Genomic DNA, 72089 nt, shown 5'->3' on the forward strand with positions numbered 1-72089 from the left:
GACTGGGATAAGATATCTCTTGAACACTGTGTACATGAAGTTTAGAGGACTACTTAAAATTTTGAAGATATTCTAACCTCCTAAGGAAAAAGCCAATCAAGACTGTCATATGGGCACAGTCTCGAGATGCACCTATAATAACATAGTAAAGATTCAAACAAGTGATAGATAAATTTAAGGAATAAAATGAACAAAAAGGCATTCAGATATCATGATATAAAATATATAGTGATTTAAATAAATTTATAAATTTATAAACAATAATAGAGTGGACAAGTGTAGATGAGAGATTAGTAAAAATAGATTAATTCCTTTTCTCAAGAAAAAGGAAAAATTTCAGAACATGTAAATCTATTTTTCCCACAATCTATCAGAATAATTCTAAACAAGAGATGTCAATACCTAGATATACTCTACTGGAAGTTTCTAAAGGCAAGGATTAAGTTAAAAGTCAGAAAATGTGAAACATACATTACCTGGGAAGGGTGAATTATCAAACTGTCTAAAGTGGCTCTTAAACACCATATGCTTGAAGGTTACCAGGACTACTTAGAATTTTGAGGGACTTTCTGACCTCACAGTGAAAAAGTCAATCAAGATGGCTACATGTTCACAGTGCCAGGATGGGCCTAGACTAGTATATTAAAGATTAACCATATTATTAATATAAATTTAAAGACAAAAAATCAACAAAAAGCACTCACATATTATAGTGTAAAATATACTGTGAATAAGATTTAAAATGAATAATTTAGAAGGAGTAATAATTGAGTAGACAAGTATAGATGAGAGATTGGTGAAAAAATAGATTAATATAAATTTGGCGAAAATTGATATAATTCCTTTTCTCAAAAATAATGAAAAAATTCAGAATATGTAAGTTTAACCATTATTCCACAACCTATCAGAATAATTCCAGTGGAAATATGTCAATACCAAGATATACTCTACTGGAACTTTCTAAAGTCAAGGATAAAGTTAAAATCTCCTAAAATTTAGAAAAGTGAAAACATACATTACCTGAGGAGGGTGAATTATCAGACTGCTCTAAGCTGGCTCTTGAACACTGTGTACATGAAGGTTACTGAGACTACCTAAAATTTTGAGGGGTTTCTGCTCTCACAATAAAAAAAGCCAACCAAGATGGCCATAAGTCCATTGTACCAGAATAGACCAATACTGGGATATTAAAGATTTAGCCAAGTGATAGATAAAAAAAATATAAGACAAAAATGAAAATAAAGACATTGGGATATTACAATGTAAAAATATTGTGATTAAAGAGATTTAAAATGAATAATTTAGAAGTAGCAATAATAGAGTAGACAAGTGTAGATGAGAGACTGGTGAAAAATAGACTATCAATTCCTTTTTTTAAAATAAGTTAGAAAAAATTTCAGAACATGAAAATTTTATGATTATACCACAACCTATCACAATAATTCCAATGGAAAGATGTCAAAACCAAGATATACTCTACTTGAACATTCTAAAGTCAAGGATAAAGTTAAAATCTCATAAAATTCAGAAAAGGTAAAAATATGCATTACCTGAGAAGAGTAATTATCAGACTGGCCTAATCTGGCTCTTGAACACTGTATAAATGAAGGTTACCAGAAATACCTAGAATATTCAAATAGTTTCTGACCTCACAATGAAAAAGCCAACCAAGATGACTACATGTTCACAGTACCAGGATGGGCCTAGACTAGGATATTAAATATTTACTTATTGTATAGATATAAATTTAAAGATGAAAATGAATGAAAAAGCTCTCAGGTATTACAGTGTAAAATTTATTTTGAATAAAGAGATTTAAAATGAATAATTTATAAGGAGCAATAAGAGTGGACAAGTATAGATGAGAGATTTATTAGTTACTTTTTAAAAAATAAAGAAAAATTTCACAACATGAAAATTTAATTATTTTACCATATACCAGAAAAATCCTAAAGGAAAGATATACTCTACTGGAAATGTCCAAAGTCAATGATAAAGTTAAAACATCATAAAAATTCAGAAATGTTACAAAATAGATTATTTGGGAAGGGTGAATTTTCAGGCTGGCCTAAACTGGATCTTGAACACTGTGACATAAAGTTATCAGGATTACTTAGAATTTTGAGGGAGTTTCTCACCTCATAATGAAATATCACACCAGGTATTCACATATTCTCAGTGACAATATTGGCCTATGTTAAAATACTAAAGATTCATATGAGTAGTAGATTTAAAGTTGATGATTAAGAAAAACATTTTCAGCTATTAAGGTATAAAATATGTTGTGTTCAAAGATATAGGAAATGAGTCATGTGCGGTGATGCTCGCCTATAATCTCAGCTACTTGAGCGGCTGAGGCAAGAGGATCATGAGTTCAAATCCAGATTTAGTAACTTAGTGAGGCCCTAGGCAACTTACTGAGACCGTGTCTCAAATAAAAAAAAAAAAGAGAGAGAGAGAAATTTGGAAGAATAAATAATAAATTATCTAGCATATTCATGGAACATTCCTGAAAACTACATCAATCTAATTACATTAAAAAGAAGAAAATAAAGGAAAATATAGAATATAGAAAATATAGAATATAGAAACCAAACAAATATTATAACATATGTCACAATAATATTAATGGAAAGATGACACAATTTGGTTGAAATGTCAAAAGTCAAAGATAAAGTTAGAATCCTATAAAAATCCTATAAAAATCCAAAATTATAAAATATATTTTACCTGGAAAGGATGAATTATCAGGTTGCTGCTCTATGTTGGCTCTGAAATATTGTATACATGAAGGTTTCCAGGTCAACATGCACTTAATTTTTAAGAATTCTGACATCACAGTGATAATGCCAGTCAACCTGGTCATACCCACACCTGCTTAGACACAGTCCTTGCATTTGTTGAAGCCATGATATTAAAGGTACACTACATTCATCACAAAATAAAAATTGGACCATTTAAAAAAACAAAGTAAAAAATATACATGTATGACGTAAGTTTTGATGGTGAAAGAAATCATAAAAGATAAATTACAAATGAGGATTGATAATATGCTCAACAACCATAATGTTTTTGCAGAAAATAGATTGTTACAACTAGATTAGGGAGGGCAAACTAATAAAATTTTCCAGAGATAAACGTATGAATCAACTTAAAATTTTACAATTTAAAATGATAGTAATTGCCACTGAAACTGAAATTTCTCTGCTTCTGGGGACTGCATAAGCTGTGGACCTCTGCAGCTCTTAATGGTGGAATATGCCATCTCCTGTTGAAGCAGAACCCAGAAGCTCACCACCATTTTTTTCTGGATTTATGTCTCATGAATTCAATGAATAAATCCATAGATGAAGATGAGTGAGTATAAGAGTAGGATTTATTCAAGTGTGAACAGAAACAGACTACTCCCACAGGGCAAGAGGGGACCTGATAGTAGTAGGTTGCCACTTGATTGTGCTAGTCTAAGGGTGTGTGAAAAAAAAAAAAAAAAAAAAATATATATATATATATATATATATATATATATATATATATATATATATATATATAGCACATGGGTCAACACTATTCGTCCAAATCTATGCCAGTCAGGGTCTGAAAAAGTACCATTGCTATTGATGAGCCCTGCAGTCCCATTCAGGTCTGCCCCACTTCTGTTTTCCCAATCCTCATTGGAAAGTAGGAGGTTGAGGTCCTCAGGTCATGGATACTGTGGTTCTGTGTGGAACATTCATCCTCACATGGCCAGCTCAGGCTGCCTTGCAACAGATATGCATACTCTGGCTTACTCATCTCTGGTTTGCTGTGCCTCAGGCCTGAGCTGGCATGGTGGGCTCCATGCAGTGACTGCCCATGCTCACTGACCACACTCCAGCCTGCCCAATACAGCTAAGAGACAAGGTTATAAATAATAATTATTATTATAAATAATAATCATCATTATAAATAATAATGCAAATATACCAGTATTTACACAAAGTCAGGCAAACTATTCAATGGCAAGGATTAACAGAGAACCATGTCAGTATCTAGAAAAGAAAAATGACTACTTTTACAGGATGAATTAGCAAACAAGTCAGAAATTCTCAGAAGTGTAGGACCAACAGTAACTGAGAATGTATGCCATATTTTGAGAGATTCTATGAAATAAAAATGTAAAACCCAACAAAACCATGTTAGTATATTGAAAAATATACCTCACTTACCTGATAAATGACATTAAAAATCAGAAGTTTTCATTATAAAAAAGTTTTTTATGATATAAAAGGAATTATTCTATAAATGAGAATACTAGCAATAGAATGATGGTAACAGATATCAGAAAAACAAACTTAAGAAAAATTAACAAATTTATCAGACAATTTGCTAAAAACAAAAACAAAAAAAATCCATAACTAAACTAGTACCTGAATTTAAAAATTATCTTACAATAAAACAGTATAATAATGAAAGAGTCCAATAATGAGACTCAATAAAGCAAAAAAATTTCAAATTTCAAGGATAATGACAGAATTTTACATAAATTTAAAAATGGAGAAATTTACTTGTCAGATAAATTTTTAGAATGGGCTACTGAAGTTTGGCAGGACATGTTTGAATTTTGAGGGACTCTCTTATCCCTTCAGTTGTCAGAATTATTCACACTGGTACATAATTCCCTTCTTTATCTATTGATTGAGATGCCATACTAAATGGAAGGAGGGAATTATGTCTTATTTGAATTATTGTTTTGTTCCTAGTGAAAGAATGCCTTCCTTTGGAACTAAGATCTCTAAACCAGCTGAACATGGGAAAAGGAAGGAAAAATATACGCTATTGGATCACTAAGAGAAACAGTGGTTCCATTCCTATTTAATTTCTAGGCCCAATAATCATATCTAAAGGAGAATTGTCATCATATATTGGACACTTATTTAGGGCAATATGCAATCTCCTGGAGAAAATTATCCAGATCTGCAAGTTACTGCCACCTAGCCAGCACTGTAACTGAGTCTTTAAAAGGTCATTCCACCTATCAAGGCATCATATCTCTGATGAGGGATATGGTAAGAACAGTAAATTCCATGAGCATGGGACCATTGATAGATTTCATTTGCTTGAAGTAATTTTCTTGACCAGAAATGTTGCGGTGTGTTAAATCCTAAGAGTGGATAAGGTATGATGTATGCCCACAGGGGTTAGTTTTCACCAAAGCATTACATGTGGGGAAGGCAAATGTGAATCTAGGTCTACCCCAGTAAGATTAAAGCAAATTCCTTCCATGATAGAAGAAGTACAATGTGATCAATCTGTTACAGGTAGATGGATAATCACCACCGTGAATATTGTCATATTTTACCATACTAATTCCCTATCCAAATTTTGCCACAAGAATGTTGCTTGGGATTAGTATCCACTGCTGACACAATCCAGGGAGATCTTGGTGAGTGAAAGTTCTTATTGCTGAACTCATGTGAAACCAACATTCCTACTACCATGATTATTGTGTTTGTGATACAACTGGAGAAAATCAGGGGTGGAAGGGGAAATAGTTTGAGTTTTGTCCATAGAGCAGGTCACCCTATGCACTCTTCCTCTGTTGATGTCACTTTTGTAAGCGTTTATATGATAAATAACTATCTTCCAGATTTTTCCCATTCAAAGAGATTTATCAGGATAACTTTTCCTCAGAGTTTCTAGTTACTAATTTTCTAATCACATTCCTTCCAAATCCTCGATCATTCAACAAATTCATTGCCTTATTATATAACCAAAACTCTGTCAAACAAAATGAACAATACAGTGCACCACTTGAAGTTCTGGATTTGCTTCATCATTGTTCTTTATGGATGTCCCATAAAGAGGCCATAGTCCTACAGCTATTCACCTTCCAGTAGTATCTCTGTATGTCATAGATAACCATATATAAACCAGGCCTGAATATTCTCTTCCTGAAAAGTAAAAGTAGGAAACTCCTTTGAGGCTACAGTTAAAACTGGAAGAAAGAAGGTGATATGGCAGAAGTTGGAACTTTAGGTATTTGGACTATTTCCTCATGTAATTTACTTGAGTCATTAAGGCCTGCTGAAGACTGATCTCACATATAACATTTACATTTGATAATAGGGTGCTGCTGTGGATGTCCAACTTTAAGATGTGGTTGACAAACAATATCATTTCTAATGGGCAACTCAGATTGCATAATAAACTGATGACATTTTTAAGCATTGAATTTAAGGCCAAGTAAAAACTAAAATATAGGCATGGTAGTGCATGCCTATAATCCCAGTGCATTAGGAGGCTAAGACAGGAGGATCAAAAGTTCAAAGAGAGCATCAGCAATTTAGAAAGGTCCTAAGCAACTTAGCAAGACCCTGACTCAACATAAAAGATAAAATGGGGCTGCAGTTGTAGCTCAGTGGTAGAGTGCTTGCCTCACACGCATGAGACCCTGGGTCCAATCCCCAGCACATAACAAAAAAAAAATAAAATAAAGTAAATTTATGCACAAATAAAAATAAAGATATTGTGTCCATTTACAACTAAAAATAATATTTAAAAAATAAATTAAAAATAAAACAGGGCTAGGGCTGGGGATGAAGATCAGTAGCTAATTACTCCTGGGTTCAATCCGTGGTATGCCCCCAGAAAAAAGAAAATACATACACATACAGTCTATCTCATATATACATATTTGTATGCATATGTGTTTGTGTACATATATATGATACTTATTACCATCTTATTAATTAGTGTTCCTTGAAATACACTGAAAATCTGGTCATCATTGTTGAGCACTGTGGACATTTTAGGTTCTAGTGAATAGCATATATTTAGTGGAAAGAAAATATTTGACAACCTTTGGAATGTCTCTCCATTGTAACTTACAGGTGGCACCCCCTGTATGGCTTATGCTGATAGCCCTCACCCTTCATCTTTTTCTGAGCCATCTACAGAAACCTTGGGAATGCTGATCTCCCTAGAAATCCCATCAGTGTGGTTATTCTCTATTTTTGCTTCACTGTGTTGCTGCAGGAACTTAATTGGATCCTTGAGCCTTCCCAAATGTATCTTCATTGATAAATACCTATTTAATATTTGGTGTTCGTATTAAGTCTCATATAAACTATTTTTCCAATGTCATTCATGTGTGGCAAAGGCTGTTAAGGGTGTAGGATAATGGCAAAAGCAGCATAGTATTTTATTAAGCTGAATTTATTTACATAGGGTGCTAAGCAGAGGTTTTGAATTCAATGTTTTAGCTCAAGTGTTTAGAAAGTTCTCAAAAATATATATTTGGAGATAAGAAACTATTTAAGATTATATATGTATGTACATCTATATAATCATATATATATATATATATATATATATATATATACATATATATTATATATACACATATATAAATTAAATGTATATATGTAAGGGTTTTTTTTTTTTTTTTTTGATAGCTTGGTTGACACATGAAATAAAATGTAGCCCATACTAAATAATATTAAAATGCCAGAATGCCTTTGTATTCTGGAGAGAAAGTTGTCTAAATGCTTAGAGAGATTGAAACTTTAGAATGGATTTATCATACAAGATATTCTTACCCACCCTAGAAGAGTTGACAGTATACAACTTTCACCATGACTGTGAGGAATGGATTTGTTAAGGGAGCCCCAATTTCTCTGAAGAGCTCCTTGGACACTTTTCTCACTGTGTTAGTAATTATAGCAGGAACTATCACCACAAGCTGGGACTTTAAAATGCAGTGGGGAACTGGAGAAAATGGTGGATTAGAGCATCCCAAAATATTGTAGCAATTTGAGAGTGAATTAAAACAATGGTTCTGCAACAGCATATTGAGGTAGGAAGGCTGTGGGACAATGCCAGTAAGCAACTCAAGAGAGTTAGCAACTGGATGACAATCAAAAATATCAGTTTCCAGTGTAGAAAGAGAATTAATAAAAACAATATACAGCAGCAGTGCAGGGCACATCGTGGCTCAGTGAGGGAGGGAAAGCTCCCCTCAGAGGAGTCCAAAGAATTTCTCCCACCAAGTTTAAGATAACCAGGCACCACTGTCCAACATAATTGCAATCTGAGCAGAAAATAAACTCAGATACAGTTAGCTGAGCTGATATAAGGGAAAATTCTGACACTCTCCAACAGAGATATTGAAAGTAGAAAAGTGATGACAGCTTAAAAAGACTCTTTGTTTAGACTTCCTAAACAGGAGACTAGAAATCCCCATACTTTACCTTGTTTTTTATGTTTTTTATCTCCATTTTTTCTCTTTTTGTCTTGTTTTTACTCACTTTCTGACTACCCAAGACAAAACAACCACTTAGGCTATGATTTTCACTGGATTGATGAGTGCACATACCATGAATCAGCCTGGGAAAAGTAATGAGGTTGTTATTCAAACTTGGAAGAGAAATCTGTGGTCTTATCTCTAGGATAAGGAACATAAGGAGCATCATTGACAGAGATGGATCTGGGACAGATTAGAGTTCAGTAGAAAGCACTGACCCCATAACAGCCTATGGAGTTACGCATATAGGAGATACGCGTATAACCTCCCCCTACCCAGAAATGTCAGGAAGATAGCTTGATACTTCCCACATACCTCTCTCCAACACACAGAGTGGGGCTCCTGGAGTGAGGGGTGTGACATAATCTAGATTGGTCAGCAGGCAGCATGAGTGAGAGGAACAGCCTTCAGCCTTGCCAGACATACACTCCCAATGCTGGTCATAATAACAAAGCTATTTTGAGGACGATCAACTCAATACATGCAGAAAAGTCCTTTAACAAAATTCATCAGTCATTCATGGCAAATTGCCTGAAGAAACTACAGATAGAAGGAACTTATTTCAACATAATAAAGGCTATATGACAAACTTAAAGCCAACATCATGCTGAATGATGGAAAACTGAAAGCATTTCATCTAAAATCATTAACAAGACAAGGATGTCCATTCTCATCCCTCTTATTCAATAGAGTACCTGAAATTTTATCCAGAGCAATTAGGCAAGAGAAGGCAATAATAGGGATACAAATAAGAAAAAAAGAAGCCAATTTTCACTGTTTGCAGATGACAAGATCCTATACTTTAAACATCCAAAAAAATTTCCACCAAAAGACTTGTAGAGCTGATGACCAAATTCAATCAAATAGGAGGATGAAAATCAACATACAAAAATCAATAGCTATTAAAAAATCCAATAGTAAATCTACCAAAAATGAAATCAGGAAAATAAATCTACTTACAATACCCCCTAAAATAAATAAATAAAAGACCTAGGAATAAATCTAACCAAAAAGGTGTAATCTAATCACCTTTTTGGTTAGATTATATTAAAATTATAGAACTTACATTAAAATTATAGAATCCCAAAGACAGAAATTAAAGATGCTAGGAAATGGAAAGACCTCTCATATTCTTGGATAGGCAGAATTACTCTTGTTAAAAATAGCCATTTTACCAAAAATTACATATTCAATGAAGTCCCCATCAAGGAACCAATGACATTATTCAGAGAAATAATAAAAAAAATTCTTAAAATTCATATAGAAGAATAAAATACCTAGAATATGCTAAATCAAAAGAGCAAAGCTGGAGGCATTACAATACTCAATTTCAAATTGTACCTCAGGGCTATAGTAACAAAAACTGCATGGCACTATCATAAAAACAGACATAAAGATGAGTAGAATAGAAGACACAGACAAATCTACACAGATACAGTCATCAAATCCTTGACAAAGGTGCCAAAAAAAAAAAAAAAAAACATGTTAGGGAAACAAGCACTTTAAAAAAAAAAGTGGTGCTAGGAAAACTGGACATCAATATGTAGAAGAATGTATCTTGATCCCTGCAAAAAGTCAACCTAATGTGGAACAAAGACCTAGGAATTAAACCTGAGACTTTGCAACTGCTGGAAGAAAACTTAGGGTAAACACTCTAATATATAGGTACAGGCAACATCTTCCTATCTAGGACTCCTAAAGCTCAGGAAATAATACTGAGAATGAATGGGATGGCATCAAATTAGAAAGCTGCACAACAAAGAAAACAAGAGCATGAAATGTCTTCATAATGGGAGAAAATCTTTGCCAGCTACTGTACTGATAGAATATTAATGTCCAGAATACATAAGGAATTAATAAAACTTAACACCCATATAATCAATAAATGGGTAAATGAACTATACAGATAATTCTGAAAAGAAGAGATACAAAGGACCAACAATATGAAAAAAAACAAACAAACAAAAAAAAAAAAAAAAACGTTCAACATTGCTCCTTTGACCATGTGAGTGTATAGCTAGATTTAGTGCCTAGAAAAGTTTGGACAGTGTTAGGATTTGCTGAAGAATCTGTGAACTCTTCCTTATTGTGAGCATCTGTGCCCAGTTGGAAAATTGGGATTTTATTCTAATCGTCTTTGTTTGGATTTATCCACCAACAATGTCATCATTTTAATCAACAACATTATTTTTATCTGGAATGTTTATATGTGAACTTGTTCATATATAAAATAAGATTCAATATTTAACAATTTCAAGAAGATATTTCCTATCAATAACTTGCCTTTGAGTACTCTGAAACAGACCTTGAAAGCTGGTGTAGACTGTGCAGAATACATGGGTCTGTTATAAATGGATTGTAAGAGTTGAACTATTACTACCTTCAGCATCAAGATAGAAAGTGGTAGGGCCTTGGATTGGTCCAGCCACAAATTACCTTCTTTTTCATCTTGTGTGCCCATAAACACTATCATTTTTTGTGTGTTTGCTGTGTGAAAAAATGTTTAGACAATAGTAATTTAAATAGTGATATATTTTCAAGCATTTCATTTAATGTTTCAAAACAAATCTCCTATTTTATGTAATAAATAATTTTGTATCCCTACATAAAATGTAAAGACCTCAAAATATAGACTTGTCTTTTTCACTTTTGTGTATGTGGGAGGAATATCTTAAATTCTATACTCAGTAAAGTTGCTAAATACTTTCATGCCAAATGAATGAAGAAATGAATAAAAGAAGATTGGACTATTGAAAAAAAAGCTTCATGTTAACAGGAAAATATGTTCAACATCTTTAGCAATCCGGAAAATGCAAATCAAAACTATTCTATTTTACCTCATTCCATTTTGAATGGTTATCATCAAGAATATAAATAATAACTAAGTTGGCAAGGATATGAGGAAATACTTATATTATATTGGTGGGAATGTAAACTGTACAACCACGTGGAAATCGGTGTGCAAGCTCCTCAAAACACCAGGAATGGAACCACCATATGATCTAGCTCTACCACTCCTTGGTATTTGTCCAAAATAATTAAATTCTGCCTACTATAATGATACACATATAACCACGTTTATAGTAGTGCCGCAGTCTGGCTGGGCACAATTCAGGAGCCACTTGTCAAAAGAAAGAAACTTTATTTTTAGAACCACACACGCCAAACAAAACAGCTCCTCGGGAAAAACCTTCAGAGCCCAACTGCCACCACCGGCTTCCCACAAGCCTCTCAACCTCCCCCACTCCTCCTGCTCTTGAGGCCGATTGGCTGGGTCGTGTGGGCGGAGCCAAAAAAATCCCCCAATGAGCAGCTCCGTAGTCTGAAAGGGCGGGGAAACAGCCCAATGAGCATCACCACAGAGGAGCCAATCAGCTAGACGTTGCTGGGGCCGCTGAGACCCAATCATCAGCTGGCAGCTGGAAGTTTGCTGGCAGCTGGAAGTTTGTTGGGGCCCCTTTGGCTGTGGCTCTCAACATCTCCCCCTCTCTGTTTAAACAACAAGCATGTGGCTTAGGGACCGTGCCTGCCTTAGGTTGTCCAATAGTACATATGGTCCTTACCTGTTATCCGATGAGCTGACCTCAAGGTGTCAGCCTCCTGTCTTAGGTTGGTACCATTGCAATTGGATCTTACCCGTCACTGACTACCGGTCCAGCATACAGCCACACCTGTGGATAGGTCTTTGTACCAGCGGGGGGGTGAGGTTCTTTGCCTCACTTCTGTTGGCCCCCAAATTTTAGCTGAACAACCATGACAAGCAGAAGGGAAGATACACCAAGCCAATTGACGGCTCCTTTTGGAAAAATTGTACCACCGATGACACCATCAGCAAAAATACCCCAACACTACCACAAGTCGCTGTACCAACAGATAGTTCACAATGCATACAAGTGATACATAGTCCAGGCAAGTTTTGTAAGCAGTTCAGTGATGGCTATTGCAGAAGCTGTAGATTGTTTTTATCTTTGTCTTCACTGGCATTGGGATGAAGATAGGAATTCTGGCAATAATGGCTAAAGAAAAAATTATGTAACATTAATCCCTTGGAACCTCTTTCTACAGTACGACTGGACAATTTATCATGTAGGCTGGGTATTATTAGTAACTGTGCTATTCTATCTCCTGGTGAAATTACTGATACACCCTTTGGAGAACTGGCTATAATTTTTATTTCACCTTCATAATCGGGATCAATTACCCCAGGACTTATCATAAGTCCTTTTGGAGTAGAAGAGCTGCGTCCCAATCATAAGCCTACTGTTCCTTTGGGAAGAGGTCCTTTTACCCCTGTGGGAATGATTTGAACTCCCATCTCTGGAGTTAGTACTGCTCTGGCGGAGGCGCAGATGTCCAACCCTGCGCTCCCTCTGGTTTGTCTGATGAGGGATCTGATGGACAATGTGTCCTGGGCACTACCCTGATGGGGTTGCTGGGTTCCTCCAGTGCTCCATATATTTGTGGTTTGGGGCCCCGGAGCATTGGGCCCCCCTGTCCATTTTTTGGCAATGGAGCCCGATGCCTTTCTCCATGATATCGTGGATAAACACCTGGTCTTTGTTCGTTTTTTGATAATGGAGTACCCTCTATGGTGGTTTGAGAACGGCATTCATTAGCCCAATGTCTCCCTCTCAGGCATCGTGGGCAAATACCTGGTATTCTACTCCTTTGATACCTAGTTTTGTTAAACCCTCCTCCTATGGGGCAATTCCTTTTAAAATGTCCTGTTTGTTCACAATTGTAGCATGTTCTTGGCCTGGCATCTAAAGCCTGTTTTACTGCAGCTGCCATGATTTGCCCTTGTTCATTAATGTCTCTACATAATTTAATATATGTGTTTAAATCTTCATGTTTCCATGGTCTAATGACTTCTCTGCACCAACGATTCGCTTGCTCATATCCAGTTGTTTTATTAATGGCATTGCTTGTTCTGTATTCCCAAAAACTCTGGTAGCTGTTTAAATAAGCCTATCTACAAATTTAGCATAAGGTTCATTAGCTCCTTGTATTACCTTAGATAATTGACCTTGTAAACCTCCATGCCCTTGTAATGTTTTCCATGCCCTAACCGTATCTGCAGCAATTTGTGCGTATACACCAGGATCATATGCAATTTGTTGCTGCTGATCCTCATAAGGTCCCTTTCCTAACAACATATCTAGATTTCTCTGAGGATAACCAGCTGCTGTATTTTGCCTAGCCGTCTCCTTGCAAAATTCCTCATTGGCAACCTTCCATAACAGGTATTGTCCTCCATTTAGCACAGCTTTACATATATTAGCCCAATCTGCTGGCGTCATGTTCAATTTGGTAATGGACTCAACCATGCTTAGAGTGAAGGGTGCTTGAGGACCATAGGTTGTCACAGCCTCTTTTAGCTGCTTCACTTTTTTGAAATTGAAAGCATGGTGAATTCGCTGCCCTCCTGCCTCAAACACAGGGCATGTTAATATTTGAGATCCTGTCTCAGGATCCCAACTATCAACTGCGGGGGTTGGAAGCCTCCCAGCATATGGAGGTGGCGCTGTTGGTTGGACACTTACGCCCTCTGGTGATAGAAAGGTGTTAGTAGCAGTCTCCTGTAGAGGTGGCGCTGTTGGTTGGACACTTACACCCTCTGGTGATAGAAAGGTGTTAGTAGCAGTCTCCTGTTGTAACTTTTCCCCTGATGGCTTTTTCTGCTCTAAGCTTTCTTCCTCTATCTGACTAGCTCGAGAGACCTTCTCTTTTACTTGAATCTTTTCCTCTGTCTGAATAGCTCGAGAGACCTTCTCTTTTACTTGAATCTTTTCCTCCATCTCACTAACTCGAGAGACCTTCTCTTTTACTTGAATCTTTTCCTCTGTCTGACTAGCTCGAGAGACCTTCTCTTTTACTTGAATTTTTTCCTCTGTCTGACTAGCTCGAGAGACCTTCTCTTTTACTTGAATCTTTTCCTCTGTCTGACTAACTTGAGAGACCTTCTCTTTTACTTGAATCTTTTCCTCTGTCTGACTAACTTGAGAAACCTTCTCTTTTACTTGAATCTTTTCCTCTTTCTGACTAACTTGAGAGACCTTCTCTTTTACTTGAATCAATATGTCTTCTCCTTCTTCTACCATTGTCTGAACTGAAGGCTTTGGACTAAGCAAACAAGATACGAATGTCCACAATGGCAATGTGCCAACTGGCAGAGTCCCTGGGCTTTTCTTTTCTATTCTTTTTAAATCTTCACCATGATGGTTCCATTGTGATATATTCAACAATTCCTCCTTAAAAAGCCATGAGCTACATTTTTGTATTGTATCAACATATGCCCTGACTGCTCTTGATTTTACTGGGATGCCTGCTTCCTCTAACAATTTACTTAACACTCTTTCGGTTTGTTTTTTTACTAATTTCTGATCCCATATTTCTACTATAATACAACGCAACAAGATGACGCCAAACAAAACCGAGACAGAATGAAATAAAAATGGAGCAACAAAAAATCATTATAGCCTTTCTATCCTCCTAAAATGTGCATCCGTCATTTCTTCCTATCTGTTCCTCAGACGTAAATAGTTTTTCCTCAGATGTGAGTGGTTTTTCTTCCATCTCACTCATCTCCGGGGACAGGCAACTTAAAACAAGAGTGAAGGAAAACAAAAGAAGAATCTTAAAATGGCTACCCATCCTCTCGCCCTGCCCTCAGGGAGCAGTTTACCTTATCACTTACCCTCAGTCTTTCCCCGTGCGGCCCACCAAATGCCGCAGTCTGGCTGGGCACAATTCAGGAGCCACTTGTCAAAAGAAACGAACTTTATTTTTAGAACCACACACGCCAAACAAAACAGCTCCTCAGGAAAAACCCTCAGAGCCCAACTGCCACCACCGGCTTCCCACAAGCCTCTCAACCTCCCCCACTCCTCCTGCTCTTGAGGCCGATTGGCTGGGTCATGTGGGCAGAGCCAAAAAAGTCCCCCAATGAGCAGCTCCGTAGTCTGAAAGGGCAGGGAAACAGCCCAATGAGCATCACCGCAGAGGAGCCAATCAGCTAGACGTTGCTGGGGCCGCTGAGAGCCAATCATCAGCTGGCAGCTGGAAGTTTGCTGGCAGCTGGAAGTTTGCTGGGGCCCCATTGGCTGTGGCTCTCAACATAGTAGCACAATTTTCAGTAGCCATGTTGGACCCAGCCTATGTGTCCATCAACAGATGAATGAGTAAAAAAAATATGGTACATATATACAACATAGTTTCACTCAGCCATAAACAAGAATGAAATTATGTCATTTGCAGATACTCAGATGGAACTGGAGAACATCAAGCTAAGTGAAATAAGTAAGACTCAGAAAATCAAGCATTGTATTTATCTTTCATAAATAGAAGATAAAGAATAAAAAGGAAAGAAAATGGGGGTTTCATGAAAATAGAAGGGAGAACAGTAGCATATAGCAATGGGATCAGAGGAGAGAAGAGGGGAAAGAATAGATGAGGTACAAAGAACTGAAACTGACCAAATTATGTTATATATATATATATATCTCACAATGAATTCTGCTATTATGTATAATTATAATTTACCAAAAATTTAAAAAATAACATAAATGCAATGAGGATAATTATTTCCGAGAGTTACGGGGACCAATTAATGGCAATTAATTTTCAAAGGCAAAAAAAGTTATGTTTACTGTAATGGACAGCAAAGTCCAAGAAACAGTCATAATAGTTTGACCTGCAGTGACATATGGCATTTTCTAGTTGATCATGGTGTTCCCAGAAGTAACATAGATATTTATGGGTTTTCTCTTATTTCCTAGATGGAGTTAGTTTACTGATTCAAAAGAGAACAGGTGCACTAGGAAGTACTTTGCTACATTGCCAAAATTTTACACATTTGGTCTTTCTCCTACCTTCCTCAGAGGAGTATATTATCTTTTCTTAGGGCAAATGTACATTGGAAAGAAACATAGAATTGGGAAAGGAAATAAGCAGATCATTCAGGGTTTACTGGATACCTATTCTTAAATTGTTCTTATTCTAGGAGACATGAAATTCCACTATGAATTACCAGAGTAGGGACTTAGAGAAGATCAATGTTATGGTTTGTATGTGAGATGTTCCCCAAAAGTTCATGTGTGAGACAATGCAAGAAGGTTCAGAGGAGAAATGATTGGGTTGTGAGAGTCTTAACCCAATCAATGAATTAATCCCCTGGTAGGAATTAACTGAGTGGTAACTGATGTGGTAGGATGCAGTTGGAGGAAGTGGGAATTAGGGAGTGGCTTTGGGGAATATATTTGTATGGGGTAAGTGTAGTCACTCTCTGCATTGTGATCACCTCCTGAGCTGTTTCCATCTGCCACACAGTATGCCAGGAAGTTTGCCCCATCTCAAGCCCCATGAAATGGAGCCTGCTGTCTACAGATGGAGACCTCTGAAACCATGAGACCCTGAATAAACCTTTTCTCCTCTACAGTTGTGCTGGTGGAGTCCTTCAGTCCCAGCAGTAAAAAAGCTAACTAAAACAATTAATGAGATATTTGGCGTTCAATGGAGTTTTCACTTAGGTTCATCTCAAAATAAATGTAATTGCTCCCTGAATGTATCCTGTGATTGTCCAGTCTACAAATATTTAATTGGAATAGGAATACTGAGAAACTGGAATAATTCTCATTCTGTTTCCCTAACCTGAGGAGTAAGGTATATGATGGATGAAAAAAAAAAAAAAAGAGGAAGCCAATAGGATTCACTCAACCTAGGAAAGTAGTAAACCAAAATATTCTTGAAGGAAGTGCATAAATCCATGGCAACATTATGAACTTAAGGCATGAAAGACTGGTGATACTCACTACATTCTCATTTAAATTTCCTACTTTGTCCAAGTAGAAAACAGGTGGATCTTGGAAATGAACAATTGATTATCATAAATTAATCAGGTGGTGACTCCAATAGAAGCACTATTTCAGTTGTTCTTTTTTGCTTTAGAAAATTAACACACTCCCTGGTATGTACTATGCAAATATTTATCTATACATGTTTTTCTTTTATGTTAAAAAAAGAGACCACCAGAGGCCTTTTTTTAGGCTGGCAAAGAAAGCACTGCATCATCATCATCCTATTTAAGGGGTATACTAACCCTCCAGCCTTATGACATAATCTAGTCCACAGTTACCTTGACCATTGCAATCCACATATTTGATAGAGGACTTGTATCTGGAATACATGAAGAAATTGTTTTAAAAACAGTCAAAATAATAAATCAAAAAAGTAAAATCAGAAAATAGGCAAAAGCTATGATGACATATGCTACTGAACAAATTATATATAAGGAAATTAAACATATGGATGATCTTCAAAACAACTAGGCATTAGTGAAATACAAATTAAAACCACAATGAGCTGTCACTACGAACCCCTGAGAATGACTAATCAAAAAAGTAGTGACAATAGCAAATGCTGGCAAGGATGTTGAGAATCTGCATCCCATATACACTACTGGTGGGAATGTAAACATGAATATTCAACAAAACTGGCAATTTCTTATATAAATTAAAAATGAGCTGAGTATGTTAGCTCATTCCAGTGTTGTCTTGAGTGGCTGAGGATATATGTATATGTATGTATGTATATATATATATATATATATATATATATATATATATATATATACATACACATACATATATATATATATATATATATATATATATATATATATATATATATATATATATATATAACTATATGACCAAGCAGTTCAAGCAGTTGAATCTTTGGATGTTTATCCCAGACTATGAATATATTTCTATTTTAAAAACTTATATACCAATGTTCAAAATGCTTTATTTGTAATAATCGAAAGCTGAAAATGGTTCAGCTGTTGTAAGATAGGTAATGAGTTAAGTCATCCATATCATTGAATACTACTTAAGAAATACAAAGAAATTAACTAGTGATGCACACAAAACTTGGATAATTCATATGGATATTATGCTGTATGAAGAGAATGAACCTTGAAAGGTTACACACTGCATGGACTTCATTTATGTAACAATCTTGAAAAGATTAAATTGATGAAATGTATAACAGATTGGTGGTTGTCAGAGTTTAAGTATAAGTAGTAAGAATGTGGTTCAAAAGAAATATTCATAATAGAACTATTTTATATCTTTACATTGATGATTACACAAAACTGCATATGTTATAAAATTGCATGGAACCATAGGTGTGCAAACAAATTAATGTATATAAAATTGGTGAAACCTAAATATGGCTGGTGAATTACATCACTCTTGATATCCTGATTGTGATAATGTACTTTAGTTAGACAAGATGTTCTCATTATTTACCACTGAAACACATGTGTCTGTTATATGATATCTCTTTGTATTATTCTTCCAACTGCTTATAAATCTAGAAATACCTCAAATGTACAAGTTACAAAAGGACTAAGCACTAATATTTAGTATCTTTCTTTAAAATGTATATATGCATATATACATACACACACATACACGAAATTTGTTTAATTACATTTGTAATGAGCATTGCTTTTTCCCATTTATGAATTGTCACAATGTAACGTTCTGTAAGTTAGGTAGTATTATTTTTAAATATTGTTGAGAGCCACAGCCGAAGGGGCCCCAGCAAACTTCCAGCTGCCAGCAAACTTCCAGCTGCCGACTGATGATTGGCTCACAGCGGCCCCAGCAACATCTAGCTGATTGGCTCCTCGGCCCCAGCAACATCTAGCTGATTGGCTCCTCTGCGGTGATGCTCATTGGACTGTTTCCCTGCCCTTTCAGACCACGGAGCTGCTCATTGGGGGACTTTTTTGGCTCCGCCCACGTGACCCAGCCAATAGGCCTTAAGAGCAGGAGGATTGTGGGAGGTGGAGAGAAGCTTGTGTGGGAGAGACAGGCTTGTGGAAAGCCGGTGGTGGCAGATGAGGCTCTGAGGGTTTTTCCTGAGAGGCTGTTTTGTTTGGCGTGTGTGGTTCTAAAAATAAAGTTAGTTTCTTTTGACAAGTGGCTTCTGATTGTGCCCAGCCAGACTGCGGCATCTGGTGGCTCGCACAGGGAGCGACTGAGGGTAAGTGAACTGCTCGCCCCTGAGGGCAGGGCGAGAGGATGGGTAGCCATTTTAAGATTCTTCTTTTGTTATTTTGTTTCACTTTTGTTTTAAGTTGCCTGTCCCTGGAGATGTGTAAGATGGAAGAAAAACCGCTCACATCTGAGGAACAGATAGGGAGAAAGGACGGATGGACATTTCAGGAGGCTATTATACTGATTTTGTGTTGTTCCAATTTTGTTTCACTCTGTTTCAGTTTTGTTAGGCGTTATCTTGTTGGGTTGTATTATAGTAGAAATACGGGATCAGAAATTAGTAAAAAACAAACTGAAAGAGTGTTAAGTAAATTGTTAGAGGAAGGAGGTATCTCAGTAAAATCAAGAACAATCAGGGCATACGTTGATACAATACAAAAATGTAGCCCATGGCTTTTTAAGGAGGAGTTGTTAAATATATCACAATGGAACCATCATGGTGAAGATTTAAAAAGAATAGAAAAGAAAAGCCCAGGGACTCTGCCAGTTGGCACATTGACATTGTGGGCGTTGGTGTCTTGTTTGCTTAGTCCAAAGCCTTCAGTTCAGACAATGGTAGAGGAAGGAGAAGACATAATGATTCAAGTAAAAGAGAAGGCCTCTCAAGCTAGTCAGACAGAGGAAAAGATTCAAGTAAAAGAGAAGGCCTCTCAAGCTAGTCAGACAGAGGAAAAGATTCAAGTAAAAGAGAAGGCCTCTCAAGATAGTCAGACAGAGAAAGAAAGTGTAAAACAGAAAAAGCCATCAGGGGGAAAGTTACAACAGGAGACTGCTACTAACACCTTTCTATCACCAGAGGGTGTAAGTGTCCAACTAACAAGGCCACCTCCATATGCTGGGAGGTCCCCAACCCCCGCAGTTGATAGTTGGGATCCTGAGACAAGATTTCAAATATTAACATGCCCTGTATTTGAGGCAGGAGGGCAGCGATTTTACCAAGTTTTAAATTTCAAAACAGTGAAGCAGCTAAAAGAGGCTGTAACAACATATGGTCCTCAAGCACCCTTCACTGTAAGCATGGTCGAATCCATTAACAACCTGAACATGACGCCAGCAGATTGGGCTAATATGTGTAAAGCTGTGCTAAATGGAGGACAATACCTGTTATGGAAGGTTGCCAATGAGGATTTTTGCAAGGAGACGGCTAGGCAAAATGCAGCAGCTGGTTATCCTCAGAGAAATCTAGATATGTTGTTAGGAAAGGGACCTTATGAGGATCAGCAGCAACAAATTGCATATGATCCTGGCGTATACGCACAAATTGCTGCAGATGCAATTAAGGCATGGAAGACTTTACAAGGACATGGAGGTTTACAAGGTCAATTATCTAAGGTAATACAAGGAGCTAATAAACCTTACGCTGAATTTGTAGATAGGCTTATTCAAAGAGCTACCAGAGTTTTTGGGAATACAGAACAAGCAATGCCATTACTAAAACACCTGGCTTATGAGCAAGCGAATCGTTGGTGCAGAGATATCATTAGACCATGGAAACATGAAGATTTAAACACATATATTAAATTATGTAGAGACATTAATGAACAAGAGCAAGTCGTGGCAGCTGCAGTAAAACAGGCTTTAGATGCCAGAGACATTAATGAACAAGGGCAAATTGTGGCAGCTGCAGTAAAACAGGATTTAGATGCCAGGCCAAGAACATGCTACAATTGTGAACAAACAGGACATTTTAAAAGGAATTGCCCCATTGGAGGAGGGTTTAACAAAACTAGGTATCCAAGGAGTAGAATACCAGGTATTTGCCCACGATGCCTGAGAGGGAGACATTGGGCTAATGAATGCCGTTCTCAAACCACCATAGAGGGTACTCCATTATCAAAAAATGAACAAGTACCAGGTGTTTATCCACGATATCGTGGAGAAAGGCATCGGGCTCCATTGCCAAAAAATGGACAGGGGGGCCCAATGCTCCGGGGCCCAAAACCACAAATATACGGAGCACTGGAGGAACCCAGCAACCCCATCAGGGTAGTTCCCAGGACACATTGTCCATCAGATCCCTCATCCGACAAACCAGAGGGAGCGCAGGGTTGGACATCTGCGCCTCCGCCAGAGCAGTACTAACTCCAGAGATGGGAGTTCAAATCATTCCCACAGGGGTGAAAGGACCTCTTCCCAAAGGAACAGTAGGCTTATTATTGGGACGCAGCTCTTCTACTCTAAAAGGATTTATGATAAGTCCTGGGGTAATTGATCCCGATTATGAAGGTGAAATAAAAATTATAGCTAGTTCTCCAAAGGGTATATCAGTAATTTCACCAGGAGATAGAATAGCACAGTTACTAATAATACCCAGCCTACATGATAAATTTTCCAGTCGTACTGTAGAAAGAGGTTCCAAGGGATTAGGCTCCACAGGTGTAGATTGGGCTATGCTTTTTTTAAATTTAGATTCTCGCCCCATGCTAAAACTAAATATTCAAGGACATGAATTTAATGGGCTACTGGATACAGGTGCAGACCTTAGCATCATCTCTCGTCAAGAATGGCCAAAACATTGGCCATTACAACAAGCCACTCAAACGCTTCGAGGCCTAGGAGTGGCGACTAATCCCCATAGAAGTGCAATGGTATTAGATTGGAAGGATCCTGAAGGATGTGAAGGAACTATACAGCCATATGTATTGGATCATCTTCCCGTAAATTTATGGGGACGAGATGTCCTAGATCAATTAGGTTTGACATTAACAAATACCATCAACCAAAATGCACCCACTATTATGACTAGACAAGGTTTTAGGAAAGGAAAAAGATTAGAAAAACAAGAACAAGGTATAGCAGCACCAATACAAATAGATCAAGGAACAGAAAGACATGGGTTGGATTTTCAGAAAGGGCCACTGAGACAATAAAAATTACTTGGAAATCAGAAAGACCAGTATGGGTTCCTCAGTGGCCCCTGACTAAAGAAAAGATACAAGCAGCCCATGACCTGGTCAAACAACAATTAGCGGAAGGACATATACAACCTTCTGTATCTCCCCATAATACTCCCATTTTTGTCATCAAAAAGAAATCTGGTAAATGGAGATTATTGCAAGATTTAAGAGCCATTAATAATGAGATGGTTATTATGGGACCTGCTCAATCAGGGATTCCTCAGTTGTCTGCTTTGCCAAAAACCTGGTATGTTTTAGTTATAGATATTAAAGATTGTTTTTTTTTCAATTCCAATTCATCCTGAGGATAGTCCACGTTTTGCATTTACTATCCCTGCACTGAATCATGAAGGTCCTGATCAGAGATATGAATGGAAAGTACTCCCTCAAGGGATGGATAACAGCCCAACTATGTGTCAAATTTATGTTAACAAAGCAATCCAGCCACTTAGAAATCAAAATCCTGAACTACAAATATTTCACTATATGGATGATGTATTATTAGCACACAAAGATAAAAACACATTGCTAGAATGTTATGCCACACTTACAAACTTATTAAAAAATTATAATCTAGAGATAGCAATAGATAAAGTACAATTAAATTTTGCAATTAATTATTTAGGAGTTCTATTATCCTCAACCATGGTCCATCCACCAAAAATTCAAATACAAGTAGATCAACTCAAATCACTTAATGACTTTCAAAAGTTATTAGGAGACATAAATTGGATAAGGCCTTATTTAGGTATACCAACAGGAGAGTTGGGACCTTTATTTGATATCCTAAAAGGTCCATCAGATCCAAATTCACCCCGAATGTTAACGCCTGAAGCAAGAAAGGCATTAAAAATCATTGAAACATATATGGAAAATATGCATTTGGATAGAATTGATATAAGTTTGCCTTTATTATTTATTGTACTACCAACAAAAAATATTCCTACAGGAGTATTTTGGCAAGAAGGTCCATTATTATGGATACATTTATCTTATTCTCCTAACACTATTCTTACTAGGTATCCTGAGGCTGTAGGACAATTAATACTCAAAGGAATAAAAGCAGCAAAGGGAGTGTTTGGAATTTCTCCCAATAAAATTATTACTCCATATACTATGAATCAAATTGATGAGTTAGCTAATGAGTTAAATACTTGGGCAATAATCATGTGCAAATCTAATGTTTCATTTGATAACCACTTACCATCTAATCCTTTATTGTCTTTTTGGTCATTGCATCCTGTAATTTTTCCAAAAATGACAAGAAAAACACCTATCATGAATGCTCCAAATATATTCACTGATGGGTCAAATAATGGTACAGCAGCAGTAGTTACCCCTGATCAAACTTTTACATTTTTAGTACCCAAACAATCAGCTCAAAAGGTGGAGCTTAATGCAGTTTTACAAGCTTTTGTGATGTTTAAAGATTCTGTATTTAATTTATTTTCTGATAGTCAGTATGTAGTTAATGCTATAGTATCTCTTGAAGATGCTGGTAGGATTTCCCCTTCTACTGTTTTCTCTTTGCTTTCCACTATACAAAGTCTAATCTGGGACAGAAAAGATCCATTCTTTATAGGACATATCAGGGTACATACAGGATTGCCTGGAGCCCTTAGTTTGGGCAATGATTTAGCAGATAAAACTACACATGACATACATATTTTCTCTACACTAGAAGAAGCTATAAATTTTCATAAAAAGTTTCATGTCAATGCTAATACTTTACAAAAGCGTTTTAAAATAACTAAGGAACAAGCTAGACAAATAATAAAACAATGTCAAAATTGTGTGACCTTTTTACCACAAGTTAATCTTGGAGTCAATCCTAGAGGATTGATACCTAACCATATTTGGCAGATGGACGTCACACACTTGCCAGAATTTGGAAAATTAAAATATTTGCATGTTACAGTTGATACTTCTTCTGCATTTTTGATGGGCTCCCTTCATGCCGGAGAAAAAACTAAAGATGTTATAGCTCATTGCTTACAAAATTTTGCCACTGTGGGTGTTCCAAAACAGTTAAAAACAGATAATGCCCCTGGTTATACTTCTACCTCTTTTAAACAATTTTGCTCAACATTTGGCATTACTCATATAACAGGAATCCCGTACAATCCACAGGGACAAGGCATAGTTGAAAGAGCTCATCAAACTATTAAAATGTACTTATTAAATCAAAAAGAAGTAATTGGGAATGGGTATATATTCCCCAAAGATAAACTTAAAATAACCCGTTTTACTCTAAACTTTTTAAATTTGGATTCATCAGGACTTAGTGCTGCGGAAAGGCATATGTGTCCAAAAAATGTACATAAGCCCAAGGTACTTTGGAAGGATATTCCAACAGGACAATGGAAAGGTCCTGACCCAGTAATTGTCTGGAGACGGGGGTCTGTTTGTGTGTTTCCACAGGGAGAACAGCAGCCGATTTGGATTCCAGAAAGATTAACTAAAGCGATTTCTACAGACCAAAAAGAAGATGATTTGGCTCAAATCCATAACAACTGATATCCAAAACTCCAGTTTGGCTATTCTTACATCTGCAACAGAACCAGGATGCTTTTTTCAATATCTATTTTATTATTGCCCTTTGCCATATCATGAAGTTCTATTTTGTTTTTTGAGCTCATATAGACCTAGGTTAATGTTTTGCTGATCAGTTCTATTTTTTGACTATAGAGTTTTTAAACATTGCAATGGAGATTTCACCTGTAAAAAGTTATAAGGCCTTTACTATAATGTTATGTGTTGTATGTATTATATTATGTGTGCACACTTGTGTTTTGTGTTATATGTTTGAATGTACATATGTCCATATATCATATATGATGAGCGCTCATGATAAAATGGATCCAAATATTTTTTTTTCACGTGATTTATATGGTTTAATTTAAATTGGGTAAACAACTCTTGAGGATTGTTTTAATATGTAAACATAAAAGAAGGTTAACAGATCTGTTTGTTTACTTTCACCTTTCCTTTTCATTATATTTAATAATTCTCTTGAAGACAATGTAAATTGTTAAGAAAATTGTTTTCTTTTAGTGCCTTCTGTAATGTTACATAATTTTTTCTTTAGCCATTATTGCCAGAATTCCTATCTTTATCCCACTGCTGGTGAAGTCAAAGATAAAACCAATCTACAGCTTCGACAATAGCCATCACTGAACTGCTTGCAGAACTTGCCTGGACACATTGTGAGCTCACCTGTATGCATTGTGAACTATCTGTTGGTGCAGCGACTTGTGGTAGTGTTGGGGTATTTTTGCTGATGATGTCACCGGTGGTACAATTTTTCAAAGGAGCCCTCAATTGGCTTAATGTCATGGCATTTTGCATCCTCCTCTACTAGTGATGGTCTAAAATTTGGGGGCCAACAGAGGTGAGGCAAAGAACCTCACCCCCCAACTGGTGCAAAGGCCTATCCACAAGTATAGCTGTATGCTGGACCGGTAGTCAGTGACGGGTATGATCCAATTGCAGTGGTACCAACCTAAGACAGGAGGCTGACGCCTAGAGGTCAGTTCATCCGATGACGGGTAAGGACCATATGTTGAATTGGACTGCCTAACAGACACGGTCCCTAAGCCACATGCTTGTTGTTTAAACAGAGAGGGGGAGATGTTGAGAGCCACAGCCGAAGGGGCCCCAGCAAACTTCCAGCTGCCAGCAAACTTCCAGCTGCTGACTGATGATTGGCTCACAGCGGCCCCAGCAACATCTAGCTGATTGGCTCCTCGGCCCCAGCAACATCTAGCTGATTGGCTCCTCTGCGGTGATGCTCATTGGACTGTTTCCCTGCCCTTTCAGACCACGGAGCTGCTCATTGGGGGACTTTTTTGGCACCGCCCACGTGACCCAGCCAATCGGCCTCAAGAGCAGGAGGATTGTGGGAGGTGGAGAGAAGCTTGTGTGGGAGAGACAGGCTTGTGGAAAGCCGGTGGTGGCAGTTGAGGCTCTGAGGATTTTTCCTGAGAGGCTGTTTTGTTTGGCGTGTGTGGTTCTAAAAATAAAGTTAGTTTCTTTTGACAAGTGGCTTCTGATTGTGCCCAGCCAGACTGCGGCACACCATAATAAAGATAATAGGAAGTAAAAGCATAACAATATAATACTTTCAAATATAAAAATTACAAAGTCAAGTAAGAAAAAAATGTGATAACTATGAAGGCTATATTATCACAAGTCCTCAGAGATAACTTGAATCTGTTTGATAATTCAATTAATTAACCACTTATAAGTAATATTTGTAGACACCAGAGGTGTTTGTGTGTGTGTATGTGTGTGTGTCACACACATACACACACACAGATAGATATATATATAGTGAAATTTAAACCTCAATAGATCATTGTGTTCTGGAAATTAAAAATTTACTTAATTTAAATTAACAACAAAAAATCCTGTATTTATTTATTGATGCAGTTGAGCCATGTTTTAATTGTCAGCCTCTACAGGGTTTCAAAATATTTGTGAAACTTTCCGAGGGAATTTATGTATGTGCATCTATTTTATTCTTAGTTTCAAAGCTAATCACTTAAAAATGCTCTTATATCTTTAGGTTTAGAGCTCAACATAGAATAACATTTTTAAAATGCTGCTGAATTTGAAAGTAAATTCCTTATTAAACAAATCAAACTATTTCACCTAAAGATTCGACTGATGCTTCACATTATTTTCCATTTGGAAATTTGTATCATACTGTACCTTTTAATTTTATGATCTCATCTATTAATTATAAAAGTAACAATTGATTGATTCATTTGGAGCAGATTAAAGAGAATCCTTTTAAATTTTTTCTGGCAGCAGCATTGTTTGGAGGCATCAAAGTATCTAAATTTATCATGTATTCTGAACTTTTTGGAAAAGAGGCCTTTTCTTTGCTCTAAAAATCAATATAAACACATTACATTCCAATGTCTGTTCACTCAGTTCATAATATTTATTTGATGATGAACATTGCATTATTTGTGATGATCATTCTTTTACATTTTTATTAGTGCACTGGAGTTATATATAACATTAGTAAAACTACATTTTAAATACAAAATCATTGTAAATCAAGCAATGGGAGAATAATACTTTTGTCTTTAGCTTTTCAATTCATATTAAGGCAGATTGACTGTTCCATGACATTGTCATATCAATTCATTTTGTTAACCTGTAAGGTAAGTTTGTGCTCTCAGAAATTTACCACCAAAGGGGCACTTCAGGTAACTAACTGGGTTTGATGAAAAGGTAAGATAGAACAATATATCAAACACTTTAAGAAATCTTTTTGTTGTTCTGCTCAAATGTTATTTCTGCATGAAAGAATATTTAGAAAATCGTGGTTACTTCTGGCAGAGTGACTCAAACATGTCAACTTTTCTTTTTAATTATTTTTTTACAAAATTGAATAGAAATATGTGTATTAGATGAATTTTTAAATAACCATAATGCTCTTATAGTCAGTCCCTTGTAGTTGGACACAATACCTTTATTTTATTTTTATGTCTTACTGAGGATGGAACCCAGGGCCTTGTACATGCTAAGCGAGCACTCTACCACTAGGCCACAATCCCAGGCCTCTTACATATATTTTTATTCATGGTAAATTCTAAGAGTTATTTCTCAATTGTTTTTCATGAAACAGTAGTACTTCAATAAGGGTTTATGTAACCTTTTGTATAATAAATGTTCTTATGCCTACTAAATCAGACAAATAATATTCACTATAACCCTTTCTTGGATGTTTTGAAAAGGCCTGCAAAGACACAGCTTGTTCAATTTTGTTAAATGACCTTTTACCTAATTTTTTTAATGGATGATTTTTTTCCAAGTATAATCAAAATCATATTATGGAAGCAGCTTTTCCTTCAGGGATAGTTTAAATAACAATGTCTTAAAAATGTGAGGATGTGAGTTTTTTGTTTCTGCTTTGTGCTAGAAATTGAACTCAGGGCTTCACTCATGATAGGCAAAACTCTACCAATAAGTTACACACCCAGCTCCAAAGGGAGAGTTTAAAAATATCCCTTTGTTATTTTTTTAATATATTTTTTAGTTGTAGTTGACCCAATACCTTTATTTCACTTATTTATTTTTATATGGTGCTGAGGATTAAACCCAGGGTGTGCGAGGCGAGAACTCTACTGCTGAGCCACACCCCCAGGCCCCTTAGTTATCTTTTTAATGAATGAAGATTTTCTTTTTATGTCCCCTGTACTATGGTCAATATAGGTGATTTGTTTCTTTATTATTTTTTAATTGGCTAGTCTAGTTAGAGGTTTATTAGTTCCATTGATTTTTAAAGGAAAATTCCTTAATTTTGTTGCTATTGTTTTTATTTTTTTCTTTCTTTTGAAAGGATTTCTACTGTTTATTATTTTCATTTTACCTTTAGTTTTTGTTCTACCTTTTCTAGTTATATTCTAATGGAAGCTTAGATAATTGATTTTAGACTTTCTGTGATTTTAGATTTTCTCATTTAAACCTACATAATTTCCTTTCATCCCTGCTTTAATATCCAAGAAATTTTCATATTCTGTAATTTCATTCAATTCAAAATGTTTTCTATTTTATTTTATTCTTTTACCCAATATTTATTTGGAAGGTATTGCACATTATTCAAGTATTTGATACTTCCCTGGTTATCTTAATGTTGGTTTTTCATTTAATTCCATTGTGAGTAGAAAATTAATCTGTAAAGTGTCAATTTTTAAAAATTGAATAGAGAAGTGTTTATGGCCCATAATACCAATAATCTGATAAAGGCATCATCTGTACTTGTGAAAAAAAAAAAAAAAAAAAAAAGGTTTGTTCTGCTGTTGTTGGGTATAGTGTTATATAATTTATCAATCTTTTCCACATGGATTCCCTGTTATTGTGTGTTTTATGCTAACTGTACTTACTCTAAAACCCATGGATACAGGAATTTTCATGTGCAGCTCCTTGTCTTTCTTCCCCAGCTATGCATACACTCCGTACCAAAACCTGTCTGCTCCTGTACAAAATCTTGTTTCTTCAGATAGTTGCTTTTTGAATTATGTGATCATTTTCGCCAAGGTGTGGGGGGTTTTGTACAGTCTTTGTCTTTTGTACTCAGAGTCTAACTCACTGTTATACTTTCATAATGTATTCTAGGATATGATCACCATTATTTTCTTCAGACACTCCCATGTCGATAACCTTTCTTGCTTGTTTTCTGTTACCATTACAATTTCAGGAGTTATCATATTATTACAAGTAGGTTACACGAGATTTAACAATTGTTACTTAAAATTTTTGTCCATTTAGATTTCCTCTTCTAAAAACTAGCTCTTCATATTTTTCCTATTTTGTTTTTCCTTTGTTGTTGATGATTTTAACTTTTTCTCTTGATGATTAGAAGATATTTAATGACATATTAACTCTATTTGTCAATTTTAAAATAGAAAAAATAGAAGATTATACTTTTTCTGCTTTTTTACCCATTGCTTTTTTCATAATTTTTCTGAATTTTTATAAACAAAATATTCCAAGCATAAAATCTTGTATAACGTACTAAGAGGAGGGCTGGGCTCAGTGGTAGAGAACTTGCCTATCATGTGCGTCCAAATACAACTACAAAATAAATATTTGAAAAAGATGTTAAGAGGAATGTCAGCATATGTACTCTACATCTAAAATTAACAAATATTTACATTTTACAATTATAGCTGCAGATTTGTGCCAGTGTTTACTGAGTGCTATATGCAAGAAACTATTTTTACAAATATGACCTAATATAGAAAGAAACTTATGAGTTAGACAATAGTATATCGTTTACTTCAATAAATGGAGAGTCTGATGCATATAATGGATAGTTTTTTCCAAAGTCAGATAGCATGTAAAATCCTAATACAGAACCTTAGGGGAAAAATGGCTCTTTAGCTTTACTTCAGGGACAAGGAGAAGATGCTAATGCCTCCTGAGACCTGGACAATCTTCTAGAATATAAAAATGAACTAAAACAAATATAATTATTTGATGTTTTTAAATGTTACATATTAAAATTTTGTTATAAGAATAATTTTATGTTAGTCTGTTTCTACTTATAGTCATCTAGGGTTGGTCTCCTTTATACAGAGCGTTAAAAACCCTATATTAGGAAAATTTACAATTTACACATGAAATTCTTCTGGGTAACATCTTACAACTCTGAATGGGTCTATTTGTTATTGTTCATTTTAAATAAACACATATAATGAAATGGAAGTGGTTTCATACACACAAATGTATGGGTCCCAATCATTTCTTATTAATATTTCCCTTTCTTAAATTTTTGAGTATGAAATTTCTTATTAACTAATGTTATAGACAGAAATTTGGATTGAGTGAAGCACTACTTGATACTTTCAAAATGTAGTACCATTGAGTTTCAGGCCTAGGCCTAAATTCATGAGTTTAACATATTCTTCTACATATATTTTAAAGACTTTTACTTAGGTATATGCAGATATCCACAATGTATAACACTGATAAGTATTTAAATGTGGCTGTAAGTGTAAAGATGGTATGATTCTTAAAAAGTATATATAAAAAATTTCACTCAATATTTTGGTTATTTGAACCTATACATATTGATACATTTTAATCACATATTCAGTATGTCATTGAAAAGATGAAATAGCACATATATTAAATATCTATTCATGGTTGTCCATAGTGTCTTAAATTTTTAATTAATGTGAATATTTTGATATCAACATTTTAATAAATGTTCCTTTATACAAGTAGGCATGTTTCTTTTCTTAGAAATTTAACTCTAGGGGCAGTGGATATAACTCAGTTATAGAACAGTTGCATGTATGAAGACCTGGGTTTAATTCCAGGCACTACACAAAAGAAAACAGAAATTTAGCCTTGGGGTGGGGAGTGCGCACAATTTATTATATATTTTAAATTTGCTCCAAAAACTGCTGCTTGCATTAGCAGAATGCTCTTTCCCCACATGTGAGTCCATTGTTATTCAAAGGGAAGTATACTGATCAATTCAGTTCCACAATCTGGTACAAATCAACAAATAGATAAATATAGTAATTGAGAGTAAGAGTTGTCCTAGTCAGCAATTGATATGGTTAAACTTTTTAACATTTGTTTACATTATGAGGAGGTAATATTATGGATATTTTATTTGCATTTCTCTAGATATTAAAATCTGAGTTTTTGTTTTTTCTTGATGTATATTAATTATACAGAATGGTGGGTTTCATTGTGGCATACTGATACATGCATATATCATAATTTGACAAGTTTCACTCTCTAAGATCTTCCCTTACCCTCCTTTCACCCCTTCCTTTTCTATCTCATTTGTTTCCTTTCTATTTTCATGATGAGATTCCACATACGAGAGAAAATACATACTTCTCTTTCTGACTCTGTCTTGCTTTGTTTAATATGATGCTGTCCAGTTCCATTCATTTTCTGCAAATTATATAATTTCTTTCTAATGGCTGAATAAAATTCCATTGTGTATATACATTTTCTTTATTCCTTCATCTGTTTATTGACACCTAGGCTGACTATGTACTGAGTTAATTTTTTTTATTTGCCATTCACATTTTTCTCTTTTGTTCATAAGCAGCATCCATTTTCCTACTATGTTTATTATTACCAATTTTCTTAGTACTATTTTCTATTCAGTATATTCTTCTGCTGTATTTTCTATTCAGTATATTCTTCTGCTGTATTTTCTATTCAGTATATTCTTCTGCTGTATTTTCTTCTGATCTTTCACTTATCTTTTTAATGTTATCAAACAGGCATAAAATACATATTTTTTCTTAGTACCTGGAAAACAACCCACACCTTGCTAGGCAATGCAAATAAAACAATGAACAAATCAATTTTTTAATTGAGAAATTTAGATCCCACTGTGTAAATGTGGGGAAGGGAAGACTAAGGTGCAGGACACATAATGACAGACTTTAGTTGTGTCACTTAAAGACAATGAAATAGGTAACAGTGAAAAAAAGAAATTGGATAAAATTGAGAGTTTATTTAGTCAGATCAAGCTAAGATATCCTCTCTTAGGAGGTAATGTTTGAGTTAACACTTGAATAATGAAAGGAGAAAACTATACAAGACAATGGAAAAATTGGTTGGTAAACAGATGAAGTACTGAGTACCAAGTCCTGGAAAGACAAGTGCCAAGCAACAGATGGACCATTTTAGCAGTAGCATAGTGAATTAGGAGAAAACTGGTAGTTGCTGCAATCAGTGAGGGTGGAGAAGAATGAGTACTTAAGGGTGTAATAAAACAAAGAGAATTAGATCAAACATATTTTTTCTAGGTGAAAGTTTTCAAATATTGAATATTTCATATACTTTTGGGTGATAGTATTCATTTTATTTTACTTGCAAAGGGAATCCACTAGAAGCTATTAAGGAAATAATACATTGTATTCCGCTTTGTGGAGAAAAGGCCATAAAGGCCAAGAAAAGATGTTGATATAGCATTAGTACAATGACATGATGGCTTAGACAAGGCATTCAGATTAGAAATGATAAAAATGCCATACTTAGATTAACAGAAATACTTTTTTTTTTCATGTGTTACACAACATATATATGTTGTTACACAACACATATATATGTGTTACACAATATATATATATATATATATATATATATATATATATATATATATAGTATCAGAAAGTGAGAAATAAAAGATGACACCAAGTGCTTGGCCTAAGGAAAAGGAGGAAAGTCAAGTGCCACTTATAAAATTCCAGAATGTTCCAAAAAAAGAAAATCTGGAGATATAATCAGGATTGCATTGGATGAATTGAGTTTGAAAGAACTATTAGGCATTAAAATGGTGATGCTGAGATGGTTTATATTATATATATATATATATATATATATATATATATATATATATATATATATATATTATACTTTTGGGTGACAGTATTATATATATATATATATATATATATATATATATATATATATATATATATTATATATATATTACAGCTTGGCGCTGGAGTTATACATTTGAAAAACATCACTGTATCAATGATATCAAATTTATAAGTTCAAGTTATATCCCAAAGTGAATGACTGTAGAGAAAAAAAAATGTGTTCAAAAAAGCAGTCTATAGTTCTTTGATATGCATAATTTTACTAGAGGAGACAGAGCAAGGAAAGGAAATTACATTAAAACCATCATTAAGGAAATCAAAATGGAATATTACTCAGTAATAAAAAAGGAACATACTACTGAAAAACCATGGATTGACCTAATAAATATGATAATGCAAAGAATTGAGGTGCTGATGACTATGCATAAGGTATGTTTTTTGTTCTTTTTTTTTTTTTTTAATTCCAGATCAGGAAAGTGTACAAAGAAAAAAAAACAAATGTTGTGTTTGGGTGTGAGGAAATGGGGATTGCCCGCAAATGAGCACAAGGGATCTCTCTGGGGTGATGAAAATTTTCTCAATTGAGTTGTGATGAGAGTCTGACACTCTAAATTTACCCAAAATCATTGAACACATATACTTGTGAAATTGTTATTCTTAATAAATCTGTTAAAAAATATAGGAAACACACACACACACACACATACACACACACACACACATATATATATATATATATATATATATATATATATATATATATATATAGTATCATTAGACAATAGAGAATTATATTTTTCTAAAAGTAATTTGTAACCAATAGTGTCAGATGTTGTTAATGGTCAAAATTTGATAATGCTGGGTTTGTAAAATCTCATTATGACTGTTGTAAGAATAATTAAACAATAACTATACTTTAGCAAAATGGTGACTATTTTTTCACAGTCCTTTAAATTTGACCCCTGTCCATATAAGAGTAGAAGAGATGACTTTTTGTCATTTTTTTATTGTATAAATATAAGAATATCATTTTTGTATTATTGAATGTATAGATTAATTTGAAAAGGAATTACATCTTTAAAGCATTTATTATTCCCATACAGTAATATGAAAAAAGGCAGTTACAAGAGGAATTTTCTGGCTGCTTACCATTTATCTTCAACACATCTGCATTGTACCTACTTAAAAATCAACAATGACCTCCAAAGGAAATCTGAATGTGCACTAAAGTAGGCATATTCAAAAAGAAAATCCTACCACTTTAAATTTAGATGAGGAGCTTGGTATTCTTACTTATACAGATAATTTTTGTCAACACTTACAAAACATAAATTGGCTACAAAATCCTCAGGAATTTGCAGAATCCTCTAGCAATAATATTCAATATGCAAAGACGTCAGTTATCACTCAAGCTTTTTATGTGCCGTTGGAGGAAGAAAAGTATTTGCTTCAATTTGATGAAGCTAAACAAACAAAATTCTATCTAGATATCATGGAAAGAACTGGTGTTAACCTAGAATTAACTTTTGTCAAAGACTGAGACCTCTACATAACAGTCTCTGGTAATCTGGAATCTGTCATGAAAACTCAGAAAGAAATTTTTACATGGTTTCATGAACATGTTTTTACTACAAAGTCTAGTTCCAAAGAACAGCATTGCTGTGTTATAAGAAAGACTGAAGATAAACTACAAGACTTGGAACAAAAAGCTGCAATGAACACTGATTTCTTATACCCACATACTCAGAACAACTGGATCAATAATGTTGGCACACACCAGATTACACAGAAATCTCCATACAAAGTCTTTCTTAAATCTGAAGGACAAGACAAGCATGTTATAGAGAGATTACATGAAAAAAAAGACATTTTGTCCCTTGTGTGCCAGGCCACACAGTAAAACTACTGACAGTACTATTCAGGAAACAGAGGCATACATCCATTTTCCATTATCCAGTGACAATGAGATAGAAATATTTTTCAAAGGAAGAAAACCACAAGTGGATCAAGCTGAGTCTTGTGTAAGGGAAATTTTTGAGAACACCAAAAAGAAAACAACTACCACAGATAGGGAGATGAAATCACAGCATAATTGTACCATAGGTCCCAAGCACAATTCCATGCAAGAGATCTTAGAAAGAACTGGAGTTTCCATAGAAATCTTACCCTCAGATAGTATGTCAGATTCTGTGACACCTCAAAGTGAGCCTGAAAGTACAGGGGGAGCATTTATTGAATCCTATTGGAAGGCCAAGGGTTACATTATTTCCTCCATCTCTGCCCCTTCTTGGCTTCACAGATTTATTATTGGTAAGAAACGTCAGAATATATCCAAAGTAACAAAGAACATGCCAAGAGTACATATAGAGTTTACTGGAGAAGATAAAATTATCTTAAAAGGACCAGTGGAAGATGTGAATTATGCTCAAAAAGAAATGGAGATCATACTCAAAGATCTAATTAACAGAATGTATTATGAACAGATCAACATTGACTATAAATTTCACAAGTACCTGATAGAGAAGAATGGTGCTATCATAAATAGAATTAAGGAGAAGAATAAGGTTTCTGTGTTAATCTTAACTGAAAATGAAAATATCTTGATCAGAATTGAAGGGGAACATCTGGGTGTCCAACAGGCCAAGAGAGAACTTACTGATCTTGTCACTAATTTTAAAAATAAGAATAGGAAGGACTTAATAATTGAGCAAAATTTCACCACACAATTATTGGGAAGAAAGGTGAACGGATCCATGACATACGTAAGAAATTCCCAGAAGTTATGATTAATTTTCCAAACTCATCAGAGAAAACTGACATTGTCCAACTTATAGGGCCAAAACATGAATTAGAAAAATGCACAGAGTATTTGGAGAACGTGGTAAAAGACATTATAGAAAACAGCTATTCTATAACTATTCCCATCTTCAAAAAGTATCATTGGAAAAGGAGGTAAAAACATCAAAAAATATGTGCATCAAGCAACACCAAAATTAATTTTCCATATGCAAGTAGCAACTCAGAGAATATTGTCATTAGTGGAAAGCCAGAAAACTGTGACATAGCACGTAACTGGATCCTTTCAATTCAGAAAGATATAGCCAATATTTAAGAAGTAGAAATTTTTATTCCTTCCAGTCTGCACAAATCTCTTATTGATTCCAAAGAGTGTTCAATTAGTTCAATCATGGAAGAATGTGGAAAGATCCATATTCATTTTCCAAGAAACAACTCAGTTCTTCAAAAAGTCATTATTAGTGACCCTGCTGAAAGTGTTGAAAAGGCCAAGGAAAAGCTGTTGCAGCTATCAGAAGAAAAGCAAACCAAGAATTATTCCGCAGCACTGCATGTGAAACCACAGTATCATAACTTTCTTTTGAGTAAAAATGGTGGCAATTTTTCCAAGATCTCTGCTGAGACTGAAGTTCGTGTCATTTTCCCTGCCTTTGAGAACAAAGATCAGGAATTGTTGACTCACACAGGGAAAGAAGAAGCTGTCAAAGATACACAAAAGGGACTAGAGGCTTTAGTTAAAGATTTAGATAATGTGGTAGAAGATAATATGCTGATAAATCCCAAGTACCACCATCACTTTATTATGTGAAGGGCCAGGTTTTACGGGACATGACTGAGGAGTATGGTGGTGTCATTCTTAACTTCTCATGTTCAGGAAAACAGAGCAACAAAGTCACACTAAAAGGAGCAAAACCTTGTGTAGAAGCAGCCAAGAAATATATTTTGGAGATTATTGGAGACTTGGATGCCCAAGTCATGACAGAATGTGTTATTCCCCAGAAGTTCCATTGTTTTATCATAGGATCAATGGGTTCCCAAATTTGACAAATTTCTAGGGATTATAATGTTCAAATCAACTTCCCAGACAAAGAAGGGCTAGCTACAGATATAGATCCAGCTGTTGAGGAAAATAGGGAAGAAATGGGAAGAAACAGCACTAAAGAACCTGCTTATATATCCCCAAAGAAATGTGACACCATATTTGTCTCAGGCCGAAAGGAAAAATGTGAAGCAGCAATGGAAGCTCTTAAGTCTCTAATTCCTGTCACTGCTGAAGTGCATGTACCCTCTGACCTACACCGTTACATTACTGGTCAGAAAGGAAGTGGCATAATAAGTTAATAGATGAATTTGAAGTTAATATCCAGGTATCAGAACCTTGAATAGAGTCGAATATCATATCCATCAAGGGCCTTGCTACAAATGTGGAACAAGCCAAGGCCAGATTACAAGAACAAGTCAAGGCTTTACAATCTGAACTAGAAGATCGGGCATTATGAAATTTTAAACTAATATTTACTCTAGACCCCAAATATCACTCCAAGATCATTGGTCGTAAAGGCTTAGTTGTTGCTTACATTTGCTTAGAGTATGATGTTACTATCCATTTTCCAGTTAAAGAGAGCAATGAAATACAAGTCAAAATCATCATCACTGAATATAAAAATAACACGTTAGCTGCTCGAGATGAAATAATGAAAATTGTGCAGAAGATTGATAAAACCAATACTAAGCTGCCGTGTTCATGGCCATATTATTGGATTCCGTGGAAAAGTTATCCATAAAATAATGAATCAATTCCAAGTAGACATCCATTTCCCTCCAAAAGGGTCCTCCAATTCAAATGTCACTGTGAGTGGACACCCAGATTATGTCAAAAGAGCAATAGACCACATCCTTAATCTTGAAGAATATTATCTGTCTACTGTAATAAAACATGAATCTCAGCAGAATCATATTAACAGTGTCTTTCTTTACAATGCACCCATGGATCCATCCAGGAGTTTTGCAATAAAAGATATTCCCTGTACTACAAAAAACCTTCCAAAATCCTCCTGATGGGAATAACTCTGAGGATTTTCCCAGATTGAACCATAAGATGTTTCCGAAGACTTACACTAGGAGACAATAACAACAATTTAAAAAAATGTTCTAACCAGATTTCCTGAAAATGCCATCAAAAACTACTTTTAAACTGATACAGCTGCTGGATCATACACACAATTCTTATACCTTTTCCATCAACATATCCCTCTTTAGATCTTCCAAAATACTTAGTGAAGTGCTCAATCATGTGTCTGTGTGTGTGATAATTACCAACTTAGCTCTAATTTTCACTGAGGACCTGCTCTTGACATTGCTTTTATAGCACAGAGTTTCCACTGTTTTGAATGTAGTCCATTAAATTATTAAACAAATACCATGTGCTAACTAAATTTCATGGTCTGTTCAGCCTGTCATTATTCTTTTACCTATCATTATGAGAACTCAACAACTGTGGCAAGGAAACTATATCTGTGTCATAACCCCAAGCATAAATCTCCTCTTCCCCAAATCTAAAATCAATTGTGCTCTTTTTACTTTTGTCTTCTGTTTTATTTGCATTACTCCATATTTCCTATTATAGAGTGCAACCATTTTTTTTTTCCAAATTTATCAGAGATTATCAAACAGGAAGAAAAATAAATTTGGGGCAGTGTAAGTAGATTCTGGGTGTGGTGTTGCATATCAAAGCTTGCACAGTAGTGATGTTATTAGAAAGAACAAGGGATGTTAAAGAGTATCAAATTATTTAGAATGGTTTTGATTTCTCAGCCAATGGTCCTCCATTTAGGCATTTGAGAGTTCCATGATTTTTTTCATTCCTCAGACACATTCTTTGGAAGGTCTTGTTGGGGGAAAATGTCAAACCAAAGAACAGACTGTCCTTATATTGGCTTCCCAGTGATATTCTAGGTTAGTAAAGCCATAAAGTAATGGTGCCTAGTGTTGTTTTATTACCAAGTTATATTAGTGGATGCTTTGGTTACTACTTAAAACCCTCCTGAAGAACTAAAACAATTACAACCTAATTTGCTGCTGCTATACCTAACTGATGTCTGCTATCAAAAGCCACCCACTCCTAGTGTTTTCCTAATTTGAAGTGAGCCACCTTGCCCAAGGTCATGTCATCTTCCCTTGGGTAGCCTCGATTCACTTAGCAGTCAATGGGTATAAATAGCAAGTCCCCAGAACAACTCTGCTTAGATACCCCAAATTTAAAGCTCACTCTGAGCTCAGTGGAGTACTCTGTTGTATCTGTATCAAAGCTAAATTCCCTCTGTGCAATTAAGATTTGTTCATTCTTCCATAGTTTAAGATCATTCCTCAGAAAACTTCCTGGTTCCAAATTTTCTGCTTCAGAGTCTGATGCAGCTATGGTTCTCATGATGAATTCATCTAAGAAACATCCCCCTGAGAGATCTGGAGATTTGTCATGGGAGGGAAGATGAAGACAGCTCTTTACTGTCAATTATTATGACTAGATCTTAAGGAGTAGATTATTTTCCTTTAAATAATCTCAGGGTTATCTCTAAAATACAATAAATAAATGCCTAATGTCACACAGAGCTTAGTACCTCTTGATTTTATTTCATTTTGTTTTAGCTCTAACTTCAGAGAGACTGTGTGCTAATATACAGATTCTTCCATCATCCCTTACCTCATCATCGCAGGATGCTCTTATGGAAGTGGCTCTAGATAGCAATTTAAGGAAGAATGTTGCTTTCATCAAGGTAATATGCATTTTCAATTTAAGTGAACACTGACAAATTTTCTTTGCCTGCACAAGTAGTATAGAGTTCCTAGGGATCCACATGTTCATGGATAACCAATGGTATTAGTCTGGTACAGTGCACATTGTTTTAAAGCAATACTGATTTTCATACCACTGGGTTTATGTCCTAAATTATTATAGATATATACCCTGGATTTTGTCCTAACGCACTAAAATTTACCATTTATTAGAGTTAACATGAGATATACCACACTTACTCACCTTTAGAAAAGGCTACTATCAGCATAGCAGACATTTTTGTTCCACCTTCTTGAATCTCATCCTCAGTTTCAACTGCTTATTAAATCTAAATTACTCTTCAGAATCACTGAAGAGTAATTTAGATTTTGTTACCATAAGACACTGAAATGTGTCAAGTTGAATTTAGCACAAGGCTAAATAAACAATTTCCTTTTATGTTTTATTTTAAGGTGTATCTAGCTTTGTTTTTTAACAAAGCTATAAGAAAGAGTATCTGCAATGAAATTACATTAACTATCAAGTTATGACAACAATTGCATGAAGGAAATAACAATAACAATAAAAAACCTTCATAGAAATGAATGTTAAAAATAAACCTCTTCCCTTTAAAAAAATTCTAAAGATGAATTAAATTGAAGAGATAAATACATTTGAAAGTTAAATTCCATAATAGGTTAAAGTCCAAAATAAAAGTCTATTGCCTTTGTGAACTAAAAGTCTACAAGAAAACTGGCAACATGGAATAGGAGGCCCCTGTCTCCTTCCACCCAGATATGCCAAATTAATGTCTATTCATGGATCAGTTCTCTTCAGTAGAAAGTCAAACAAGCTCTGAGACTTCTACACTCTGAGTGACTGAGAAAACATACACATTGAAGGGGTTGTAAAATTTGAGGTACATGCTAGGTAGTGCCCCAAGCACTACATCACACAATTGGGAAAAAATCCTCAATACCCTGCTTCTTGAGTGGAGAGAAGGGTTCACACTTCACATGTACATTACCTTACTCTAAGGTTCTCCAAAGTTTGGCTTTTAATTAACCAACTCTGGGAGTGGAGGAGATTAGGCAAACAGGAGTCTCTCTGAACCACAGGAAAGAAGTGGTGATTTTATACAGGCACACAGCATTTCCTCGGCTTCATACCCTGAGAGCAGTGTAAAAAAGGGGCCTCAAAACACAGCTCCCTGTTTCTCCCTAAAAGGAGTTTTTATGACACACTTTCCCAGTAGCTATTTAGAAGCCTTGCTTCTTATGAACTTGCATAGTGGAATTAAAGGGACAGAAAAGTTTTAATCCACTCAACCAACAGCAGCCTGAGAAACAGACCAGCACTTCTCAAAACTTCTCCACCAATTTTCTCTAACAATTATTCTGGATAATCTTTCTGCAAAGTGTCCACACATGGAGCACAGTAATGTTCAGTTTTCAAGAGTGGGAATGCAACCTAAAACTTTTACCTTAAGGAGCAAAGGGAGTTGGGTATGTGCAAGCCTTTTCAAGATCATAGAATATAGAGAAAGCTTTAAACAGGGAAGCAACCCCAGGGTGTACTATGAAGAAAATGTTGAATAAACAAAGCCCTGTTTCTCCCCGTGGCTACTTTAAGACCTGGCTTCTAACTACCTTGCGTCAGAGGAGTTAAAGAGCAGATGAAAAGTAGTTCTCCAATAGCCCGGCACTTCCTGAACCTTCTTTTTACCGGTACACCCCAGCAACAAGTCAAGTTCTACCAGCTCTTCCTGGAAAGAGTTGGTCCATTCATTAAGCACCACAACTTTTATACTTTTATTGATGTGGGTGTGGGGTACTGTGGATTAATCTCAAGGACATTCTACCACTGAACTATATCCCCAGCCCTTTTTATATTGAGACAGAGTCTTGCTAATTTGCTGAAGCTGGCCTTGAAATGGAGATCCTCCTGCCTCAGCTTTCTGCATCACTATGATTACAAATGTGTGCCACTGTTGTCCAGCCCAACTATTATAGTTATTACACAAATGATTGCATCTCTAATCTCATATCTCTGGGAGCTGAAGAGACTAGACATATGTGAGTCTCCCAAGATGACATAAAAAGAGGTGGTTTTAAGCAAGCATGAAACATTTCCAGGAGCTACATTTCCTAAGAGCAGTGCACTAAAAGGTCTAAAATGCACAGCTACAATTTTCTTTCCAAAGGGGTTTACTGAATACTTTTCCAGTGTTTATTTGATGATGTATTTAATATACATTAAGAAGCTAACAAAAGGAGAAAAAGTAGTCTTTGGGGAGTAAAGAGATATGATAGGACAATAATAACTAGATAAAAATTTTACAATAGTCTGGGTTAAAGTCACTGTTTAGTGTTCTGAGAAGCCATAAAATTAAAATTAACTATCACTGATCCCAATTTTATTCCACAAAATTTATATTTTTAATGTACTCCCAAGAGACATTCAGAGTTGGTTTGGAAAGCACAGAAGAAAAGATTGCATGTTTTCCCAAATTGCAAAGATTTCAAAGTTTTCTTAAAGGATAATCACAATGGCCAAATCAATACTTATAAAGACAGAGATTAATTAAAATTAACTAACTCTTCAACATAGCTCAATGAAGACAAGGTTGGGTTAAATTTAGATGTCAGTCTATCATGATAAGCTTCCTGATAGAAAAGGGTAAGCCCTCTCTGGGAAGAATAGCATACAACAATTTTTCTACTTTTCTCTTGTATACAATATGTGGTATATAGTCAAAACAAAAGAATACTTGAGGAAGTAGAGATATATAGCCTATAGTTACAGAGAGACAATTGAAGTGTTCTCATAAATGGCTCAGAAGCTAGAACCAGCAGACAAGATCTTTAAAGCAATGAATTTTAAAATATCAAACAAGATAAGTAAAAAGAGACAAAATGAATAAATGTGGAGTATTTTAGCACAGCAATGGAAAGTAAAAAGTAATCCAGTGGGTATTGAAGAAGTGAGAAAAATTAATACCTAAAATGAAGAATTAATTTATTGGATTAGATATAATGCTAACTGAACATATTCTAAGAAAAGATAAATAATGATGAAGATAGGGCAAAAAATTGTCTAAACTGAAGATGTGAAAAGAAGATTAATAGGAAGAAAGAATTATAGTACTAGACTGTAAGATACTATTAAATTGTCTAAAACTGGAGCTAAACTTTTTTTTTTCTGTACAGTACTAGATAGTAAATATGTCAGAATTTTCAGGCAGTATATTCTGGTTTAATGACTTAACTCTTATGGTTTACAGTGAAATCAACCATAAAAATAAATAAACTAATATATTTGTCTATGTTCCCATAAAATTTCATTTACAAAAATAGAGAGTGGACTGGATTTAGCTCATAGGCCAGAAATTTTGTAGAAATGTAGCATAAAATAAGTATAATTAAAACTGAGAAATAAAAGTAATATAGAAAGAAGAATAAAGAATATTTGAAGTACCAATAGTTGATAAATTTCCAAATTCCAAAGAGTCAGTGAAAAATGAACAGGACAAAAACAAAACAAAAATTTCTTCCAGAAACAGCATGATTAAATTGCTGAAAAACAAAGAGAAAATCTGACAGGCTTATATAAAAAAAGGTATATTAAATACAAAATCATAATATTAAGAATTTTTACTGACTTATGAAACAAATAGAAGACAATGGAATGGCACCTATTAATAGTTAAAGAGGGTAGTGGGGGTAATATTCTTCAAGTAGAATTCTGTATCCAAGAATCGCAAATTAAAAAAATTATGGCAAAACAAAATTAAACAAACAAAAGTTGATGTAATTCACTGTCTACATCCAGAAGAACAAGTTCTAACAGGTATGTAAGCTAAAGGTAGATGATCTAGTACATACTCAGATTTTCAGGAAGGAATGAAGTATTACATACAGTGACTTAATAAAAACTATATAAGACCTTTAGAGACGTTTCTTTAAAAGACTAGAGACTTAAATATCCTCAAAAATTGTTAAACTCTGGAAAAATTTGTCAAAACCTACTATTTTTGAACTCTGAAAAATAAAACATTGTTTTCCAAGAAAAACATTGTACACCTCAATAGTAACTGCAAGTTTTGTAGGTTTTGCCTGATGTTATAACTCCCTCTAATCCCATTCTCTTATCTCTAGCTCCTTGGTATATTGAAAATCCACAGATATATCTGTGGTACATATGAAAACTAGCAATCCAGCATAAATGAGTAAAATAGGTAGGAGAAGTCACCAAAAGATGGTTCTACAAATAATAGTGACTGTTTGACCTGGAAATTTTCTATAAGGCTCAATTATCAGGAATTTTTTTTATTTGAGTTGACTCAGGGTTTGCTATGTGTAAATAGCTCTATCTTCAATGCAGTTATTTAACAAAATCAAATGTAATTGTTTATGCTAGAGCTTTCTGACTTGTAGTTAAGAAAAGGCTGACTAAAAACATGAAAGAAAAAGGGGAAAAAAATGAAAAATAAAATGTCTACAGGTTGATTTGAATAAGTGATATATTCTTGGGGATCTAGGAGACCGCGTGTACATGTGCTTATGAATAACCTGACAAAAGACTAATATTTCAACTGTGGCTGATCTGATAGCCACCAAAAACAAAAAGTGAAGGCTAAAGCAGAGCTGTAAAATTCTGAAGCACATACATACAGAAGATTAATCAAAAATTGGATAATTATTGGTTCAGCACATTAAAAGAAATACGGAATTATAATATTTGTAGGCCACTAATCTATCCAAACAGAGAATTCTGTGGCTATAGACACAAAATAACACAGTTTCATATAATTTGTTCATTAAAATTACTTAACAGCAACAACAAAACAAACTCTGAAAGGAACAGAATCCAATTTCCATATTTGTCACATTACTTAAAAATGTACATTTTCCAACAAAATTATGAAACCTGCAAAGAAACATAGAAATATGCTCCATACACACATAATAATGTCATCAATGGAAAGTGATTTTGAGGAAGTATAAATGTTGAATTGATCAGAAAAAAGGGTTTATATCAGTTATTATTATTATTATGTATAGGATTATATTAAGATTTAAAGGTAAGTATGACAAAACTAACTCATCAAGTCAAGATTAGCAATAGAGATATAAATTAATTTCAAAAGAACCAAACAAATTCTGGGTTGCAAGGTGGACTAAATGAAAAATTCACTAGATAGGCTAAGTAACAAATCTGAATTAACAATACAATGGAATCAATGAATATTAAGAAAAGCCAACTGAGAATACAGTCTGGGTAAGAAAAAAAAGAATGAGGAAAAATAGAGCCTTAGATACCTATGATGTACCATCAACATATACATAATAGGATTTCTAGAGAAGAAAGGAAAAGAAAGAATGCTTGAAAAAATAATAGCCAAAACTTCCTCACATTTTATGAAACACTCTAATCTGTATTTTTAAGAAGTTCAACAAATTTCAAAAGTATAAACTCAAAGAGCTGCACACCTACATACATTATACTGTCAAAATGAATATCAAAAAGTCTTGACTACAAAAATAGAAAAGCAACTTATCATGTATTCTTGATAAATTCTTGATAAAATACCAAAATATTCATTAGAAACCATTAAGACCAGAAGGCACTGGAATGATAAAATTAAAGTAATGAGAGTAAGTAGGAAGACTGTCAACCAATAATTCTGTATGCAGGAAGAAGACAATCCCAAAATTTAAGAAGAAATTAAAATATGCCTCAGTTGACAACAACAGAACTTGTCACTAGGAGATCTGACATACAAGTAATACTAAATGGTAGCCCTTCAGGATAAAAAGAACATTAGAGGCTAATAAGTAGTTTATACAAAGAAAAAAAAGAGAGGAATGATTAGCTACAAATAAATTATAAAATACAATATTATTTTCTTGTGCAAATTATTTTGTCTTCTATCAGATTGAAAGAAAACTATTAAAAATAATGATTATGAACTGTTTTAAAGAGCTTATAAATAAAAATAAAATCTGTATGACAGTACTTCTATGAAAGATGGATGAGGGAAAACAGGTATATTTCACTAAAATTTTGGGTAGTGTTAAAATTTAGTTGGGCTGGCATTGTAGCTCAGTGGTAGAGTGCTTGCCTAGCATGTGTGAGGCACTGGGTTCAATTCTCAGCACTGCATATAAATAAATAAAATAAAGGTCGTTTGACAAATATAAAATATTACAATAATAAAATTTAGTCAGTGTAATACTAAACTACATTGTATTCAACCAAAGTAATAATTGCAATCCTTGGGGGAAGCCCAAGTGAAAGCACAAAACATATATAGAGAAAGGAGAATAAAACTGTGTTCTAGAAAATATCTATAAATAGAAAAGCATGCTTTAATGGAATAAGGGGGAAAAAGCTACATAAAACATATGAAAAGAGTAATTTGACCAGGCTTACATCTTATATGAACAATTAGAGTAAACGAAAAGAGATTCAACATTCTGGTCAAAATACAGATAATTTCATGACAGAAAAATAAACATAATCCAACTGTATGTTGTTTAGAACAAACATATTCAAAGAAACAAATAGGTTCAAAGTAAATGGGTAAAAACAGATGAACCATGAAAACAGTACTTAGAAACGATTTAGTGTGGCTACAATAATATCATATAAAATAAAATTTATGACAAAAATTGTCATTAAACACATATTTTTCACTAAAAAAGGGTCAATAATCATGAATACACAAAATTTCCAAAAAATAGAAACACCTAATAAGAGTCCTTAAATATGTGAAACAGTGAAGAAAGAACAGAAGGAAAAACAGATAATTCAACTATAATAATCAAAATGTCAATACCTGGTTTTGAATAATGGATGGGACAACTAGATTGAAGATTAACAAAAAAGTATGAGACCTGAACAAAATTGTAAATCAACTGAACTTCACAAGCAAGTATAAAAATATATACTCAACATCATGCATATTAAGTGTACATGGAGCATTCTCCAAAATAGATCATGTATTAGCCATAAAGAAAATGCACATAATTTGATAGTATTTGAAATAATTTACAGAAATTTCTCTGACCAAATGAACTAAATTTTTAAAAAATTAATAAAATAAATTTGGATATTTTTATGGTTTATGAGGTGTCTGAGAACGTCCTGTATTAATGCAGGAAAGTTGAGAGATAAAATGCTTAAACTATGAGAGTTTTTTTTATTAGTTGTTCAAAATATTACATAGCTCTTGACATATTTCATACATTTGATTCAAGTGGGTTATGAACTCCCATTTTTACCCCATATACAGATTACAGAATCACATCGGTTATATATCCACATTATTACATACTGCCATAGTAATCTCTGTTGTATTCCGCTGCCCTTCCTATCCTCTACTATCCCCCCTCCCCGCCCCTCCCCTCCCATCTTCTCTCTCTACCCCATCTACTGTAATTCATTTCTCTCTCTTATTTTTTTCCCCTTTCCCCTCACTTCCTCTTATATGTAATTTTGTATAACGATGAGGGTCTCCTTCCATTTCCATGCAATTTCCCTTCTCTCTCCCTTTCCCTCCCACCTCTCATCCCTGTTTAATGTTAATCTTCTTCTCATGCTCTTCCTCCCTACTCTGTTCTTAGTTACTCTCCTTATATCAAAGAAGACATTTGGCATTTGTTTTTTAGGGATTGGCTAGCTTCACTTAGCATAATCTGCTCTAGTGCCATCCATTTCCCTGCAAATTCTATGATTTTGTCATTTTTTAATGCAGAGTAATACTCCATTGTGTATAAATGCCACATTTTTTTAATCCATTTGTCTATTGAAGGGCATCTAGGTTGGTTCTACAGACTAGCTATTGTGAATTGTGCTGCTATGAACATCGATGTAGCAATATCCCTATAGTACGCTCTTTTAAGATCTTTAGGGAATAGTCTGAGAAGGGGAGTAGCTGGGTCAAATGGTGGTTCCATTCCCAGCTTTCCAAGGAATCTCCATACTGCTTTCCAAATTGGCCGCACCAATTTGCAGTCCCACCAGCAATGTACAAGTGTACCCTTTTCCCCACATCCTCGCCAGCACTTGTTGTTGTTTGACTTCATAATGGCTGCCAATCTTACTGGAGTGAGATGGTATCTTAGGGTGGTTTTGATTTGCATTTCTCTGACTGCTAGAGATGGTGAGCATTTTTTCATGTACTTGTTGATTGTTTGTATGTCCTCTTCTGAGAAGTGTCTGTTCAGGTCCTTGGCCCATTTATTGATTGGGTTATTTGTTTTCTTATTGTTTAATCTTTTGAGTTCTTTGTATACTCTGGATATTAGGGCTCTATCTGAAGTGTGAGGAGTAAAAATTTGTTCCCAGGATATAGGCTCCCTATTTACCTCTCTTATACTTTCTCTTGCTGAGAAAAAACTTTTTAGTTTGAGTGAGTCCCATTTGTTGATTCTTGTTTTTAACTCTAGTGCTATGGGTGTCCTATTAAGGAATTTGGAGCCCGACCCCGCAGTATGTAGATTGGAGCCAACTTTTTCTTCTATCAGATGCAGAGTCTCTGTTTTGATATCAAGCTCCTTGATCCATTTTGAGTTAACTTTTGTGCATGGTTAAAGAAAGGGATTCAGATTCATTTTGTTGCATATGGATTTCCAGTTTTCCCAGCACCATTTGTTAAAGATATTATCCTTCCTCCATTGCATGCTTTTAGCCCCTTTGTCAAAAATAAGATAGTTGTAATTTTGTGGATTAGTCTCTGTGTCCTCTAGTCTGTACCATTGGTCCACCTGCCTGTTTTGGTACCAGTGCCATGCTGTTTTTGTTACTATTGCTCTGTAGTATAGTTTGAAGTCTGGTAATGCTATACCACCTATTTCACACTTCCTGCTTAGCATTGCTTTTGCTATTCTGGGTCTTTTATTTTTCCATATGAATTTCATGATTGCTTTATCTATTTCTATAAGAAATGCTGTTGGGATTTTGATTGGCATTGCATTAAACCTATAGAGAACTTTTGGTAATATCGCCATTTTGATGATGTTAGTTCTGCCTATCCATGAACAGGGTATATTTTTCCATCTTCTAAGATCTTCTTCTATTTCTCTCTTTAGGGTTCTATAATTTTCATTGTATAAATCTTTCACCTCTTTTGTTAGGTTATTTCCTAAGTATTTTATTTTTTTTTGAGGATATTGTGAATGGGGTGGTTGTCCTCATTTGCATTTCAGAAGATTTGTCGCTGATATACAGGAATGCCTTTGATTTATGCATGTTGATTTTATATCCTGCCACTTTGCTGAATTCATTTATTAACTCTAGTAGTTTCTTTGTAGACCCTTTTGGGTCTGCTGGATATAGAATCATGTCATCCACAAATAGTGATAATTTAAGTTCTTCTTTTCCTATTTTTATGCCTTTAATTTCTTTCATCTTTCTAATTTCTCTGGCCAGTGTTTCGAGAACTATATTGAATAGAAGTGGTTTGAGAGGGCATCCCTGTCTTGTTCCAGATTTTAGAGGGAATGCCTTCAGTTTTTCTCCATCTAGAATGATGCTAGCCTGAGGCTTAGCATAGATAGCTTTTACAATGTTGAGGTAAGTTCCTGTTATCCCTAGTTTTTCTAGTGTTTTGAACATAAAGGGATGCTGTACTTTGTCGAATGCTTTTTCTGCGTCTATCGAGATGATTATATGGTTCTTATCTTTAAGTCTATTGATGTGGTGAATAACATTTATTGATTTCCATATATTGAACCAGCCTTGCATCCCAGGGATGAATCCTACTTGATCATGGTGCACAATTTTTTTGATATGTTTTTGTATCTGATTCACCATTATTTTATTGAGGACTTTTGCATCTAGATTCATTAGAGATATTGGTCTGTAGTTTTCTTTCTTTGAAAGTGTCTTTGTCTGGTTTCGGGACCAGTGTGATATTGGTCTCATTGAATGAATTTGGCAGAGCTCCTTCTTTTTCTATTTCCTGAAATAACTTGAAAGTATTGGTATTAATTCTTCTTTAAAGGTTTTGTAAAACTCTGCTGTATACCCATCCGATCGAGGGTTTTTCTTGGTTGGTAGTCTTTTGATGGCTTAATCTATTTCCTCCTTTGTTATTGGTCTGTTTAAATTGTGTGTATCTTCCTGACTCAATCTGGTCAAATCATATGACTTAAGAAATTTATCGATATCTTCACTATCTTCTATTTTATTGGAATATAGTGTTTCAAAATACTTTCTAATTATCTTCTGTATTTCTGTAGTGTCTGTTGTGATATTGCCTTTTTCATCCCATATGTTAGGAATTTGAGTTCTCTCTCTTTTTCTCTTTATTGGCATGGCTAAGGGTCTGTGGATCTTATTTATTTTTTTGAAGAACCAAGTTTTAGTATTGTCAATTTTTTCAATGATTTCTTTTGTTTCAATTTCGTTGATTTCCACTCTGATTTTAATTATTTCTTGCCTTCTGCTACATTTGCTGTTGTGTTGCTCTTCCTTTTCTAGGGTTTTGAGATGAAGTGTGAGCTCATTTATTTGTTTTTTTTTTTTTTTTTTTTTTTTTTCTTTTTTTGAGGAATGAACTCCAGGCAATGAATTTCCCTCTTAAAACTGCTTTCATTGTGTCCTATAGATTCCGATATGTTGTGTCTGTATTTTCATTTATCTCTAAGAATTTTTTGATTTCCTCCTTTATGTCTTCTGTAACCCATTGATCATTCAGTAACATATTGATCATTTTCCAGGTAATGCAGGATTTTTCCTTCCTTCTTTTATCATTGATTTCCAGTTTCATTCCATTATGATCAGATAAGATGCATGGTATTATCTCCACACCTTTATATTTACTAAGAGTTGCCCTATGGCATAATATGTGGTCTATCTTTGAGAAGGATCCATGTGTTACTGAGAAGAAAGTATACCCACTTGATGATGGTTGATATATTCTATATATGTCAGTTATGTCTAGGTTATTGATTGTGTTATTGAGTTCTATAGTTTCTCTATTCAACTTTTGTTTGGAGGATTTGTCCAATGATGAGAGAGGTGTGTTGAAGTCACCCATAATTATTGTGTAGTGGTCTATTTGATTCTTGACCTTGAGGAGAGTTTGTTTTATGAACGTTGCAGCACCATTTTTTGGTGCATACATATTGATAATTGTTATGTCTTGTTGGTGAATGGTTCCTTTTAACAGTATATAGTGTCCTTCTCTATCCCTTTTGATTAACTTAGGTTTGAAGTTGATTTTATTCGATATGAGTATGGCCGCTCCTGCTTGCTTCCAAGGACCATGTGAGTGGTATGATTTTTCCCAATCTTTCACCTTCAGCCTGTGTATATCTTTCCCTATCATAAGAGTCTCCTGAAGGCAGCATATTGTGGGATCTGTTTTTTTTTTAATCCAAGTTACTAGCCTATGTCACTTGATTGGTGAGTTTAAGCCATTAACGTTTAGGGTTACTATTGATATATGGTTTGTACTTCCAGTCATGTTTATTTGTTTATTCATTCATTTATTTATTTATTTTAATTTGACTTGTTTTTCCTCTTTGATTATTTTTCCCCCTTTACTGAGTTACTTCCCATTGTTGGTTTTGGGTGCTGTTTTTCATTTCCTCTTCTTGTAGTGTTTTGCTCAAAATGCTTTGCAGTGCTGGTTTTCTTGCTGTGAATTCTTTTAAGTTTTGTTCATCGTGAAAAATTTTAATTTCATTGTCAAACTTGAAGCTTAATTTTGCTGGATACAATATTCTTATTTGGAATCCATTATTTTTCAGTGTTTGAAATACATTGTTCCAGGATCTTCTCTCTTTCAACATCTGTGATGTAAAATCAGCTGTTAACCTAATTGGTTTACCCCTGAATGTAATCTGCCTCCTTTCTCTTGTAGCTTTTTACATTCTCTCCTTGTTCTGTATGTTGGATATCTTCATAATAATGTGTCTTGGAGTTGGTCTATTACGGTCTTGTATGTTTGGGGTCCTGTAGGCTTCCAGGATTTGGCAATCCATTCCATCTTTCATGTCTGGAAAGTTTTCTAAAATTATTTAATTCAACAGTTTGCTCATTCCTTTGGTTTGGACCTCTATACCTTCCTCTATCCCAATGACTCTTAAGTTTGTTTTTTTTTATGACATCCCATAGCTCTTGGATGTTTTGATCATGGTTTCTTACCAGCCTTTCTGCATTGACTATATTCTTTTTGAGTCGATAAACTTTGTCTTCATTATATGATGTTCTGGACTTCTACTTGATCTCGTCTACTTGTAATATTCTCATTTGAGTTTTTGATTTGGTTTATGGTTTCCTGCATTTCTAGGATTAACGTTTGATTTTTTTTTTAAATCTCTATCTCCTGGTAGAGTTCACTTTTTGCTTCTTGAATCTGCTTATGTAATTCATTTTCAAAGTATTCTTTCATTGTTTGGACTTGCTGTCTAATGACTTCTCTAAGATTCCATTCCATCTGATTCAGGTATGCCTTGAGTTCTTTCTCTGTCCATTTTTCTGATGCCTCTAGGTTCTCTTGTAAATTTAAGTTGTCCTGCATTGTTTTTAATCCTTTTTTCCCTTGTTTTTTTTATGGTGTTCACGTTACTTTCCAAGTCTGTTTAACTGCTGTGCTTCTGTTTTCTCCTATAAATTTGTTTTGGTTTCGTATACCTCTGTGGTGTCTCCTTTGTGGTGGGAGACTATGTCTAGAGCTGTTGGGCTTTTTTGTAATTTAAAGCTGATTCATTCATTTCATAAAAGGCTTATGGATTCTGTAGGCATATAGTGGTCTGTTTTATGGTCTTAGGCCTTTATGTTTAGTTAGGGTACTATGATGGTATGAAGGTTAATATGTTTTGGGTACTTTGGAAGATTGCTCTACTGAAGGGGGATATTAACAGGCGAATGGATCATGGTATTTGGTAGTAGCTAGGTACTTAGGAGTCCTATAGACAGCCTCGGAACATTCACCTATTTGCATTTAGAAAATTACCCGTAATGAAAGTCTTAATGCTTGGTGTGAACGTTAGGGGGAAGGGGAAAGAAGAAGTCCTTAAAGAGAAAGAGGAAGAGAAAAATAGGTAGAATAAAGGAGAATGGAAAGAACAATAAAAATTGAAAAGGAAATAAAAAGAAAAAAAATGATAAATGAAGTCTGCCCTGTATGTGCCGGCAGCAATCCCTGTAAGGCAGCTCCTCTTCCCCTACTGGGCATCTCTCCAATCCTGTTAGTCCAGAGCCGTTTCTCTTCTCTGGCCCCTTCCCCCCTTCCTCCTGCCAGCCAGCCAGACCCCGCTCCCTGGAGGTGATCTCCACAGATCTAGTTACACTTGCAGCCCCCCTGAGTGCCTTATTTCCCGAACGACTGTGCACTCTCTCTGTTTGCCATTCATCCAGACCCCAAGGTTGTTGAGCGGGTGATCTGGGAACCGTCAGCTTAATTTGCCTGGACTCCTTTGGTGGCCACGCCCCCGGGAGCTGGCGGCTAAGACCTTGGGTGTCGCTGCTGGTGGTTGGGGGAGTTGGGAGTCGGGAGTCCCCTCTGCTTCCCTCCGCCGCTACAATCACGCCCAGAGAGCTCTGGGGTGAGATTTTTGAGGTTTCCCAGCTGTATGTATCTGGTGGTGATGGGAGTCACACACCTGTTGAAGCTGATTTCACTGGGAAGGGATCCCGTCCGCTGAACTCTGGTGATGTCAGCTCTCTGCTATGGCGGGCCCCAGACTCCTTGCCAGAGTGTCTGATAGGAGGGGTGGGTCTGGCCTGTCTCTGGTCTGTCCCAGTCTCGGTTTTAGTTCTCGGTCCGCTGTTTCATGAAGTTTTGGTTAGCAACCTCTTCAAAGGGTCTCTACTCAGCACACGGTATCTGGCAGTGCTGAAACACCTCCTTCTGTGTCGGTTGCCAGACAACGGCGGCCCGCACCTCCAAGCGCAGGGTGGCCGAGATTCACCCATTCGGGGCAAGCTGTCACCTCCAATAATCCCAAACTCCCTTCTTTAGGTCACCTCACTTTCAGCGGAATTTTGCTGGGAGTTTCTCAGCAGGCAGAATCCGAACGTTCTGATGTGTCTCTCTGTCCGCATGGCTGAGGAGGGTACTGAAAGCGCTGCCTCCCCGCCCACTGCCATGTTGAGTCTGGACTATGAGAGCTTTAACCTAATGAGTCCATCCTAGCTTAAATGGACTGAATGGGTTGTAATTGAAGGTAGGTGGGAGATGGCTGGAGAAGGTTGTGTCACTATGACTGCTCCCTGAAAGGGTGCATCTTCTCTGTGGCCCCTTGCTGACCCACCATGACCTAAGTGGCTTTCTTCTACTGTGCCCTTCCACCATGATGTGCTGCCTTGCTGTGGGCCCAGAGCATTGGAGTCAGCCATGTATGGACTGAGATTTCTGAACCCATGAGCCCCTAATAAACTTTTCCTCATCTAAATTATTCTTGTTGGGTTTTTTGTTCACAGTGACACAAAGATGGGTAAAACATAAATGAAAGAATGTACTACCAAATAACCAGTGGGTTCATAGAGAAGCTATAATGAAAATTAGAAAACACATTGAGGTTAATAAAATGAAAAACAAGAAAACTAAGGGAATACATCTAAAGCAGACCATTGAGAGGGAAATTTCTAATTTTAAATGTCTATAATAAAAATAAAGACCTTAAATGAATGATCTAACCTCCAAAAGCCTAACAATGCAGAAGAAAGGCAATAATAAAAACTACAGTAGAAATTAATGAAATGGAGGTTAAAAAGCAAACACAGAATGTTAAAAAAATCTACCTATACATTTATAGTCAATTGACATTTAACAATTGAACCATTACCATTCATTGGGGAAAAAGAGTCTTTACAACAAACATTAATGAGGCCATTCAATATCCACACACACACAAAAAATGAACGTGGGTCTCTACTTCACACCACACAACAAAATTAAATAAAAAATTTAAGTGCTAACAATAAAAACTTAAATTATGAAATTATTACCAGAAAATGTGAGTGAATCTTGGTGACTTTTGGTTAGGCTATGTAGAATTATATATAACACCTAAACACAAGTAAACAGAGAAAGTGATAAATGTCATCACAATTTTAAACTTTCATGCATCAAAGTGTATAGCATTAAAAAAGTGAATTTGGAATGTTCCAGGGTAAAGGCCTATTGTGGAGCTAAGGTACCCAGAGCAGTTCTATCTCACTGGTTTTTGTGATAATGCCAGAAAGATTTCAAATATGTTGCTCAGAGTAGCAGACGTGTGTTTATTGAAGGGATAGGAAAAGAAAAAGGGGATAGTCTTAAGGGAGAGAATGGATCATCTCAGAGAGGTGAAGAATGGTGTGCCCCTCCTGCCCTCCAGTTCTATTGGGGGTCTCAGGGAAGTTTCCAGAGTCCTGCCCAAGTCCACTTCTTGACTTTTGACTGACAGCAAGATGACATCAGACATTCAAGTCTCCACTGCTCATGACAATTCTAGGACACTTTGGCCAATGCTGACCAGTTTCAACTGGAACCTGTTCTTACACATTTTAAAGTAGAGGGGAATTACCCTTATCTCCCTGAGTTCTGGAACCTGCTCTGTGTAAATACCACAAAATTTCTCCCGCCTACAGTAACTTGTATTCTTATCAGTATTTTGGACCTGCATTTCTCATGCAGATAATAGGTTGTTTGCTGAAGGACATAACAAACCCTATTGACTTAAGCCAGATAAGGTTGTTGGAAAATTACTTTAAAAAAAAAAGCAGAAGGGTATCAGCACAGTGGGCCCAGTTTATAGAATTATCCTTTTAACCTTATGTTCTCATTGCTCATGTATGTTTGTTGCCTATCAGGAGAAAACACTTGCAAATCACATGCCAAGAATATGGCAGAGTAGGAGATACCAGGTTTCATTCCACCACAAAAATCAACAATGACACATTTATCCATTGTTATGGTTTGGATGCTAGGTGTCCCCCAAAAGCTTATGTGTGAGACAGTGCAAGAAGTTTTAGAGGATAAATAATTGGGTTGTAAGAGTCTTAACCCAATAAGTGATTTAATCCCCTGATAATCTTAAAGATTAATTGAGTGGTGAGTGAAGTGGTAGGGTGTAGCTGGAGGAGATAGGAATTACTGAGCTTTCTTAAAAATTACTTTGATTTCTTTTAAGGTGATTTATAGATGTCCATTTTTGAATATCTCCATCTATGGGGGAAGGTTGTCAAGTCCAGTAGTATCCATGACCCTACTTCACCAGATTCTAAAACTGTAGCTCCTCAATGACTGCCTGAACTCTAGATCTCAGTTCTAGGACTTTCCACAGAAGCTACACCAAAGACAACTGTGCATCCATCATCATGAGCATGGATACTATTGGACTTGACAACTACAGGATTCACCTTGTCCATGGAAGTAAAAGGTATTATTGGGACCAAACCCAGAAACCTTTGCAACCAAAGATTCCACCAACACTTGACGCTACTGTAGATACCCCATTACCTTGGCCACTGAGGACCTCTGCAATCTTTGACAATGATAACTTTAGCTTACAGCTGCACAGAAACTATAACACTATATCCTCACTAGAGCTAAAACCCTTTCAGCTGGTATACTCAACCTTCCCCCATAGATGGAGGACTTTCCACACTGGTCACAATAGCACCTCTCAGCCTATAAACTCTGCAACAGGTGATTATTCCATCAAAGTACAGACATTAATGCAAAGAAATAATAAACATTAAAACCAAGGATGTATGCAGCCACCAAAGTACATAATAATTTTCCAGTAACTGACTTCATTATAGGAGATATCCAAAAATGGACATCTATAAATCACCTTAAAAGAAATCAAAGTAATTTTTAAGAAAGCTCAGTAAGTTATAAGAAAACATAGATAAAAAAATCACTAAAATCAGGACAATGGATGAAGAAAGTCAACAGAGAGAAATGATAATAAAGGAACAAACAAAATTCTGTTGATGAAAAAATATGATGAATGAAATTAAAAATGTAAAAGAGCATCAATAGAAGACCTTATCATACAGAAGATATAGTCTGTGAACTTGATTACTGGTCATTTGAAAATATCCAGTAAGAGAAAAAAAAAGAAAGAAATGAAGAAAACCTGTGGAATCTATGAGACAGCATTGAGAGAAAACTTTAGCATTATAGGATTTTAAGAAGAAAGACAGGAACAAAGATATATTTAAAGAAATAATGACAATATTTTCTAAATCCGAGGAAAGATACAAAAAATCCAGGTAAATGAAGATCAAAAGTTTCTAAACACATTAAAGAGGAAATTTTCCAATCAGGCTAAGAAAGAACTCACCAAAATACTACAATCAAACTGTCAAAAATCAAAGACAAAAAGAGAGACTCTTATAAGCAGCAAGAGAAAAGAGGTTTCTGGTATGCAAAGTGTTATAGTTTGGGTATAAGGTGTACCCCCAAAGCTACTTCATTATGTAGGAATATTAAGAAGTGAAATGATTGGCATATGAGAGCTATAAGCTAATCAGTATATATCCTAGTTTGAATAGACTGACTGGGTGGTAACTGTAGGCAGGTTTTGTATGGCTGGAGTAGGTAGGTCACTGGGGACAAACCCTGGAAGGGTGCATCTTCCCTGCTTCCTTTCCCTCCTTCTTCTCTCTATGTCCTTGCTATCGTGAGGGAGCAGCTTCCTCAGTTTCCTTCTCCCATTTCATTCCTCATGATATACTGCCTTACCTTGGGTCAGAGCAATGAAGTCTGCTGGTCTATGGACTGAAACCATTGAATCACAGCAATGTGAAACTAGTTAAAACACAAAGGAAGATCATAAGGCTGTCAATGTTGTTTAAACATAAATTTGTTTTCTAACAGTTTTGAAGACTAAGAAGATCAAGAGTATCAGATAATTAACTTTCTGATGAGGGCTCTCTTTATGGTTTGCAGATGACTGACTTCCTGTTTTATCCTTGGTGAAGAGAAAGGTCTGGTTTCTCTTCCTCATAAGTAAGGAAGTGCTAAAAGAAAAAAATTAGGGCCCCACCCTATGACTCATTTAACCTTTATCATGGTCCTTACAGGTCCTATCTCCAAATACAATCACATTGCCAGTTAGGGTTTATATACCTGAATGCTAAATTGATACAACTCAGTCCATAGCCAACAAAGAGCCATACTTCTTAAACCCTCTTACAGGTGGAAGGTCATGTTTCTATTTCTGAATAGTGAAAAGTCCATGTAAAGTTCTTATGTTCCTTCTTCCCTCTCAAAGCAATAACAGAAGCGTGTATCAAATGTTATCTAAGTGCCTTGGACCTCCGTACCACTGCTTGGATTACCAAATTCATAGAAAGTCACCTATACTCACATATATTTGTGTTACAAATAGTTGTACTGATAAATAATTAAGACTTTTATGTTATAAAAATACTTCATAATAAAAACATTTAAAAATTGGGAAGAGAAGGAAATTCCTCAACCTGATAAAGGGATTTATTAAAACCCCAGAGGTAATATGATACTTGTTTTTGAAAGGTTGAAAGCTTTCTTCCTAAGATCAGGATATAGATAGGAATGTGTCCTGTTACCATTTGTATGTAATATTGTAACAGAGGTTCAAGCTTGAGAAGTTAGGCAAGAAAAATAAATGAAGGCACTAAGGACACACAGTGGGAATAGGGCAGTCTTTTCAATAGTCCTGGCAAAAATGGGTATCCACATGCAAAAGAATGAAACTAAACCCCTCTCTCATATCAGTTACAAAAATCAAGTCAAAATGTACAAAGGACTGGGGTTGTGGCTCAGCGGCAGAGTGCTCAATTAGCACATGCAAGGTCCTGGGTTTGATCCTCAGCACCACATAAAAATAAATAAAATAAAGGTATTGTGTCCAACTACAAATAAAAACAAATTTTTAAAAAATGTATGAATGACAAATGTAAGACCTGAAGTAATGAATATATTATAAGAAAATGTAGGAGGAACATGTCAGGACAATGGAATGGACAAGAATACGGGGGCCAAGATTCCAAAATTATAGGAAAGAAAAGCAAAAATAGATGAATAGGATTGTATAAAACTAAAAAGCTCCATCACAGCACTGGAAACAATCAGCAGAATACAAAGACAATCTATAGAATGGAAGAAAATATGTGCAAGTAATACATCTTACAAGGTAGCAATATTCACAATATATAAGCAACTCAAAAGCTTAACATTAAAAAAGCAAATAACTTGATTAAGATGGGCAATAGATCTAAATAGACATTTCTCAAAAGAAACCATGCAAATGGCCAATAGGTATATGAAGATACTCAATATCACTAATCATAAGATAAACTAAAATCAAAGCCACAATGAGTTTTCAACTCAATCCAACAAGAATGACCATTATAAAGAAAAACTAAAAGATAATAAATGCATACAAGGATGTGGAGAACAGGGAAGTTTTGCAAAGTTGTTGGGAATATAAATTAGTACAGCCCTTCTGGAATATACTTCTGGAATTTGAACACTTCTCAAAAAATTAAAAATGTAATTGCCATGTGATCCAATAATTCCACTACATAAGAATATTGAAGAGCCATCTGCACTCCCATAATTATTGCAGTACAATTCACAGTAGCTGAGATAAAAAATACCTATGTCTTCATCAACAAATGAATGGCCAAAAAAATTTAGTAGGAGTCAGGTATATAGCTAAGTAGTAAAGCACTTTCCTAGCCTAAGTAAGGTGCTGGGTTTGATCCCCAGTACCAATAAAAGAGAAAAGAAAGAAAAAAAGAGGAAAGAAGGAAAGAAAGAAAAAAGAGGAAAGAAGGAAGGAAATGAGATACATATATACACAATAGAATACTATTCAGCCATAAAAGAATAAATTTCTGTCATTTGTGACAACATGGATGAAATTGGAGGACAATGTGTTAAGTGAAATAAGATAGAAGGAGAAAAGTAAATACCTTAAGATTTCATGCATATGTGGAGTCTAAAAAATTGATATCATAACAGTTAAGAGATAGTTTTATCAGAGGCTGAGAAGAGTAGATTAGAGGTTGAGATGAAGAAAGGTTCATCAGTGAGTATCAACTGACAGCTAGATGGGAGTAAGAAGTTCTAATGTAGGATGATATATATATATATATATATAAAGTTTGGCAAAAGAATTTTGAATGTTTCTGTCACAAAGAAGTGATAAATGTTTGAAGAGATAGATATATTTTACCTGACTGTTCAAAGTATACATGTATCAAAACATGTCATATTATACCATCTGCAAATTTTGTTTTTGTAAATTAAAAAAAACAATTATTACCAAATATAAATTAATTAAGGCATCCAATTTGGAAGGAAGAAGCAAAACCATCTCTTTCTTTGCAGAGGGCTTAATCTTGTATATGAACAATCATGAGGAATCCATAAAAAAAGTTATTAAAACTAAGGAATAAAATCAACAAGGTTTCAGGATGCAAGTTCAATTTACAAGTTGTGTTGTGTTTCTATGTATTAGCAATTAACAGCCCAATAATATAATTAAGAAAACAATTCTATTTATAATATTATTAAACAGAATAAGAGTAGAAATGAAATAAAATATTTGGAAATAAACAACTAAGCTGGTAAAAAACTTGTGCTCTGAACATTACAAAACAATCTTTTAATTTTATTTTTTCTACTGCTGGGGATTGAAACCAGGGCCTTACGCTTGCTATGCAAGCACTCTACCACTGATCTATATCCCTAGCCTTACAAAACATTTTAAAAATAATATATTATTAATGACCTAAATACAAGCAAATATACCCGATATTAATGATTCAGGGGCTTAATATTGTGAATATGAGAATATTCCCCTACTTGATTTTCAGATTCAACTTGCACTCTATCAAATTCCCAGCTTGATTTTAGCATAATCTTTGAAGTTGATGCTACCATTTTTAATGGAAGAATATTAGGGATCAAGAATAGTCCAAGGAATATCTAATAAGAACATAATTGGAGTACTATCACTTCAATGTTTCAAACTTACTCTAAAGCTTTAATAAGAAAGGGTGGAAGTAGAGTAGAATAAATATATAAATAAATGAATATAAATAAGAAGTAAACCCTCACATTTGTGATCCTTCTAGTTTTACCATTAGTATAAGATAATCCAATGCGAAAACAAATAATGTTTTTAACCGCCTTTTTGGAACAAACTGATATCCTCACTCACAAAATGAAGTTGTATCCCTTCTTCATACAATATAAAAATTAACTGAAAATATATCGAATACCTTTATATAAGACTTATAAGCATATTATATTGAGAAAAAATCTTAAGAGAAAATTGTTGTGACTTTCTATTAGGTAAAACTTTCTTAGGACAACAAAAGAAAAAGTGATAAAAACTAGATAATCTGAACTTCATCAAAAATAGAAAAGTATATATATATATATATATATATATATATATATATATATATATATATATCTCAAGAAAATGAAAATGTTTACTGGAAAAAAATATTTAAAAATCACATATCTAATGAGTCTAGCATCTAGAATATATAAGTAATTCTTACAACTGAGCAACAAAAATATAAATAATATAATTAAAATATGGGTGAATGTTTCAATCCGATGTTTATCCAATGATCAACAGGCATCCAATCAGCACAAACAAACATGTTAAATATCATTAGTCCTTGGAGAAATGCAAATTCAAATCACAAAGCTGTACCTCTTCACATCCACTAGGAATGCAATAAAATAAAAATTTCACAAAAATATCTTCAAGGATGTGGTGAAATTGCAACCATTATTTATTGCTGATGTAGGTGAAAAGTAATGAAGCAGCTTGGAAGAATTTAGCAGATCTTCTATATGTTCATCATGGAGTTACTATATGACTCAGCAATTCTACACAGATATACACATGGGAGTATTTTAAAAAGCTATTCATACAGAAATAATTATTCATGAATATTCATAAGAGCATTATTCTTAATCCCAGAAAGTAGAAGCAACGTGAATGTCCATTGATAAATTTATGACCTGAGAAAATATGATATATCTATAGAATGGAATATCATTCAGCCATTAAATAGAATAACATCCTGATTCAGTCCACAAGATGGATGAACCTTGCAAATATTATTCTAAGCCCAAAATTTAGATACAATAGATCACATATTGTTTGATTCTATTTAAATGAAAAGTCTAAACCATATAATAAAAACCATAGATAGACACTAGTATGGCCCTATGTATAAATGTGGCGGTATAACCAATGTGATCCTGCAATCTGTACATGTGGAAAAATAAGATTAAGATTACATACCCCATTTGAATCAAATGTATGATATGTCAAGATCATTGTAATGTTTTGAGCAACTAATAAAAAATTAAAAAAAAACATAGAGTTAAGAATCATCATGTACAACCAGACAAATGAAGTTATGCTCTCTTTGTATACAATGAGTGAAATGCATTCTGCTTTCATGTATAACTAATTAGAACAAATAGGAAAAAGAAAAAAAGAAGCAAATTAGTTATTTTAAGGACTGATGGGAATAGAGAAAAGGGAATAACTATGAATGATTAGAGTTCCTTTTTGAAGTGAAGAAATGTCCTTCATGGGGATGACAAAACAACTCAGAGAATGTGCTGAAAACTACTGAATTAAATCCTTTTAAATAGGAGAATTGAATAATATGTGAAGTATATTTTTTTTTAAAAAAAGCAGAAAATACTGATAGAGACATGTCAAAAGGACTGAAGCCAGCTCAAAGAAGTCCATACTGGCATATTATGTACAGTGAATACATCAAAGCAACCAGTGACATTAATGAATTATAGTCATTTGAAATACGAAATCATTTGCTCATAGGCATAAAGAGAGGAGAAAAGAAGAAAAGAAATCTGATGATTAAACAATATTTTTATGTAGTTTCAAAGTACTTTCACCTAAAATACTTATTTACTAAGAGACAATATTATCTTTCCTATATAAAAGCTTGAAAACCACTCTCTGAATCAAATGATCACTAAGCACAATATCTGTTACTGGACATATCAAAGTTTTAATTAAATGTAATTAGAAGATATCATAACTCTTTTCAAAACTGCACCTAGTGTTTGTTAAATAGGATTTGTTTTATGTTCTATTTATTAGTTATCATGCTTCTTTCTTTATTTAAACAGGAAACTGTCTTTATATATTTGGTAGAGGTAGAATTGAACCTGAGGCCCCACACATGCTAGGCAAACACTCTACCACTAAGCTACACCCCCTGTTCTCATTATAATTTAAATAAAAGAAAATCAAGTTACCTTTTAACCTGTGGAACTAATTAATCATATTCATAATGATATTACAGCTAATTTTTTATTTAAGAAAAATATTCATTCTTCTATCCTTCCTTTTCAGCTTCTCAATCTTCAAATATAATAATTGGATATAAAATATTCTAACTAGAGTCATATTTATTGGTACTAGAAAATAGGAAGAAAGATACTATTGTGAATATGTTTATAATGTACAGAAAAAAATGAAATAAGATAATATTTCTCTATAGATGGCATTTTTCTGAATAATATGAAAAAAATGAAGAAAAAGATTAAGACTGTGAACACCAGGTTAAAGGAGCACTGAAAAATATAACAATCACCAGTAAAAGCTGAAGATCAATAGATCTAGAAATTACAGGGAGAAGCTGCATGCAAAATTATGTCATTTTTGTAAGAGTTCCTCATTCCCATGATGCCAGCTCATTTGTTACTAAAGAGATATACAAAATTCTCCACGCTATGTAAAGAAAAAAATAAATTTATTCATGAATATAAATGCACTCATTTCTGGTGTTGTCCTAAACTGTACTTTCTCCTAGCAGCAAGCATCTGTAGGTTTTACTCTGTTGAAAGTCACTCAAAATTAATGCTATCCAAAGCAGTTCCCTTGCCAGTGAGAATTAACCTTCAGAAACCTCTTCAAGAGTGTAAGTAGTTTAGGACCAGCCATAGATTTACCACTGACTTTTTTTTCCTTTTCATTTACCCCTTTACTTTTTAATTCTCTGGCATCCATTACCTGAGGATATGACCTAGAAAAAAGGCATATAAAAAGGCAGAAGAATGCAATATCATTGTTAACGATAACACTATCACACACACATATCTGAAGGCTACATAAAATTTAGCTATTTATGAACACAAAAATGATCTTACATTTTTCACGTTGGTTTTGTTTCAATTTACGACAAAGCAGTAACTAGAGGAGTTCCAAAAAAGTGGTCACACTTAATGTGATCTTTAAGCAAATGTTTATTCATGAAGTACCCATTTTTCTGCCAGTGCTCTCCAGCTGACTGGTTACTCAGCATGTACTGTAATAATCACCACATGCTACACTGGCAGGCACTCAGCAGCCAGCAATAAGGCATCTGCTATGCATTCAAAAACAAATATCAAATGTAATTCTCTAGAAATTTTGTATGGATTTTATATAGACTAGAAACAGTTATCCCTTTGGGGGGACATTTTTCTTAGAATTCAGGTATAAGTATTTCTATTATTTTGATTCATGAAGGTCTCTGGAAAATGTTGGCAAACAAACACATGCACACCCAAAGAAACCCTTACCCTTCACAAAATCTAAATGGCCCATTATTTGAGACTATTTCAATTACTTTGAGTCTTACAGTAAGTAATGGAATAAAGTTTATACTATAACTCATCACATATATGTATATGTGTGTGTGTATTTGTGTGCTTCTTTATATGTCCAACTGACAAAAAGTTTTCAACAATTTTGCACGTGATATCTAGAGACTGCTAAACATGAAAAATGTGTTTGTGAAACTATTAATTTTTGTGGCTATGAAAAGTATCTATAGAGTAATATTTGATTTCTGTATATTATTGTGTATATTTAAATACATTAAAATGTGGATAATTTTATAAATAAATCACTTTACTATAACTCCATTCAGTACTCTAATAATTACTTACCTTCTGACCTTGCAAATCAATAGTTTACTTCTGTGTACTCATTAGAATATCAATGTAATTCCACAAAATTATTTTGAAGTTTATTTTTACAAAACACATCTGAATACATAAACTTTGTTATTTGAATCAAACCAAGTAAGACTCTGATATATAATAATGCATCTGCACATTCATCAGGTCATATCTAAGAGACTAATTAAAAATACACTTATAGTAAAGTTCAATTTGAGGAGGGTGTGGTGGTGCACACCTGTAATTCCAGTGACTCTGGAGGCTGAGGCTAGAGGATTGGAAGTTCAAAGTCAGAGTCAGACTCAGTGACTTAGTGAAACCGAGCCGTAAATTAAAAAAAAAAAAAAAAAAAAAAAAAAAAAATATATATATATATATATATATATATATATATATATATATATGGCTGGTGATATGGCTCAGTGGTTAGGCATCCCTGGGTTCCATCTCCAGTACCAAATAAATAAATAAATAAAGTTCAATTTGGAAGAAATTCACAGAGCAAATGAGTCTAAACTGAAGGTCCTCAAACACAAAGATCACCAAATAGAGACAAAGAATAATTGTTTTGTTTAATAGTTTTTAATCTAAAACTTCAAGAGGAAACTTAATTTATCACACTTTGGAAAATGAAACGCCTTATATTTTTATATTCATACTTGTTATTCTGAATTTATACCTCAACAGCTGAACAAGATAAAACTCCTCAAATGCCTGGTTGCATTTATATTATAATCTATGACATATATGCTTTATCTACAGGTAAACTCCAAGAAACTGAAATTAAAAGTTCACATAGTTATAACAGATTCATGTCCATATATGTTTCAAGCATATTATCTTTCTATGGAATTCCCTTTTTCATAGGCAACTTCTTTCAAGAACTCTTTATCTTTGATCATCATATTTAACTAGATTTATATACCAGCAGTGTTTTCCTGGATTGGATCTACTGGTTTCTGGATGCCATGTTTTTCCTTCTTGTTTTACTTCCTGGTATTTCATAAACATATTAATCTTTTCTCAACAAGGAGTTTTAAGTGGTATTTTTTCTGAGTTCTGACATGCCTTTATTATATTCTTTTGATTTTCTAAGTATAACATTGTAAGATAAACATCAAAATCATTTTCCCTCAGATCTTTGAAGGAATATTTCCACTTTCTTTTAGTATAGTGTTGCTTATGAGAAGTCAGAAAGGAGGCCAACAAAGGGGTGATTCAAACTTTCTCTCTCTCTCTCTCTCTCCTCAAAAACTTTACCCTTATATCTAACTGTGCATATTTTCCCCTTGGTGCACCTTTTTAATTTTAAAAACCATATATTATTTTGGGTGGAGAAAGTTCCTTATTTGTTCAATCATTTTTTAATCTTAATTTTCAATATTTTCTCTTTCTAAAGATTTTAAAATTAAAATAGTATGGAGAAGAAAGTGGAGAACAGTGAGAGGACAGATAATGAAAAGTGCGATTGCTAGAAAAAAGGAAAATACATTTTAAACTGGTTTACTTGATGGGTTAACCTACATGGGATAAAAATAATGAAACAGCTTGATTCTTTTTACACTAGTGCTTTCAAACACACTCAATCCAATATGTCTTCCTCACTTCTTGATAGCAATTTGGGAGTATGACACAATTCTTTGTGACTTTTGGATTTTAACCGTTTGACTTTCAAGTTTCAAAGAAAATGCAGTACAAGATCAACTTTTATTTTTCTTATGGTTCATAGTCTATTCCCGTTCAATCCCTCTTATTTGATGCTCCAGGTCTAGCATGTAAGATGGAAAGGCATATTCTGTTCATTTGTTCATTTTTTTCTCTTCCTTTCCCTCCTCTACTTTGGTGCTTTGGTATTGGGAAAGGTGAACAGAAGCCTTTTAATTTAGCTGATGTTGCTTGTATTTCTCTTCACCCTTTATTATCTTACATGCCTAAATGATATGCTCTTTTTCTTGGTATCCTTTGATGGGTTCTATAGAAATATCTTTGCCAAAGAACTTCATATTTTACCATTGCTTGACATAAAAGACTAAATACTTGAAAAAATCTGTGACCCTGTATGAATCCATTCCATACCTGTACCTGCCTCAGTGCAGGCATGACTGCAAATACCACACATGAAAGTGAAATAAGCTTTTCTTGATTTCTTATTTCGTATGTGAAAATGCTCTTTTGGGAACTATGATACTTCTTAATGATTTCTTATTTTGTTAGTTAGTAAGCCTTGATTTACATAATAGTATCTGTATGATAATTCTGGGTGTGAAGCTGCTGATGGTGTTGCTATCAAATGTTAAATATTTATTTAAAACAATTGCATTTCTGCTCTTACAAGGAAGATTATTAATCATTTGTATTCCAACATATCCCAAATCAATGGGAAAAAAAGGTCATTGCTATTAATGTAAAAATGACAATTATTGAAGTGGTTTGGAAGTTTTAAGAACAAATAATTAAAATGGCAAGCATACCAATGGTATAAATTGGAAGAGCATGCTACTTATTATGTTTCACAGATATATAAGAACATTTTCCTTCCACATACATAGAAGTTCAGTTGTATGTTCATCTTTCCTGGGTTTACAGCTGCATTTTAAGGGTAAAACTAGATAAGTTAATTAAAGATAAAATTTTATACCAGCTGATTTTTTTAGATTTAATTTGCTGGATTCATCACAGGATGAAACATTATACATTCTCTCTGCTTTGCCTAATTATGTACTACAGGAGGTAGTACTCAGGAACCTCATCTTGTTCATTTGGTAGGATCAGAAACCTGACTCAGACTTTTTGTCAATATTCACTTTCAATCCAGGTGCATATCATCTGCTTTGGATTTTTCCCCTTTTTTTCCTTTTTTTCAAAAACAAGCATGGCTATAATTAGATTATTGTGTCTTTGTTCATGATTGAAATTGCAAGGATGGTGTTGGGGACAATTTGATCCAATCAGGGTAATGTAAGTGACTATAAATGTGATTCAATGTGAAACATGTCCAATAGTGTGTTTCATTTTAAAATTTCCTTTATGTGTTATTTGTTTGCATGGATTTTCAGGTTATGTGGTACTAAACTCTGAAGCAGAGAAGGATTTTAATTCTAGCAGTCCAACAAAATGTTGGACAATTTCTTTCAAGATGGGAAAACCCAACATTTTGAAAACAAATTCTAAATACACATGAGGAGAACAAGGAAATAATTTGAGACCTGAGATACTCTTGCTTATTCTTGTTGATTACTTAAGTTCCAAGCTTGCTAAATCTGTTCAAATTGATAGAAATATACATGCACACATGTACCCACACACCTTCCCTGGTTCAGACAAGATAACACCATGAAAGCTATAAACATCTTTAAGTCTATATCACTGAGCCATTCAGCAATTAATTTATAAATGCATAACAGAAGACATCAGTCAGATCAGCTCTAGCACTCAGTAGATGTAGTATCACTGCATTAAATGATGCCTTATCCTTGATTTCATCTATAAAATGTGGACAAATATTAGCACTTAAAGAGTTTTTTCGGTAAGAATTTTGGTGAGACAGCATTAATAAAGTTCTTAGCACAGATCCTGGCACACCACTAATCTAGTGGGTAAGACATATATTTAAATAGACGAGTACAATTCAAAAAAAAATAAATGTTATCATTTCTTAATGATTTTTTTATTTGGATTCTGACAACTCTGTGGATGGTTCTCAGTGATTACACTGATAAATTTCTAAAAACCTTGCTTCTTAATTCTCCAATTTCACTCCATTTTAGACTCCTGTACTTATGACACCCACCACTTCAGATCTTGACATCCAAATCATTCTGCTTTTAAAATATTAAATTCTAATATTCAAATAGTTGAAAACAAAAATCATCTTTTTCTAGGTCTCTCATTCTCCTTTTTTCTATTACACACCTCTTTTTTAATCACTTTACTGACTCTCAGACACTACAGTTGTCCTTCAATGAACATATTATCTCATTCCTTGTTTTGAGGATTACACTTTGGGAAACAACAGGCTTATAGCAAGGGTAGGGTTGAGCAGTCCTAAGGATATGAGAGTGGTTCCCCTTGGGTGCATGCAATAAGGAGTTACACTAAAAAAAAAAATTAAAGAATAAAACTCAAAAAAAAATTTTAAATTTTTATCATCATTGTGCACCCAATAATTCTAAACAATGTCAGGGATAAAAAAACTACTTTCCTGAATAAATCATTTGTTTAAGTTCTTTTTTTTTATATTTTTAATGTTCACAGAGGTGGTTTAATGATCCTTTTTCAAGATCAGTATTTCCCATCAGGAATTAAGGCTATTTACAAAATGTTTTATTCTACTACTTCTAATTTTAAATATATTGAGCACTTCTAAATATATTGAACTTGATATTTCACATGAGAATAGTCTGCTATGCACACAGAACTAGTAAAGAAAATTACACACATCACAATGATTTTAAACTGACTTATCTTCTGATAGGACCATTTTGTCCTTGAACCCTTCAGTCCTCATTTCCTTCTCTTTGCTTTCAGTCCAGGGAACAAGTGCAGGTATAGGTAATGCTTGTAAGTGGTTGAGAAATTTATACCCAGAAGTTTTTTTTTTTTTTTTTTTTTTTTTTTTTTTTAATAGAGGATGAGCTTTACTATGAATTTCAACACAAAGTGTATAAAATGTGCTAATTTTACTAACAACTTTTTCATACATCGATGACCTCTTTTAAATCTAGAGACTAGATGTTGCAAAATTGGGCTCACTTGTGCATTACATAAATTATATACACAGCAAAATACACAAAACATACAGAAAAAATTCTGAAAATATCTAAGTGTGAACACAAAATCATATTACCTTTGGAACTATTTCCCTCCCACCTCCTCCACTTCACTTAAGTATAAATGGTGCTATACCACTCACAGACATGTTTTAACAATTCCCTTCTGCAAAGACAATATTTCATATGAACTTTAGCAAAAAGATAATTACAGAGTGATATTTTACTACCTCCACAGTTCTATACATCTAGACAGGCTAGATGTTTCAGGTAAGGAATCAGTTTGCCCACTATGTACACAACAGTCTTGATAAACTGCGTAAGTGTAACAGTAGTTCTAATTTGAAAATGTCTTCAAAATATGAGCATTCTGGACCTTCACCAATCCAATGTGCTGTAATGCTTAAATTTTCAGAAGACAATCTTTCCTAGGAATTTGAACATACAAAATTTATGTTTACTAACTCTATTTCTGTCACACACTGGCAACCTCTTTAATATCTAGAAAGGCTAGCTATAGATTAGGAATCATTTGTCCTTTATATACACTATGTACATAGCAAAGTAAAGCAATGCATAGACATAAGGAACAACGGTTACTCTTGCCTCATTATATGCACACTGCCATGGCAGTGTATGCATTTCCTTGTCTGGAAAACCAGCACACAAATACAATGTGTAGTACTCAACATAGGGTTTCATATGTTAAAATTTCAAAAAGAAATTTACAAAGTGTGTTATATTTCTGCTACTTCTACATTACATATTAGGAACAACACATATTGGGAACCTGAAAACATCTAGAAAAACTAGGTATTTCAAAAAAGAGTACTTAGCATTGTCAACTACAATATAGTAATGATAAATAAAATGCACACACTAAACAGTGGCTGGAATACAAAAAACAAAACAAACAAAAAAAAAAAAACATGACCAGTCTGGCACAGGAACTTCTTCCCCCTTTCTCCTAGTCTTCTGTTCCATGTCCTCCAATCCACTGAACAAACATGGACAACTCTTGCTCTTAGATGTGGTTTAACATCTCCATTATAAAAACTCAATTCCAGGAGATATTTCTTCTCTGATTTTTTAAAAACAAATGGACATTTACAAGAAATGTTAGCATGAATCATACATTGGCAATCTATTTACATCTAGAACGTCTACATTTATGTAGCAAAACATTTACAAGATGTGTTGATTTCTTCTTTACCATACTTTGGCAAACTCTTTAGATCTAGAATGTCCAGGTGTAGCAAAAGTTTTGTTTTAAAATGTTGGGGGAAAGTTGAGAGCAGCTTTTCATACTATATACAGAGGTCTTCTAACAATGGCTAATAAATCTTCCTAAGGGGTGGTGAGCACTTCCAACCATTCAAAAGTGTTGTGTTCCTTTGCTCTTTCTCTGTTGGGAAAACCCGAAAAACAAACACCCTGCAACCCATAACCCATCCAACTGTAGGACACTGTTCCCACACGATGGCCACTAACCAGAAGTCCTCCTGTTAGCTGCTAACCATTCCACCCCATCATCATTGTCAGGGGCTTCACTCACCTTCCAGGATGATAAATGTCTTTATCTATTGTTGACCAGAGAAGAAGGTGAGGTATTATTGAATAGGCAGGGAGTGGTGGCCCTAGGGCCCTGATTGTGCCACACTTAAGTAACGCTGATCACAGCTATTCGGTCTACCAGCTTTTGGGGGGCCCTCGAAGTCTGTTAATACTTCGGTGGCCACTGTTCTTCTTGCCAGGCCACACCTGCCACCACCCAGTGGTGCCAAGTTCTCAGCAGTCACTTCATGTGGGCCGGACAGGACTCGGCCACAGAATCTGGCATCCCGCGGGGTCCTGGCTAGAAAAGAAGAGCCATCAGCCATCAGCGCCATGGGGTAACGGAAGCAAGACTGAGATAGGTGCACAGGTACTTGGATGCCCGGGCTCCCACCAGTGTGCAGCCGCAAATGAGACTCCTGGTATCTGCAGGGCAGAGGACCCAGCCTGTCGCTAGGGTCCTCAACTCAACTGCCCATCTGGGGTCTGAGGGACCCAGAGGGCCCCCAGCAACAGTGGCAAAACACCCTTCATTTCCCATCATGCTCCCTGCCAAAACTCTTCATCTAAATTCTATACAGTTGCTGCAGTTGGTGCTGAATTTTGGTAATCTGTAAGAAGGACTTCCAAAAAAAAAAAAAAATAGAAGTACTTCTATTGTCAGATCTTTATACCCCAAATCTGATTATATCAAGAACTCCTAGAAAGCACTCCTGAGGAAGTTATGAGCCAAAGAGTTTTTGTTATTTAAAGTGTTTGAATTGAGGATCATATGGAGGTATCCCAAGTGCCTTCCCTGACCAAGATACAAGTGTTCTCATATTCTTTGGAAGATTTGCATCTGATTTCCAAAGCTCTGTAATCTTGAGGAAGCATAATGTTGATAAAATTAACCCAGATATTTTTACTTTTATAAGATTTATTGTCAGATTTCACTGCAAAAGTTTCTTAACTGCTTATCAGAAGAGAGATCTGACAACCCAGTAGTTCTACTACTCACAGATTTTTCTCCCTTTCCCATTTAATAACTCCTGAATCCATATCAATTGTTCTTCTGCCTTCATAACTCCACTGAGTCACATTCATCAATGAATGGTCTCTTAGTTGTTTTTTTTTTTT

General features: G+C 34.8%; 1 pseudogene; it reads left to right on the top strand.

Moving 5' to 3' along the window:
- Nucleotides 1-15525: 15525 nt before the first annotated feature.
- LOC114082449 (vigilin-like) lies at nt 15526-37978 on the top strand (annotated as a pseudogene).
- Nucleotides 37979-72089: the final 34111 nt, after the last annotated feature.

Source organism: Marmota flaviventris, chromosome X (assembly GCF_047511675.1).
Source record: "Marmota flaviventris isolate mMarFla1 chromosome X, mMarFla1.hap1, whole genome shotgun sequence".
Taxonomy (NCBI): Eukaryota; Metazoa; Chordata; class Mammalia; order Rodentia; family Sciuridae; genus Marmota; species Marmota flaviventris.